The sequence below is a fragment of the Salmo salar genome, chromosome ssa21 (assembly GCF_905237065.1).
Source record: "Salmo salar chromosome ssa21, Ssal_v3.1, whole genome shotgun sequence".
NCBI classification, from domain to species: Eukaryota; Metazoa; Chordata; class Actinopteri; order Salmoniformes; family Salmonidae; genus Salmo; species Salmo salar.
In genome coordinates this window covers 37643140-37715228 of record NC_059462.1, presented here as the reverse complement: position 1 = coordinate 37715228, position 72089 = coordinate 37643140, and the positions used below count along the sequence as shown (strand labels likewise).

General features: G+C 41.4%; 1 protein-coding gene across 4 annotated transcripts; it reads left to right on the top strand.

Annotated features, from left to right (window-relative positions):
• Nucleotides 1-29657: 29657 nt before the first annotated feature.
• Nucleotides 29658-58820, top strand: LOC106582292 (zinc finger protein Helios). 4 transcript variants are annotated; one of them, XM_014165223.2, is made up of 9 exons: nt 29662-29893; nt 31013-31071; nt 34386-34432; nt 42553-42660; nt 45237-45425; nt 47005-47172; nt 54149-54286; nt 54719-54850; nt 56158-58820. In XM_014165223.2, exons 3-9 carry the CDS (start codon nt 34399-34401, stop codon nt 57018-57020), a joined length of 1632 nt encoding a protein of 543 aa, XP_014020698.1. In that variant the 5' UTR covers nt 29662-29893; nt 31013-31071; nt 34386-34398; the 3' UTR covers nt 57021-58820. The 4 variants fall into 4 exon arrangements, with proteins under 4 accessions (XP_014020699.1, XP_014020698.1, XP_014020700.1 ...); XM_014165224.2 differs by lacking the exon at nt 31013-31071 and having other exon boundaries at nt 29658-29893; XM_014165225.2 differs by lacking the exons at nt 31013-31071; nt 34386-34432 and having other exon boundaries at nt 29673-29893.
• Nucleotides 58821-72089: the final 13269 nt, after the last annotated feature.

The following is a 72089-nucleotide window of genomic DNA, read 5'->3' as shown; positions in this document are numbered from 1 at the left end:
CTAACTTGGCTTTTGAAGACTTTAGAAAAGCAGGGCAGGATGGATATAGGTCTGTAACAGTATGGGTCTAGAGTGTCTGTCCCTTTGACGAGGGGGATGACCGCGGCAGCTTTCCAATCTTTAGGAATCTCGGATGATATGAAAGAGAGGTTGAACAGACTAGTCATAGGGGTTGCAACAATGGCACGGATCATTTTAGAAAGAGAGGGTCCAGATTGTCTAGCCCAGCTGATTTGTACGGGTCCAGGTGTTGCAGCTTTTTCAGAACATCTGCTATCTGGCTATGGTTGAACGAGAAACTTGGGAGGCTTGGGCAAGTAGCTGTGGGGGGTGCAGAGCTGTTGGCTAGGGTAAAGGCTAGCCAGGAGGAAAGCATGGCCAGCCGTAGAGAAATGCTTCTTGAAATTCTCGATTATGGTGCATTTATCGGTGGTGACAGTGTTTCCTAGCCTCAGTGCAGTGGGCAGCTGGGAGGAGGTGCTCTTATTCTCCATGGACTTTACAGTGTCCCAGAACTTTTTGGAGTTAGAGCTACAGGACGCAAAATTCTGTTTGAAAAAGCTAGCCTTTGCTTTCCTAACTGACTGTGTGTATTGGTTCCTGACTTCCCTGTAAAGTTGCATATCGCACGGACTATTCGATGCTAGTGCAGTATGCCACAGGATGTTTTTGTGCTGGTCGAGGGCAGTCACGTCTGGAGTGAACCAAGGGCTATATCTGTTCTTAGTTCTACATTTTTTTGAAAGAGGCATGCTTATTTAAGATGGTGAGGAAATTACTTTTAAAGAATAACCAGGCATTCTCAACTGACGGGAAGAGGTCAATATCCTTCCAGGATACCCGGGTCAGGTCGATTAGAAAGGCCTGCTCACAGAAGTGTTTTAGGGAGCGTTCGACAGTGATGAGGGGCGGTCGTTTGACCGAGAGGTTGCCTGGTTGTTCTTTAAAAGTAATTTCCTCACCATCTTAAATAAGCATGCCCCTTTCAAAAAATGTACAACTAAGAACAGATATAGCCCTTGGTTCACTCCAGATGTGACTGCCCTCGACCAGCACAAAAAAGAGAGGTTGCATCTCTGGAGGCACTAGTTATGCTAGGTGAGTTCACCCCATGTCTGGGAGGTGGGACAAAATAGGTATCTGAGGCATGTTGAATGGGGCTAGGGGCTCCGCAGTAAAATAAAACAATGATAACTACCCTAAACAACAGTATACAAGGCATATTGACATTAGAGAGAGACATAAAGCATGGCATAAAGCAATCACAGTGTTGATTGGGAGAGCTAGCTAAGACAACAGGTAAGACAGAAACAGCTAATCAGCTAAGACAACAACAACAGGTAAAATGGCGATGAATGGGCAGAGACGGTCAGTTAACTACACACAGGGCCTGAGTTCGAGGCTGGAGCCGACAGATAAACAAAACAAACAAAATGGAGTACCGTGAATAATGAACAGTCCAACAGGCATCAGCTATGTAGCCAGGTCCAGTGAACAGCAATAGATGAAACAGGGAAGTCGTTACTACGCTAGCAAGCGGGAGACACAGCGTTCATAAAGTAGCAGGCCGGGGCTAGCAGAAGCGTTTTCATCTATGTCCGACAAAGGCCGGTTGAGGGCACATTGGCACTTTCACTCCTTGTTCTAATCAGAACCCATGTCACAAGTAACCACTTACACATATTGACATGACTCATCCTAGTTTAAGCTATATATATATATATATATATATATATACACTGCTCAAAAAAATAAAGGGAACACTAAAATAACACATCCTAGATCTGAAAAAATGAAATAATCTTATTAAATACTTTTTTCTTTACATAGATGAATGTGCTGACAACAAAATCACACAAAAATAATCAATGGAAATCCAATTTATCAACCCATGGAGGTCTGGATTTGGAGTCACACTCAAAATTAAAGTGGAAAACCACACTACAGGCTAATCCAACTTTGATGTAATGTCCTTAAAACAAGTCAAAATGAGGCTCAGTAGTGTGTGTGGCCTCCACGTGCCTGTATGACCTCCCTACAATGCCTGGGCATGCTCCTGATGAGGTGGCGGATGGTCTCCTGAGGGATCTCCTCCCAGACCTGGACTAAAGCATCCGCCAACTCCTGGACAGTCTGTGGTGCAACGTGGCGTTGGTGGATGGAGCGAGACATGATGTCCCAGATGTGCTCAATTGGATTCAGGTCTGGGGAATGGGCGGGCCAGTCCATAGCATCAATGCCTTCCTCTTGCAGGAACTTCTGACACACTCCAGCCACATGAGGTCTAGCATTGTCTTGCATTAGGAGGAACCCAGGGCCAACCGCACCAGCATATGGTCTCACAAGGGGTCTGAGGATCTCATCTCGGTACCTAATGGCAGTCAGGATACCTCTGGCGAGCACATGGAGGGCTGTGCGGCCCCCCAAAGAAATGCCACCCCACACCATGACTGACCCACCGCCAAACCGGTCATGCTGTAGGATGTTGCAGGCAGCAGAACGTTCTCCACGGCGTCTCCAGACTGTCACGTCTGTCACATGTGCTCAGTGTGAACCTGCTTTCATCTGTGAAGAGCACAGGGCGCCAGTGGTGAATTTGTCAATCTTGGTGTTCTCTGGCAAATTCCAAACGTCCTGCACGGTGTTGGGCTGTAAGCACAACCCCCACCTGTGGATGTCGGGCCCTCATACCACCCTCATGGAGTCTGTTTCTGACCGTTTGAGCAGACACATGCACATTTGTGGCCTGCTGGAGGTCATTTTGTAGGGCTCTGGCAGTCCTCCTCCTACTCCTCCTTGCACAAAGGCGGAGGTAGCGGTCCTGCTGCTGGGTTGTTGCCCTCCTACGGCCTCCTCCACGTTTCCTGATGTACTGGCCTGTCTCCTGGTAGTGCCTCCATGCTCTGGACACTACGCTGACAGACACAGCAAACCTTCTTGCCACAGCTCGCATTGATGTGCCATCCTGGATGAGCTGCACTACCTGAGCCACTTGTGTGGGTTGTAGACTCCGTCTCATGCTACCACTAGAGTGAAAGCACCGCCAGCATTCAAAAGTGACCAAAACATCAGCCAGGAAGCATAGGAACTGAGAAGTGGTCTGTGGTTACCACCTGCATAACCACTCCTTTATTGGGGGTGTCTTGCTAATTGCCTATAATTTCCACCTGTTGTCTATTCCATTTGCACAACAGCATGTGACATTTATTGTCAATCAGTGTTGCTTACTAAGTGGACAGTTTGATTTCACAGAAGTGTGATTGACTTGGAGTTACATTGTGTTGTTTAAGTGTTCCCTTTATTTTTTTGAGCAGTATATATATCTGTTCATGGTGGTGTGTATGTGTTGCTAATGCAACTTGAATCTAAACTCCTCCACCTCTCTGCTATTCCCTCTATACCCTTCTTCGTGACATGAAGATATGGGTCCATTGTCTCTGTCAGGCAGAACCTTCCTTATATGGCTTAATGGTCATCAGGTGCTGTGACCCAAACTCCATGGAAACCTGAGTGTTCTGAAATGAAATATTTCTAAGGGGGTGCAGTAGGCACTCCAGATCATTTCTAAGCACATTAAAATAAAATAAAATGTCTTCTATTAGTATCTATCAAATAATATTCACCAATTATATTCTATTCACTATGACAGTATATGATATACCATAGACTGGTATGTCCATAACCCAAGATAGCAGTACATATTGGGGGGCCTTCCCTGTGGCACAGTTGGTAGAGCATGGTGTGTGCAACGCCAGGGTTGTGAGCTCGATTCCCACGGGGGGCCAGTACAAAAAAATTTAAATATATATTTTTAAAAATGCATGAAATGAAATGTATGCATTCACTACTGTAAGTCGCTCTGGATAAGAGCGTCTGCTAAATGACTAAAATGTAAATATTGATAAATCGACTACCCTTTCTCTTGTGTAATTTATCCATGGTGTGTAATTGCTCTACAGTAGTGTTATTGATGACAAGGCTGTGGACTGATGATGTTTGTTGGTGCTGTCTGTTCATGGGTCTTAGCCATAAAGACAGGTAGGTTATGGTTGCCATTGTGCATCATTCATTAAAATTACAATTTAACAGGTAAAGAAGTATTCTTCGATAACCTATGCAGATAAATAGACATTTTTGACATAGAATTAGGCATAATGATTATGGCTCCAGAATGCAGGAAACATCTGTTTCAGGTGTTTGAAAAACACTCCATCCTCTCATACTTTGTGCCGCATGACACCCCTGGCAGTGACACTTAGGATACACAGTGAAACCACACTACGTCACTGTGAATCAAGTCCTCTTCTCCAACACCTAAGCAGAATATCGTACGGTCCTTTCTGAAGGCTATCTTTGGGGAGAGCCACCAGACCCTGAAAAACATCAAACTAAAGTTCCACCATGACTTCCATGCTGACTGAATATATATCATAGTCTGTCTGTGACGATGGAATAAATATTAAAATATTCTTCTCTCTCAGATGCCGATGACAGCAATCTGTCTCGCTCTCTCTGTCTGTCTCTATTTTCTCTTTCTAATGTCTTCCATGTCTCCCAGTAGCCATCACTCAGTTTAAGTGCATAATACAGCTGTCCGATTTTAAATGGGTCTGGATGGTGGTTCTCTAGCGTTATGTCTAACCTTACCTAACCTTAACTCTTACTCAAACCTCTCCCAATTCCTAACAGTTTACAAGTTTAACAAATGTAATATGTTGACCATACTTAATTCCTAGATATAATCTCCATCCGTATTACTCTTCAACCCCACGTCTAGGAGCACTATGCTTCTCCAGGCGAAGCAGTGGAGGCTCCTCAGAGGAGGAAGGGGAGGACCATCCTTCTCAGTGAATTCCATAAACATGTAAATAGTGAAACATTAAAAAAGTTATCCTGAAGCTATACTAAATATATGTACACATAACCAAATAATTGATCCAAACACACTGTTTTGCAATGAAGGTCTACAGTAGCCTCAACAGCACTCTGTAGGGTAGCACCATGGTGTAGCTCGAGGACAACTAGATTCCGTCCTCCTCTGAGTACATTGACTTCAATACAAAACTTAGGAGGCTCATGGTTCTCACCCCCTTCCATAGACTTCCACAGTAATTAAGACGCTTCCAGAGCTTTCAGAGCTCTTGCAGCATGAACTGACATGTTGTCCACCCAATCAAAGGATCATGAGAATGAATCTAGTACTGAAAGCTGTCATGACGTTGGCCTCTTTTGGTACAGGGAGGACAGTTGACCCCCTCCCTTTTGCACCACCACCCAACCTACCTTCCTCCCAACCCAGGCCCTGTGTGAAAGGGTTGTAAAAACTCTAAAATTCCAGGAGAGTCTCTGGCCACATGGCCCATAGAGAGACACAGGAAATTCTTCCAACTCACAGAATTGGGGAGCCAAGCGACATTTTGTGTTCTGGAGAAGGTATGGAAGATTGGTGAAGAATCCAGCTACGAACTGATCCGCTTGGTACAATTTTGTGATACTCAGAAGAGACAATATAGCCATATTACCATAAAACTGTTTATATAATAGCCTCAGCTTGAGACTTGCATCATAATGGTTGTATAGAATGTATTAATAAGGATAAAGCTTTTGTAATACATTGAGATGCTATGTACTGATGTAATGTGATAGAATTGTATTTCTGTAACCAAGTCTAACTCAGTCATAGGCACGCCCCCAGGGACACATACAGGACCAGGCGTCATTTGACAAGCCTGTTCTATGGGCACTATAAAACACAGCCTGATTTACATTTCTTTAGACCAGGCCTCCACTCCATGGCCAATAGGGTTTACCATCCAATTCCTCTACTGAAAGTGAACCATACCACGTGGTTAACTTTTAGACTATTGATACCGACAGAATAAGAACAAGTCTTTGATATTAATTATTAGTCTGCAGCTAAGTAAATTATATCATCGAACGCGAAGACCAACGAAACATGCATTCTATGACGACATTAATGAATGTCACTTTGAAAGATCCATTCTAACCGAGAGAGAGAGAGAGAGACAAAACTCTCCATCAGAATGACGCTCCAACAAAGAACGACGACACATGAGCATAAATATATATTGATTGCAATTGTTCCCGAATGAGCGAGCCTTCAATTGTCAATTGTTAATATTAATGAACTCTGTGTACCTTCTCAGCTGACCGTTTATGACCCATTGTCTAACAGACCAGCAATGCCTGTTAGCCATTAGCGCACATTACTATACCAATCCTTTGTGACGATAATTACTGTTTGTATGTTTTCTGTTAATTACTTAGTGTAGTAAATAAATGATTTTAAGACAATTGATGTATGGATGATTTTAGTAAAGACTGGGTTCGTGCAGATACAACAATTTACGACGTTTGGAATGAGACTGGACTCGAGGTAAAATACACCATTTAAACCAGAAGATAATCGGCATATACTAGAATAGAATATAATATTGAAGTACAGGAAAGTTATATTAGGAAAATTATAGCTTTGTAATCTGAATATTCTCCTTGGTGCCCCGATCTCCTAGTTAATTACAATTAAACGATTAATCAGTTTAATCGCGTGATAATAATTACAGGGAGTTAATTGATAAACATGTCTTCAGTTTAATAGTACCCCCAAAGACACGACAAAGCATAACCTACAGCTAGCTAGCATTGCAGTGCATACAATGTGGTGAGTAGTTGACTCAAAGAGAGAGAAAGACAATAGTTGAACACCCGTCTCAAACAGAGAGGGATGCTATGTTAGCTAGCTGGCTATGGCTATCCAACACTGGAACTCTTCAAAGTCAAGGTAAGCTTTTGGTTTTATTAATTTATTGCCAGCCGGGCCCGCCAATGTAACTGCTAAATTGCTTGCTGACTGTACACTGTACTGCATAACTGTAGCAGGTTTACTAATGCCTTAGTTCTAGTAGCTATGTTGACTATGAGACATTATCTATGGGGACTATTATGTAGGCTAGGTGTAGCAGTTAGCGGATATAATATAAAGGTTTGGCTTGGAAAGGTTTTTTCGCCTGGTCACAGACAGCTGATGTGTTGTGCACTGAAGTCCACAAGCGAAGGGAAAAAGTGAGAGGAGGAGAGTGCGTAGATGCAAGAAGGAATAATACAACAAGCAAAGTGTTCATGCTGTTTGTATGTGGCTGCTATGAAAGTGAACTGTGTTTGTGTGTGGTCTTAGGTGTATTCATTCCGCCGATTCTGTTGAAAAACTTTTTTTAAACTGAAGCAACCCAAAAGAAACCGGGATGAACATACCTGAATTTATCCATTAGAAACTCTTGTTTGCAACTGTTGGACTAATGATTACACCCTAGATCAGCTAGATGCAGGCAAGTGTGTGCAAGGCATTATTGAATATGTCACTGTCTGTCATCTTGATTATTTACATGTTTCTCTCAACCTGTGCACCTACGTTGTAAACTTTCATTCATAGGCTAGGTTGTAGCAACCTCATGATGGGTATAGAGGACATTTGAGTATCATGTAGTAGCCTAAACCTACTGATGTTACATTTAGCTGGGTGAATGGAATATGAATGACAGTCATCCAATTTGCTATAATAGAAATAAGGCCATGCTCACAAAAAAAAATATTGTACTTAAACGTCACCAGCTGCCAATGATGGGAAGGTAAGTATGGATGATTTTCTCTCAGAGGCTGACACATCACCTCATTCCTCCCCAGAGTGTGTCACAGCCTGGCCCTGCATGGTGACGATGGCCTCCCCTTTTTCTCTCCCTGACTGGCTGACACAGATTGCATCACCCTGTCACTCCCCCCTCTCCTCCCCCTCCTCCTTTCCTATCCTCCCTAAATGCTTGACACAGATAGAATCACCCCGTCACTCCGCTCCCCTCCCCTCCTCAATCCTGTATCACACCTCGCCTCCTCACCCTCAGCTTTCCTTCTTGTCATTCTCATCCTCATCCTCTTCCTCTTCCATTCCCCTCCTCCTCCTCCCTTCCCCCTCCGCCTCTTCTTCCCCTCCTTTTCTTCCCTTCCCAGAGTGTGTGACTGCGTGACAGAGATTACATCATCCTCTTACTCTCTCCTCTCGCACCCCCCCCTCGTCATCTCCGGAAGGTTGGCCTTTGACAGGACAAGTGAAGATAAGGGTGTGGGGGTGGCCGCCCGGCCATCCTAGACTTTTACACACACACACACACACACACACACACACACACACACACACACACACACACACACACACACACACACACAGCATCTCCGAGGTCAGAGAGGCTAATTGGTTTGTGCACATCTGTGACAGATCATTAGCCATCGCAACGGCTACGGTGAAGTGATTGCTCTCTCTGTGGCCAAAGGAAATAGCAATAGATTGTGTCAATTGAAGGTTGGAGCTGACACAAATCACAATGTTTGGGTCAATCTGCATCGGTCTGTTGTCTTTAGGAGTTTTCCAGACATTCTATTATCAGTGTTTTTGTTTGTGTTATATTCTGTTGCAGGCTCCGAGAAGGGTCACTGCTATGGGACAGTGGGACAATATGCTTCGTTGAATTGTTATAAAATCATGCAGGGTGTAGCTAGGCTACCGTAGCTCTCCTTCAAATCAAACATTTTAAGATGGAATATTTTCTTTACTTCTGTCTATGTATAACAGAATTTATTCAGAGAACAGGTTAATTAAAACTGTTGAACTCTAAGAAAACATAGGAGGGAGTAGACAGGAATAGGTGTCCCTCTCCTTGCAGATACATCAAAGATAAATGAAGATTGATCAGGGGTCATTAGTAAAATTGTTCCCTAACCTTCCTTCTACAAATTGATTCAACTGACAAACAACAACAATGCCTGCTCTGATGATTTACTGCAGACTAATCCTGGGTGTTGTCTGTGTCAATGTTGTGGCACCTGTACCAACTGAATTACAGTTTTTTTTATCACTTTGGTGACTGTGGTACATTTTCACAACTCTAAGCACAAACATCAAAAAATGTAATCAAAATGACTCATGTTATCAAAATGACTCATGTTTTAAAACTCTGCACATTTTTTATTGACTGGGTACAACAAACAAATTCATAAATTCACTTGTTCACTGCACCAAATCACTCTTTCAATTTGGATACATATTCAATCTAAGTATCTGCTTTTCAAAATGCTATATTAACATGATTTTTTGGCCATTTGTTTAACAATACAATTAACTATCACTTAATCAAACTGATCAAAACTGATAACCACAATGATGTAGTGCCTAGTTAGCATATATACGGTAGTTTCATAACTGCATAACACTGTAAATTCTATATTTGTAAATGTATCAATTTAACAAAAATGTATGGCGGAAGGAAAAACCAAATCACTACATCATCATTCTCCATCAGCCAGTGTGCTTTAACAGGACAAAGTGTAAAGAGTCACTTTATGTGCTACCATTTGGAATTATAGTGTAGTGTACAATGCACTGCCAAGGGGGGGGGGGTGCAACTAAATATTTAATATTTTGTACACTCAGTGTATATTTACCATGAACTACTTTTTTCTATTCAGCACTGAAATGTGTATATTGTATTTTTAGCTATTGGATTAAATGGTAGTTAAAACGACTAAATAGTGAACCTATCATTACCTGATGTATTGCTGACTAAACAAAATATTCTTATGGCATTTCACGGAAAACGTTGTTGTTGCATGAATGACTAAGGGGTGAAAGATGTGGAAACCCCAATGAATGCACAATCAAAGGTGGAACAGAACACCTCGATGGCGACAATAAGCCTCAATTACCAGACCTGACAATGCTGCCGGGTGCTTGGGAGAGAGATACACTATCAAGTGATGTCTGTACAGGATACAGAGAGATAGGGGGCTAGGGGGAGAGACGAGGAGAGAGAGTGTTAACACTGGAACATGCTGCATTTGTCACCTCATAGAAACAAGGAAAGGGCTGACAGGGTAAGAAAATAAGAAGAAAGTGTTGATGTTGTCTGTAATGGTCATTTCAGGGCCTAGACAGTACCCAGCTAACTGTGCATCATACAGGCTGTATTTCTGTATTTTGAAAGTTCTGTATATCTTGAAAACGTGATTGCTGTCATGCAACACATTTTGTATTTGTATTTAGTCTTTTTTTTCTGACGTTGCAAGAATGTTACCAGAACATATTTGTTATGTTCTTTTGAAGTTCCCAAAACATATGTTGTGAAAACAGTGTTAGGACATTACAAGATATAGACTAGGTTCCTAAAACACAAAATCTGTCCAGTTGTGCTGACATGAATAAAATGTTTGTCTTCGGGTGCACAAAACATTCCCCTAATGTTGCAAATATTGTCACTTTTTTTTGTTTGTTACTCAAAAGTTCCCAAAACATGAAATTAGGATTGTGGGGACAGCATATTCATTCATTCAGATCAGAAAGGTGAACCAGCACAAATCTTTTGCAACTTCTCGATTAAAGCAATTTTTCAGGCACATTGATCTGCTTACAAATGCATTCAGTAGCATTAAGCACTCAAATATTGGCCATTCTTTCTACCCAGACTGGGTTTGTGTACCAGATTCACCTACCTGCCTGCCGTGAATGGATTTAAGTGATTATTACATTTCCTCCATTCTTTTCCAGTACAAATATCAATGTGGTCACCAGAGGAGAGAAGGCATCCATTAAAGAAGAATTGTCCCTTTACATTTACATTTACATTTACGTCATTTAGCAGACGCTCTTATCCAGAGCGACTTACAAATTGGTGTATTCACCTTATGATATCCAGTGGAACAACCACTTTACAATAGTACAGCTATATCTTTTTTTGGGGGGGGGGGTTAGAAGGATTACTTTATCCTATCTCAGGTATTCCTTAAAGAGGTGGGGTTTCAGGTGTCTCCGGAAGGTGGTGATTGACTCCGCTGTCCTGGCGTCGTGAGGGAGCTTATTCCACCATTGGGGTGCCAGAGCAGCGAACAGTTTTGACTGGGCTGAGCGGGAACTGTGCTTCCGCAGAGGTAGGGAGGCGAGCCAGAGGTGGATAAACGCAGTGCCCTTGTTTGGGTGTAGGGACTGATCAGAGCCTGAAGCTACGGAGGTGCCGTTCCCCTCACAGCTCCGTAGGCAAGCACCATGGTCTTGTAGCAGATGCGAGCTTCAACTGAAAGCCAGTGGAGTGTGCGGAGGAGCGGGGTGACGTGAGAGAACTTGGGAAGGTTGAACACCAGACGGGCTGCGGCGTTCTGGATGAGTTGTAGGGGTTTAATGGCACAGGCAGGGAGCCCCGCCAGCAGTGAGTTGCAGTAATCCAGACGGGAGATGACAAGTGCCTGGATTAGGACCTGCGCCGCTTCCTGTGTAAGGCAGGGTCGTACTCTGCGAATGTTGTAGAGCATGAACCTACAGGATCGGGTCTTTCATTCAAAATCGGTAGATTTTAGCTTCAGAAATTCAGAAAAACTAAGTGCGGTACACTATTTACTGGATCACTGACGTGTTGCTGTGGCAACATTTGAAAATATGGCAATAAAATGAAAATATAGGTTACAAGTAATTTTTAGACACTTTCCATGTTCTTAAAAGTGATTAAAGACGAAGGGTTAAGCAGATTGGAGCTTTACGCTGAATAAAATGATGAAACAATGTTGAGCCATGTCTCCCGTCATCCCCGTCTGTCTGGCCAAGATGAACATCATTTGGAGGTAGCATACACACCTGCTGCCGTGTGAACTACTAGCCTTGACACGATGACAGACAGGAAGGAGTCTGAGGACACAAAAATGAAACCAAACAGCTGTCTGTTTTCAAAGATCACAGACGGCAGACGTAAGTGAGCTGTCATAAAACAACTTCCATTGCCTGTACAGCAAGCCAATGAATGTTTTAAAATTGGTCCCAGTGCTTAATTTGTAAATCGGGTGGTGCCGGAACAAAAAGTGACCTAGAGAGCTCTGAGGTACCGGAACGCATGAGAAAAAAACACCTTTATAATAAAGCATTGTGTGCATACAATTGCATTTGCGAAGTGACATAGGGCAGTAGAGTAGAGGCATGTAGAAATGGGGAACATGCAGCTTAGGGTTCCGGGAAAAAATGTGCCTTTTAGAAACGCATTTCATGCAATTCTATGATTCTATAAAGAAATAAATTATGAAGTGCATTGCTGGAAAGCTGAGAGTTGCAGGCTCATGTCTATCAGAGCAGAGAGAGGGAGAGAGATACAGGCGTGCTACTCACACAGCCATGGCCACGCATTTGTCTCAAACATAGGTTACAATGTAACACAAACCATAAGCCCGGGACGACCCAACCGAATCAACTCTTAGAATATCAGGCCCTTGCTGACAATCTCATTTTTCACAGGGGGCAGGACAATTAACGAAGAGGCAACTCGAAAGAACTTTGATTGCTTTAATTCAAATTTTTACATTGCAAAAAGGGACATTTATTTTTCATGCCAGGAGGGGTACCAGATCTGGCCAAATCGGTCCCGGAAAGAAACAGTCCAAAATGGAAAGGTGCCAGATCCGCTCACATAAATCACTGGTTGGTTCCTCTTAGTGCACCATCCACCAAGTTCTCAATTCATAGCATCTTAATTAAAAATAAGATCCAAGTCTAAAAAGATCCTTGCATTTCAGACTCTGACACAAATTCAAATGCAGAACAAAATATTTCTGCAACCATTGTGGTGATATTTATCACATTTTTCTCAAACGAACTGCCAAAGCCAGCAGTTTCCTTCCAAAAGCTTCTGTTTTGCATATTTTGCTGATGTTGAAGTTTCACGTTGAATCAGAGCTTTTGGTTCTATGGAGGAAGACATAGGCAGGTAGGCTAGTTACAGTAAGAGGTGTGAGTACCACACTACACTGCTCAGCCTGGCTGAGATGGTCTGTGTGGAGCTGGTGCAAACTGCAGACCACATCAGAATGCACAGATGAGCGTGCCACCCTGACAATAAACATATCCGTTTCCTCTCTGCCTCTTCTACCTGTATGTATTGTGGCCTGTTACTGCCTGGGTAATATCCTGCATTTCACATTAAACCTATTGTTTAGATTCAAGGAAAGTGAGAGACCTGAGTTGACTGAAGCATCCTGCTTTTCTTAGCGCTATAGTATTCCATTTGCATATAGGAGCTACACCATACCTCCCTCTCTGGTATGATCTCTGTCCTCCCTCACCTCAACGGTTTCCAGTGGAGAGATGGAGAGAGCCTCCCCACACAGCCGATTGGAATCTGTTATACAGTAAGACGCTGTAAGACTTTGTTATAGGAATAAGTGTGGGCAGAAACCACTGCCCTCTACCTCTCCTAAAGGCTTTGCATGGTAACTTTCACACCACGCTGCTGCCTTACTGGCTCGAAAAAAATGTAAGCTGCAAATCATGACATTTACACTCCAAATCATCTCACAATGTAGCTCTTTGGAAAATAAAGACACACACTTATAGAACATAAATATAACAAAGTCGGGCGTTAATAGAACACTAAGTGAAGGAATTTGAATATCCGTATGCACAGCATAATTCTACAATAAGGCAAAATGTTTCCCATGTATTTCTCAGTTAATAACTAATGATGTGATCTAATGTAAGCTACACGGGGGGCGGATACAGGGTATATAGGTCTGTGGTTAAACCAAACAATAGATACACAAATTCTGTGAAAATAGGGTCTTCAGACAGTAAACGCCCCCACGTGCTAACATTCACTAAATGCAATCTGTGGTTATCACATTGACAAGTGACAGTGTGGTTGGTGTTGAATTACTATGACGGTTTATCATGCTTTTTACACGATTTTGCATCAGGCAAGTGTGAGAAGTGCATTGATGACTCAAAGCAAGAAGATGATAGGTGTACACTGTACCTGGAAACCTCAAATAGTACTTTCCTGAAAACATATTTTTGACAAATGGTTAAACAAATATTCCATTTAACCCCCTCTCAGACAATCATGACACTTTGAATTGTTGTATCTACCACAAATACATTGTGATTCTTAATGGACCCACTCAACCACACATTATTGACTCTATTTGACAGATTATTGGTTATATACAGTTCATTTTAATGCAATCCATGTTTATGTCAGTCCCAGCCATGTGCAGCTGTATGGATTGCAGGGAATGAAATTGAGCCAAACTTACTCAGAGATCATGTAGGAGGCAGATGACTCAATCCCAAACCACCAAACAGTCTAAACCAAGCCCACAAAAGCCCTGTAGTCTCCATGCTACTGTCGGTTTAGACCACTGGAGAGATGTTGTGGCTCACCCACTAACAACCAAAGGTACTATCATTCTACTGACTTCTCTGAAAAGACTCTCATTCCTTGACCTTTGTCTGTCTTGGTTTGAGTGTTTCCAGTAAGCTGGCAACAAACTGTCCCTTCATATCCACCTCAACTTCATCCAGAGCTCAGTAAGGAAATAGTAAGTACAACACATTTCATTATTTTATTTTATTTTATTATTTCACCTTTATTTAACCAGGTGGGCCAGTTGAGAACAAGTTCTCATTTACAACTGCGACCTGGCCAGCATAAAGCAAAGCAGTGCAACAAAAACAACAACACAGAGTTACACATGGAATCAACAAACATACAGTCAATAACACAATAGAAAAAAAGTCTATATACAGTGTGTGCAAATGGCGGTAAGGCAATAAATAGGCCATAGTAGCAAAGTAATTACAATTTAGCAAATTAACACTGGAGTGATAGATGTGCAAGTAGAAATACTGGTGTGCAAAAGAGCAAAAAGTAAATAAAAACAATATGGGGATGAGGTAGGTAGATTGGATGGGCTATTTACAGATGGGCTGTGTACAGCTGCAGCGATTGGTTAGCTGCTCAGATAGCTGATGTTAAAAAGTAGTGAGGGAGATATAAGTCTCCAACTTCAGCGATGTTTGCAATTCGTTCCAGTCATTGGCAGCAGAGAACTGGAAGGAAAGGCGGCCAAAGTAAGTGTTGGCTTTGGGGATGACCAGTGAGATATACCTGCTGGAGCGTGTGCTACGGGTGGGTGTTGTTATCGTGACCAGTGAGCTGAGATAAGGAGGAGCTTTACCTAGCATATGGACTTATAGATGACCTGGAGCCAGTGGGTCTGGCGACGAATATGTAGCGAGGGCCTCCCGACGAGAGCATACAGGTCGCAGTGGTGGAATCTACAGGAGTGCAACTTTCACCATTGAACGTACATCGGCAAAACTTTGGCACATGAGAACTATTAGAATATGGCAAACGTTAGTCAATTATTGCATTCTATCCATGCTGGCTTTCGTGGGCTTCCTGAGACATGAAACAGATCGGTGGGAGGGTATTCATGCTGTCGGCAATTTATTAATGCGTAATTTGCCAAAATGGGTAATGGAAACACTTCAACTACTTTTTTTTTTTTTTTAAGTATAATGTCATTAAGTCCAACTGTTTTGATCGACACAAGATAGTTAAATGGCAACTCACCCTAGCAGGAAATTGTTGCATGTTCTATGCAAACTTTCATATGGGCTCTGTATTATTACTTGAAACACTTGAAAGTCTGATCAAAATGAAAAACAGAATATGTAACATCTAGAAAGGTTGAGATAATGCTGAAAAAATGTGCCAAAAATGTGCCATTCATTGTCATGATAGCATAATACCCCTTTGATAAAAACCTTCCTAGCATGTCCAATAGAGTGTTGCTAACTAGTCTTTCTAAGGCCATAGAGGAGAATGGGATTGATTTCATAATACCCAGTAGAATCATGTAGAGAATGTTGAGGTTGCTTGGCAACACACAACCTGTGATCAATTTGGTTTGCCATTTTTTTACCTTTATTTAACTAGGCAAGTCAGTTAAGAACACATTTTTATTTTCAATGGCAGCCTACTTGTAAAGCCCCCCAGGCCAAACCCTCCCCTGGACAACACTGGGCCAATTGTGCACCGCCCTATGGGACTCCCAATCGCTGGTCATATGGGACTCCCAATCGCTGGTTGTGATACTGCCTGGGATCAAACCCAGGTCTGTAGTGACACCTCAAGCACTGTGATGCAGTGCCTTAGACCACTGCGCCACTCGGGAGGCTTGCTGTTATTGTCAGCTTGGTGTGGTGAATGGGAACTCAGGAAATGCAGTTTAGCTTTGTATTAACCTAAATCTGATAATAGGCCAACATTGTAAGAGCAGAACTAAATCAAGATATGCTATCAGTAGCTATGTTTCCATATAACTTGTACAATGATTTTTTTTTAGACATTTAGCTTGCATAGATAATGCAACAATTTCCTGCTAGGGTGAGTTTCCATTTAACTATCTTGTGTCGATCAAAACAGTTGGACTTAAAGACATTATACTTTTTTTACTGTCAACTAGCTACTGTACAGAGTGGGTTATTGTAAAATTCACAGGACCTTACTGTAGCTAAATACATCACACTGACTGACATGATGATCTGGTAAGGAATTGTTTTTAACAGTGACAGATCGGCCAGATATACAGTGCGAGTCAAAAGTTTGGACACACCTACACATTCAAGGGTTTTTCTTTATTTTTACTATTTTCTACCTTGTAAAATAATAGCGAAAACATCAACACTATGAAATAACACATATGGAAACAGGCAGTAACCAAAAAAGTGTTAAAGGAATTCAAATATATTTTATATTTGAGATTCTTCAAAGTAGCCACCCTTGATGAGAGCTTTGCACACGCTTGTCATTCTCTCAACCAGCTTCACTTGGAATGCTTTTCCAACAGTCTTGAAGGAGTTCCCACATATGTTGAGCACTTGCTGCTTTTCCTTAACTCTGTGGTTCAACTCATCCCAAACCATCTCAATTGGGTTGAGGTTGGGTGATTGTGGAGGCCAGGTCATCTGATGCAGCACTCCATCACTCTCAGTCAAATAGACATTACACAGGCTGGAGGTGTGTTGGGTCAATGTCCTGTTGAAAAACAAATGATAGTCCCACTAAGTGCAAAACCAGATGGGATGCCATATCGCTGCAGAATGCTGTGGTATCCATGCTAGTTAAGTATGCCTTGAATTCCAAATAAATAACTGACAGTGTCACCAGCAAAGCACCCCCACACCATCACACCTCCTCCTCCATGCTTCATGGTGGGTACCACACATGCAGAGATCATCCGTTCACCTACTCTGCAACTCACAAAGACATGGCGGTTGAAACCAAAAATCTCAAATTTGGACTCATCAGACAAAAGGACAGATTTCCACCGGTCTAATGTCCATTTCTCGTGTTTCTTGGCCCAAGAAAGTTTCTTCTTCTTATTGATGTCCTTTAGTAGTGGTTTCTTTGTAGCAATTCGACCATGAAGACCTGATTCATGCAGTGTCCTCTAAACAGTTGATGTTGAGAAGTGTTTCTTACTTGAACTCTCTGATGCCTTTATTTGGGCTGCAATCTGAGGTGCAGTTAACGCTAATGAACTTATCCTCCGCAGCAGAGGTAACTCATGGTCTTCCTTTTCTGTGGCGGTCCTCATGAATGCCAGTTTCTTCATAGTGATTGATGGTTTTTGCGACTGCACTTGAAGACATTTTCAAAGTTCTTGACATTTTCCGGATTTACTGACCCTCATGTCTTAAAGTAATGATGTACTGTCATTTCTCTTTGCTTATTTGAGCTGTTCTTGCCATAATATGGACTTGGTATTTTACCAAATAGGGTTATCTTCTGTTTACCACCCCTACCTTATCACAAAACAACTGATTGGCTAAAACACATTCAGACTGAAAGAAATTCCACAATGTAACTTTTAACAAGGCACACCTGTTAATTTAAATACATTCCAGGTGACTACCTCATGAAGCTGGCTGAGAGAATGCCAAGCCTGTGCAAAGCTGTCATCAAGGCAAAGGGTGGCTACTTTGAAGAATCACAAATATAAAATATATTTAGATTTGTTTAACACTTTTTTGGTTACCTCATGATTTCATATGTGTTATTTCATAGTTTTGATGTCTTCACTGTTATTATGCAATGTAGAAAAGAGTACAAATAAAGAAAAACCCTTGAATGAGTAGGTGTCCATACTTTTGAATGGTACTGTAAATTAAATATGCCTCCAATAAGCTACACCTGCAATAGGCTGCTGTGCTTCAGTATAGCTGCCAATCATCAAGTGATGTGCATGTTGTCAACAGAAAAGTCAGTGACCAGTAGGTTACTGGCAATGATTGCTAGTTTCAGCAACTGTCCTCTAGGTTACTGGGAATATTTTGCCAGTAAGTTACTGTACATTTTACAATAGCTTACAAACTAGTAGTTTCCAGGTAAGAAATTACAAGTTCACAGCAACTTCTGGCAACAAGTTGCCATTAATTTACTGGAAAATGCACAATAACCTCTTTACAGTGCAGCTCATTACTGACACATTTTCTTACAACGTTTTCAGAACAGACAGTATCAAAAGAGGTACTTAAACTTGCAGCAGCATATACTTAAACTGCTATAAGACATTTCACCATGCCCCCAATTATACTAATGTACCCACCAGTACATTTCCCCCACCTATATTTCAAAGTGCAGTGATGATCATACCTTATATTAAAGATATTGGGTAGAAAAATGTCCCGAACAGTACCTTGTGAGTTCATATGTGTACCTGTGATGAGTACCTTTGACCTTTTTGTACCCCAGGGAACAACACGGTAGTGTACCCTAACAATACCATTGTTTTTAAGAGTGTGTTATTATATGTTCCAAGCAAGGAGTATGATCCTGGTGGCACTGCAGAAACATGTATGCACTCACACCCAAGAGGTTGCTAATACAAATCCCCAAAGAATTCATGTATACTCTACGATGTCATGTGTCCTTGAGCACTGCTAGTTTAAGTTAATGATACGGTGGTGGTGATAATTGCACAATTATTTATTGTAGTTGATTCCAGGCAGCTTTTAGCAAAGTGCAGACATGCATCCTTGCCAATTAGTCTGTGGCCCATATCTCTCATTCTCACAAATCTGGAGGTGTAGCTACACTGTAGTGGGACATTTCAGGTTGCCAAGGACCTAGAGTTTATAATGTTCAAATCTCATAAAAGGATAACTCCAAATTGTGCTCACAGTACAGCTTTTTACAGTAATTGAAATCAGATATGTCAGCATACTCTCAATCTATAGAAATAACAATAAATTTTTGTATGTATTTTTTCTGCAACTTTAGGCAAAGTGCAGCAGTGTATTCTTGTCAATACTTACTGGATATAGCCATTCTTTATTATGCTGACATACCTGGTGGCAGAACAGAAACTTCAGGTAGCTAGCAACCAAGAGGTTGCGAGTTCAAATCCCAAGTGAGGTTGAGTCACAAGTAATCATCCTCCTGTCCTTTCTTATTAACACCTGTATTTAGCTGTAAAAATATGGTATCACATGTAGAAATTTTGCCTCCCCATGTTGTCACGTTTATTTCACATGAGATTGTGTTTTCACATGTTGTCACGTACTTTTATGTTATCATGTTAAAATTTTGCATCCCCACATTGTCACATTTATTTCAAATTAATATCACATGAAATCATGTTCTCACATGTGCTAACATGTTGTCACGTGTAGTTTTATGTTATCATATGTTGCTTCACATGTTGTCACATGTTGCTTCATATGTTGTCACATGTTATCACATTAACTTCACATTAAACCACGTGATTACATGAGATTATATTATCACGTGTCACACATTTTATTTGTCACATGGGCCGAATACAACAGGTGTAGACCTTACAGTGAAATGCTTATTTACAAGCACTTAACCAACAATGCAGTTTTAAGAAAATCCCTAAAAAAGTAAGAGATAAGAATAACAAATCATTAAAGAGCAGCCAAAAATAACAATAGCAGGGCTATATACAGTGGGTACCGGTACAGAGTCAATGTGTCAATGTGCGGGGGGCACCGGTGTCGAGGTAATTATGTACATGTAATTATGTACATGTAGGTAGAGTCATTAAAGTGACTATGCATAGATAATAACAGAGTAGCAGCATGGGGGGGGGGTCAATGCAAATAGTCTGCAAGTAGCCATTTGATTAGCTGTTCAGGAGTCTTATGGCTTAGGGCAGAAGCTGTTTAGAAGCCTCTTGGACCAAGACTTGGCGCTCCGGTACCGCTTGCCATGTGGTAGCAGAGAGAACAGTATATGATTAGGGTGGCTGGAGTCTTTGACAAATTTTAGGGCCTTCCTCTGACACCGCCTGGTATAGAGGTCCTGGATGGCAGGAAGCTTGACCCCGGTGATGTACTGGGCCCTACGCACTACCCTCTGTAGTGCCTTGTGGTCGGAGGCCGGGCAGTTGCTATACCAGGCAGTGATGCTCTCGATGGTGCAGCTGTAGAACCTTTTGAGGATCTGAGGACCCATGCCGAATCTTTTCAGTCTCCTGAGAGGGACTAGGTTTAGTCATGCCCTCTTCCCGACTGTCTTGTGCTTGGACCATGTTAATTTGTTGGTGATGTGGACGCCAAGGAACTTGAAGCTCTCAACCTGCTCCACTACAGCCCCGTCGATGAGAATGGGGGCATGCACAGTCCTCCTTTTCCTGTAGCCCACAATCATCTCCTTTGTCTTGATCACGTTGTTGTCCTTGCACCACACAGCAGTCAGGTCTCTGACCGCCTCACTACAAGCTGTGTCATCGTTGTCGGTGATCAGGCCTACCACTGTTGTGTCATCAGCAAACTTAATGATGGTGTTGGAGTTGTGCCTGGCCGTGCAGTCATGAGTGAACAGGGAGTAGAGGAGTGCTCTGAGCACACACCGCTGAGGGGTCTGAGCACTCCTGATGGCCCATCAGGAAGTCAAGGATCCAGTTGCAGAGGGAGGTATTTAGTCCCAGGGTCCTTAGCTTAGTGCTGAGCTTTAAGGGTACTTTGGTGTTGAAAACTGACCTGTAGTCAATGAATAGCATTCTCACATAGGTGTTCCTTTTGTCCAGGTGGGAAAGGGCAGTGTGGAGTGCAATAGAGATTACATTGTCTGTCGATCTGTTGGTGTGGTATGCAAATTTGAGTTTTTCTAGGGTTTCTGGGATAATGGTGTTGATGTGAGCCATGACCAGTCTTTCAAAGCATTTCATTGTTACAGACATTAGTGCTACGGGTCGTTAGTCATTTAGGCAGGTTACCTTAGTGTTCTTGAGCACAGGGACTATGGTGGTCTGCTTGAAACATGTTGGTATTACAGACTCAGACAGGGAGAGGTTGAAAATGACAGTGAAGACACTTGCCAGTTGGTCAGCACATGCTCAGAGTAAACATCCTGGTAATCAGTCTGGCCCAGCTGCCTTGTGAATGTTGACCTGTTTAAAGGTCTTACTCGCATCGGCTGTGGAGAGCGTGATCACACAGTCGTCCAGAACGGCTGATGCTGTCATGCATGTTTCAGTGTTACTTACCTCGAAGCGAGCATAGAAGTTATTTAGATTGTCTGGTAGGCTTGTGTCACTGGGCATTTCTCGGCTGTGCTTCCCTTTGTAGTCTGTAATAGTTTGCAAGCCCTGCCACATCCGACGAGCGTCGGAGCTGGTGTAGTATGATTTGATCTTAGTCCTGTATTGATGCTTTGCCTGTTTCATTCGTCGGAGGGCATAGCGGGATTTCTTATAAGCTTCCGGGTTAGTGTCCTGCTCCTTGAAAGCGGCAGCTCTACCCTTTAGCTCAGTGTGAATGTTGCCTGTAATCCATGGCTTCTGGTTTGGGTATGTATGTACAGTAACTGTGGGTACGACGTACTTGATGCACTTACTGATAAGGCCAGTGACTGATGTGTTGTACTTCTCAATAGCATCGGAAGAATCCCAGAACATATTCCAGTCTGTGTTAGCAAGACAGTCCTGTAGATTAGCATCTGCTTCATCTGATCGCATTTTGTAGACCTTGTCACTGGTGCTTCCTGCTTGAATTTTTGCTTGGAAGCAGGAATCAGGAGGATAGAGTGATGGTCAGATTTTCCAAATGGAGGGCGAGGGAGAGCTTTGTATCCGTCTCTGTGTGTGGTCTAAAAAGTTTTTCCCTCTGTGTGCACATTTAACATTTTGATAGAAATTACGCAAAACTGATTTAAGTTTCCCTGCATTAAAGTCCCCGGCCACTAGGAGTGCTGCCTCTGGATGAGCATTTTCCTGTTTGCTTATGGCGGAATACAGCTCATTGAGTGCGGTTTTAGTACCAGCTTCGGTCTGCGGTGGTATTTAGACAGCTACGAAAAATACAGATGAAAACTCTCTATGTAGATAGTGTGGTCTACAGCTACCTCAGGTGAGAAAAACCCTGAGACTTCCTTAGATATCGTGCACCCGTCCCGTGTCTTACCAGAGGCTATTGTTTTGTCCTGCCGATAGAGTGTATGACCCACTAGCTGTATGTTCTTAATGTCGTCATTCAGCCACAACTCGGTGAAACATAAGATATTACTTTTTTTAATGTCCGTTGGTAGGATATATTGTATGTGCTTTCAGATTGTCCGATTTATTATCCAGCGATTGAATGTTAGCTAGCAGAATGGAAGGTAAGGTCAGATTAGCCACTCGTCGCCTGATCCTCACAAGGAATCCTGATCTCTTTCCACGAAACCTATATTTCCTTTTCCAGCGAATCACGGGGATCTGGGCCTAGTTGGGTGTCCGTAGTATATCCCTCGCGTCCGACTCATTGAAGAAGAACTCCTTGTCCAATTTGAGGTGAGTAATCCCAGTTCTGATGTCCAGAAGCTCTTTTCGGTCATAAGAGATGAAAGCAGCAACATTATGTACAAAAGAAGTTACGAGCAACGTGAAAAAACAAACAAAATAGCATAGTTGGTTTAGAGCCGATAAGACCCTCGGGCGCCAAGTGAAGTCATGTTAGTCACATTATACCTAATCACATTGCCAGAAACTTCCGCCAAAATCTGTGGAAGGCCTGGTGGACCAACACATCAAACTTGGCCTTCTAGGTTAGGGTTAGGTTAAAATCACATTTTAACAAGATCAATTGTGGAAATTGGCAGGGTTTAGCTATAATTATGACTTTGTGGGTGTGTGAACTAGTGACGACCAGGGGGAATTTTTTTGCTAGCAAAGGATATAGCCTGATGACAAATAGTTTACTTAGTATGGTCACTCCCATATAATTCTATGGTCACTCCCACTAAGGCCAACTTTGAATGGTTGATATTCCAGGCTTATATGTGCTATGTGTGCAATAGCCTGGGGACGACGTTACACCAAGAAATACTTACCTTGTTGAAATCCCCCAACAGAAGGAAGTAGAAAGTGGCTTACTTCTGGAACCAAGTTACATGTTCCTCAGGACACAAACACACACACAACAATATAACAAGCCATACTGTGTGGTGCTGGGCCCAGTCACATCTTTGACACATTCACCCAACCCCTGCTGAAAGATCAGCCACAAAATTGTAACAGGTAGTAATCAAGCCTCAGGTTGGACTACTCCAAATCATCTTGGCACATACATACACAAACACAAGCTGTGCAGGTCCATCAACCTATTTAAATACCTCTCACACCCTACAGTAACCTGTGGATCATGAGAGAACCTTCATAAATCAGCAGAACGTTAATAACCTATTTATTGTCCTGTAATACTTCACTCATAACACATCCATAAAGACCCTATATTGCATGACGCTGTACCTACTATAAAGTCAGACACCTTTGGCCATGCATAACACATACATAAAGGATTAATGATGTAAACACACATGTATTAACACTTGGGGAATTATCACTAACAGCTAAAACAAATAAACATTAAAGACATGTTTAACCCTTGTGATGTCTTCAGGGTCAAAAATGACCCCCCACTATGTTTAACAGCAGAGAAAACCCCCAAAATGATATTTATTCAACTTAAAAATTTCTGACTTTTCCTAAAGTTGACCTCAACATTAGAAAAAGTGAAACATCGCCTTTGTTCATATTTCCATGAAAGCTGTACACCACCAGGGTACAAATACTGTCTTAGAGTCATTTTTGACCTGGCAGTTATAAAATAATTTACACACCACAAACACTACAAAGACACATGCACACGCACACACACACATACACACACACACACACAATGAGAAATAAGATTATGTGTGCTACTGATTGGCACAGTTAGAAAGAACAGCCTGAGCTCCCCCTGCACTCCTCACAACAAGGGGGAGAGAGGCCTTCTCATCATAGTTTGCCTTCACCCCCACCAACACTTTAGTTTCTTACCTCCCAAAGAGGAACAAGAATGTGGTCCTCCTGAGCACACTGCACAAAACATTGGAGATCAGTGATCGTGAGGACAGGAAGCCAGCCATCATCCTGGACTACAACCACAACAAAAGAGGCGTGGACAACCTGAACAAGGGGATTGGAACTTACAGCTGCAGGAGGACAACTGCCCGTTGGCCCCTGGCCATCTTCCATATATGGAACAAGATCAACCCTACCTGGATGCCTGATAAGTGAAACAAGAGGAGGGTGTTCCTGGAGAAGCTGGGAATGGCACTTGTAACCCCACACATTCAAAGAAGGGAGCGCCTCCCCCGCACAGCAGCCTCTGCAACGCTTGTGAAAGCTATTCAGGGGGCTGAATCTTGAATCAACCTGAGGCTGCAGCTGGGGCAGGCAAGAGTAGGAGATTCTGCCCCCCAAAGAAGGACTGTAAAACAAATACTATGTGCTGCACATGTGAGAAATACATCTGTAAAGTCCATGCACACACACTTGCATACTGTCCTACATGTGCTAATTAGAGTTGATTGATTTATGTTCTTCATGTTTTTGTTTTGTATCTATTATCTTATTCTTATTTATTTATACACCTTGTGGGTGGGGGCAATGGTTAAAAAAATGGAAGAAGAATAGTATTTTGTAGTTGAATTCCTCATTGTACAGTTTATAAGAATATATCACTATGTTTAAATTTAAAACTGTTATTGTTTCCCTTCAATAAAATGGATTCAAAACTACTTTCTGCACATTTCTGCTAATTTCTTACGCTATACAAGTGCTATCTCTTGCTAAAAAAATCATGTTTACACCTATGCAGTACCTTTAGCAATAATAATAATTAACCTCTACTTTAGTAAATAAAACAATTACTCTAAATTGGGAGATGGGAAGCTCCTTTCGATTCATTTTATTATATTCCTCTTCCATTTGCAAAAATCATGACGTGACTGTATCTAGGGGGATTTTTATTTAGCTGAGCCTGCAAGCTAGCTAAATTGAATTTGCTTGCTAGCTAACTAGCTAGTGATTGCTGTAAAGTCACAGAAATTATTTGAAAAAGCAAGGTAGCTATGTAATCTAACTCAACACTTAACTACTACAAATGTATATAAATTACAATAAATGTATTACTAACTTACTCATTTTTTTGCTGTCCAATGGGACCACAAGTGGGCATTTGATTTAGGAACTCATCAAATGTGCTCTTACTGCATTACAGAAACGCTGCTAACCAAACTCAGTGCAGGGCATGCACACTGAATTACAAGGCAACTACACCCAAAACTGAAAGTTTTGTAGATTTTTCCCAGAACTCAAAAGTCATCCCCTGATGTGGGTTAATTAAGCATTGTTGCGTACATAGAAAATCCAATTTCTTCTATTAAAAAAGTGGGGAAAACCCACTACCCTCGAACCCACTACCCTGGTGTTTTCAATGCTCTACCATGACAAGGTTATAAATGCTTTGTGAAGCCTCAATTGAATATGATTTATAAAGCCTTTTTTAAGTGTTGCTTGTGCCACCATTAATAACGCACAGGTTTATGTCATATTTGACATAGTGGGTTATATCACATTCGACATTGGTGGTTATGTCACACAGTTATGCCAAATTTATGAATCCTTTATAGAGCATGACATACGGTTATAGACGATTTGTGACAAATTCATGTGGTGTTTATGAAGGCTTTATGAAGCCTTTATAAGCTGCACGTCATTTTAAAGTGATGGCATGGATGCTCTGTGATTGCCCTGTGATGTGATGTAGTACAAAATTAGGTGATGTGTCTTGCTGCCTTCACAACCTTTCTCTCTGTAATCTGTTCAGTGTTTTTGAACAAGGTCAGGGATGGTGGGTTGTGGTTTACTTTGCTAAACAGAATGTAGACACAGGCATGTACATGTGATGGCTATAAGCACACATACATATGCACTAACGCACACAAGCACATATACACACATATATTTATATATATTGAAGCAATATCTCAAGACAGCAGTCAGGAAGTTAAAGCTTGGTCGCCAATGGGTCTTCCAAATGGACAATGACCCCAAGCATACTTCCAAAGTTGTGGCAAAATGGCTTAAGGACAACAAAGTCAAGGTATTGGAGTGGCCATCACAAAGCCCTTACCTCAATCTTATAGAAATTTGTGGGCAGAACCGATAAAGTGTGTGCGAGCAAGGAGGCCTCTACTATTATTCTGACATTTCACATTCCTAAAATAAAGTGGTGATCCTAACTGACCTAAAGCAGGGAATTTTTACTAGGATTAAAAGTCAGGAATTGTGAAAAACTGTGTTTAAATGTTTTTGGCTAAGGTGTATGTAAACTTCCGACTTCAACTGTACAGTGCTTTCGGAAAGTATTCAGACCGCTTGAAATGTTCCACATTTTCTTACATTACAGCCTATTCTAAAATGGATTAAATAAAAAAAAGTCCTCATCAATCTACATACAATATCCTATAAGTTTTGCTAAAAATTTAAATAAAAACTGAAATACCTTATATACATAAGTATTCAGACCCTTGAGCTCAGGTGCATCCTATTTCTATTGATCATCCTTGAGATGTTTCTTCAACTTGATTGGAGTCCACCTGTGGTAAATTCAATTGACTGGACATGATTTGCAAAGACACACACCTGTCTATATAAGGTTCCACAGTTGACATTGCATGTCAGAGCAAAAACCAAGCCATGAGGTCGAAGGAATTATTTGTAGAGCTCCGAGATAGGATTGTGTTGAGGCACAGATCTGGGGAAGAGTACCCAAAACTTTCTGCAGCATTGAAGGTCCCCAAGAACACAGTGATCATTCTTAAATGAAAGAGGTTTGGAACCACCAAGACTCTTCCTAGAGCTGGCCGCCCGGCCAAACTGAGCAATCAGGGGAGAAGGGCCTTGGTTGTCAGGGAGGTGACTAAGAACCCAATGGTCACTCTGACAGAGCTCCAGAGTTTTTCTGTGGAGGAAATCCTTCCAGAAGAACAACCATCTCTGCAGCACTCCACCAATCAGGCCTTTATGGTAGAGTGGCCAGACAAAAGCCACTCCTTAGTAAAAGGCACATGACAGCCTGCTTGGCGTTAGCCAAAAGGCACCTAAAGACTCTCAGACAATGAGAAACAAGATTCTCTGGTCTGATGAAACCAAGATTGAACTCTTTTGCCTGAATGCCAAGCGTCACATCTGGAGGAAACCTGGTACCATCCCTACGGTGAAGCATGGTGGTGGCAGCATCATGCTGTGGGGGTGTTTTTCATTTGCAGGGACTGGGAGACTAGTCAGGATCGAGGCAAAGATGAACAGAGCAAAGTACAGAGAGATCCTTGATGAAAACCTGCTCCAGCATGCTCAGGTTCACCTTCCAACAGGACAACAACCCTAAGCACACAGCCAAGACAACGCAGAAGTGGCTTCGGGAAAGGTCTCTGAATGTCCTTGAGTGGCCCAGCCAGAGCTCGGACTTGAACCCGATCGAACATCTCTGGAGAGACCTGAAAATAATCAAATAAAATTTGCTTTGATTTGAATTGAATTGAATTGAAAATAGCTGTGCAGGAACGCTCCTCCTGTGGGAAAAAGTGAAAAAATGAGTTAGAGACTAGATGCTGAATACTAGGAAGAGAGATGGCCTTGTGGTTTTGTGATACAATTCTCAATGTTTTCATTTTTACATGGTTTTCAGGGACAGTAGTTCCTATATATCAGCGATAATTCTAGTTTCTTTAAACTTTTGCTGTGAGTGAAGTTATCTTCTCCCAGACTATTTTGAGCAAGCGTGAGTGAGAGAGAAAGATAGAGAGAGAGAGAGAGAGAGAGAGAGAGAGAGAGATGTGAGGGTGGTTGGGGGCTTGTAACGGTTTCCCCTCCACTTCAAACACCACCATGAACAGTGGAAACTTCCCCTACACTAACATCACTCTCAGGGTGGGTGTCTACTGTCAGACTCCTACAAATCAAAATCAAGGAGTTCCTGTGAAAAATAAACACTGAGGTTAACACTTTCCAGCAGGGCAAATGTTATCTTGCAGCAAAAAATAGAAAATCAACCAAAAAAAGTGTGAAATCTTCCATTTTGGAATCATACGCTTCTCTCATCTGAATCATTTTTTGTTCTAATTTGATATATGTATATTTTATATATATTACATTTTATATATGTTTTCTGACAGTTTAATATCCTACTTTCCAACTAAATGTTTCTGAAATAATAATCCAAAACATATTTTAATTAATACAAATGTTCAGGACACAATCGATATATCACACTGCATTACAAATTATATATGCACATGCAATTGGTAACTGAGTAATTCCTTAATTTTAATTCATGTTATGTATTATATTAATCCATATTTAATAAAGATTGAGAAGCATATATAAGCATTTATAATGGATTAAATATGTATATTTATTAGGGGATTCATTATGCTAATTTCTTCATATCTAAAGTTCTGTTTAATATAATTGAAATGTTGAAAATGTATTTTATTGGGTTATGTATATATTTGCTGTGACAAAAGTGTGTCATTATGGCTAAAGGTTCTTCACATGACCTTATTTTCATTACCAGTAAGTAAGGTGTCATATCACATCTGGAGTCTTTTTGGTCATCAAATCTAAAGAGTGAAACATCTAACCACTTATTGGAAGTGACTAAGATGACCTAAAGTTTTCATCTGTGACACAAGAACAACACAAAACATGAAAACATATTTTGAATGTCACATCTCTCTCACGTTTCTTTTTTAGTTTATTTTCACTGTGATTGTACAGCAGCTTTTAGAGCATGCATTGACAACCATACCTCTTGAATACTGTGCTGTACTTCAGGAGATCATTTCAGACAAGTCTCCTCTTTGCCACAGGAGGGAGCAGAAGAGGAGAATAATGAATCTACAGTACAATGCAGAGCTTCTTGCTTATTTCACTTCTGACAAGAAATTATTAGAATAGATAACCAATAAGATATATCATGTATTTGTGTTTGTTTCCATGCTTTTAATGAATTGGAACTCTTAGGCAATGTCCTAAGAGCACATCAAAAATATGTGCAAACAATTGGACTCCCATAATAATAATTATTAGTAGTATTAATAGTAATAATAATTTGTTTATAATATGTGTTCATGTATGTATCTTTTATATTTTTATTCATACTTAATTGCCCATTGCTTAGTAATACAATTAATATTTTTATGACTGCTGTATCTACCGTAGCCTAATTAATAAGCACTATTAGCTTTATTATTATTATGATCCTTTTATTATTTATTTATTATCATCCTATTTTATCCTATTCAATCATTGTTTTCACCATTTACTCAAAATAAAAATGCTTTACTGTTATTTTAAGCTTTTTGTCAATGTGTTAAATACAAAAGCAACAGGCTGTGAAGTACTGTAATCGATTGCCGAGCACCTACAGCACAGACAGCCAGAGTGAGAGATCAGTTTCTCTGTGTTAGACCAGGTTCCCAGAACAGACACTCCGCCGCTCGTCTGCTGTGCTTTCGAAGATGGAGGAAGTATCGGGGGATTAACTGTTGTTGCCTGCGGAACTTCTGTATTACATGACATTGTATTCCAAGCAAGACATTCCAATGGGTGAACATGTGTAGTTCTTACCTCACAGCATAGGTGATGGGATTATTTAATCTCCTGCGATTATAAGGTAACGAAATATAGAAAACAAATAGCGATGATTATATATTTATTTAGCCTACAAGGATGACAGTTTGTCTGCTATGATGATGATCTAAAATATGTCCGTGGATAAACGCTCAACATCCGACCATTGATCCAGATTCCAGACAATGCAGATCGTGCTGCAATCTACACAGCCACGGAATTCAGCGAGACAGGTGCATCTCACTAATAAAAATCAGACGGCTCTGGACTGCACAATGATCGGATACCTGTTGATGCAGCAGTGGGGGCTTCTGCAAAGTCTTTTTATGACATGATTCGAAATGCTTTTAACCCAAACTGCAGTGTCAAGAGAGATAATCTCGTATTTTATGTAATTTAATTAGGCTATAGAGACAGAATGGGCACAGTAGTTGAGGATACGTTCTGTCTGTTGAAATATATTTCTACCTGCATCTGCATGTTAATGACAGGTTACAATGAGACAGCATGGACTATCAGTCTGTCATATCTCTCTTGGACTGCCCACTGACACACTCACTCTTAGACCTCATCCAATACCTTTTGAATAACGATGCTTATCCGATTCCTTAGAATCCCTCGGCCAAAAATAGGCTGCTCCCTACTCCTTTTATTTGGCTAATTCCATAGGAACCGGTGGATCCAGTTATATTCTACGCTTTCTTTCTTTCTTTTTTTCTTTCTTTGTTCCTTTTTTTCTTTCATTTAGTCTAAAAGCAAGTTAAATCTTCCCCGACCTCATTGTTGCTGTAATAAATACAAAATCCAGTAATACACAGTCTATAACTGTTGAAGTGTCCATATTTTGGCTTATCAAGCTGTACTTCATAGAATATTATAGGATACATACTGTACATAAAGGGAAGGTGCGTGCGGGCTGAGGTGAAAAAGTTGACGGGCTAGTTCAGCACAGAGGAAGTAACTACCAACGCTACTTATTGAGGAGTGTGCTGCCATGTTCCTAAACTTTATTCAGTTTGTATGCAGGACAGGACCGTGGTATATTCAACTGAAGTATTTCTTTTTGGTACCCCACTTTTTAAAAAGAGGAGAGTAGACCCTACATTATTAATTGTCTATCAAATACATATTAGACAACTGGGGATTTTAATTTGTATTTTAGAACGAGGTGCGACTTCGACTGACGAAGATCACTGACTTGCACAGGGGAGACACCGAAAGGTAGTATTCAATTGAACATTTTGTCAATTTATCAAGTCTGGTTATCGGAACCATACAAATTATTATGCATTTGAAATTATTAGGCTACCATTCCTACGCGAATACTTTGCATAGTAACTACGTAATACATTTATAATAACTTAACAGCATTCTTTTTACCTAGTCGCAATAGATGAACTTTTAACTTCAAAGGTCCTCATTCTGCTTACTCTTTCTAAGAGATTGATCGATATATTGACAGGGCTACCCATTCGATTGCTCAAGTCATACAATAACAGGTGGCGGCTGATTCTGTCAATATATGGCTTGATTTCGATCATGTAATGAAAAGTCATGTAATGAAATCAACCCATATATTGTTTTAAACTGAAGGGAGATCTTGGGCTGTCAGATAAGCCAACACACGTGCACGACTGAGCGTCTAGAGACAGGTGTCCACAGCGGAGGCGCGGATTGTTGGTGCAAATTCTTATGGGCTTTCCGTTTATTGCTGACGAAGCATTTATAGTCTCAATTGTCAAACGTATAAAAATAAAATATATTGACTGAATGTAATAACTTGTATACTTAGGCTGCTAAGCGCTCTAAAGTTTAGAGTATAAACAACTATTTTGTATTTATTTGAATAGCCTAGTCTACCACATATGACTTTTAATTCAGCATATAGTTTTTACTATTCTTCCATAGAACATACTCTTAAAAAACAGACATATCATCTCTCCTAGTCTTATGTAAAAAAATTATTTGCATTGTAATTGGATTCTCAATTATTGAAGTACCAATTATGAAGGAAAATGTAGCCTAAGTGCATGCCATCTTTTATTGACTTGTTATAAATATGTATTGTGTGATTATTATTGTATGTAGAGAAAAGTGACCATCATACACAAGACATTTGCCAAAATGTTGACATCTGTATGCTAGTTCACAGTAGAAAATATTTCATTTGGTCTGTCCTCAAGATTGGGCCTTAATGTGGTTTTATTTTTACACCTGAAATATGAGTATATTGTCCTCTTGTGAGTCATACAGTGCCCTACAAAAGTATTCATACCCCTTGACTTATTCAGCATTTTGATGTGTTACAGCCATAATTCAAAATGGATTACCTAGAGTTTTTTGTTCTCACCCATCTACAAACAATACTCCACAATCACAAACTGAAAACATGTTTTTAGGAATTTTTGCACATTTATTGAAAATTAAATACAAAAATATTTTATTTATATAACTATTCACATCCCTCAGTCAATACATGTTAGAATCACCTTTGGAAGCGATTACAGCTGTGAGTATTTCAGGGTAAGTCTCTAAGAGCTTTGCATACCTGGATTGTACAGTATTTGCTCATTGCTAGAAAGCTCGACTGAGGGACCATACAGATAATTGTATGTGTTAGATGAGGTAGTCATAAAAAAAAACATGTTAAGCACTATTATTGCACACAGAGTGAGTCCATGCAACTTATTATGTGACTTGTTAAGCATGTTTTTACTCCTGAACTTATTTATGATTGCCATCACAGTTGGATTGGATACATATTGACTCAAGACATTTCAGCTTTTCATTTTTCATACATTTGTAAAAATGTCAAAGAACATTATTTCACTTTAAAATTATGGGCTATTGTATGTAGGCCAGTGACCAATTTTTTTTAATTTAATACATTTTAAATTCAGGCTGTAACATAATAAAATGTCGGAAAAGTCACGGGGTGTGAATACTTTCTGAAGGTACAACTCTTATTTAATGTCAGGTGACCTGACCAGACATAACAAAAACATCTAGGAAAGCAGAGAGAGGAAACTTGGAACTGATAGGTTTATTACCCTGACTGTCCAATTTAGCAGTGACATTTGACTGAAGAAAAAGACATATTCAGTATATCAGAAGTTCAGGATTATTACACACACACACACACACACACACACACACACACACACACACGCACACGCACACGCACACACACGCACAATGAACATACACTGACACTTACAAAACATTAGGAATACCTTCCTAATAATGAATTGCACCCTATTTTGCCCTTAGAACAGTCTCAATTGATCGGGCATGGACTCTACAAGGTAACGGAAGCGTTCCACAGGGATGCTGGCCCATGTTGACTTCAATGCTTCCCACAGTTGTGTCAAGTTGGCTGGACATCCTTTGGGTGGTGGACCATTCTTGATTCACACGGAAACTGTTGAGTGGGAAAAACCCAGCAGCGTTGCAGTTCTTGACACACTCAAACCAGTGCACCTGGCACATACAACCATACCCCGTTCAAAGGCACTTAAATCTTTTGTCTTGCCCATTCACCCCCTGAATGGCAAACATACACAATCCATCTCAATTGTCTCAAGGCTTAAAAATCTCATCCCCTTCATCTACACTGATTGAAATGGATTTAACAAGTGACATCAATAAAGTATCATAGCTTTCACTTGGATTCACCTGGTCAGTATATGTAATGGAAACAGCAGGTGTTCCTAATGTTTTGTACACTGAGTGTAATTATCTTGTGTATTAAACATCAATAGTATACAATCTCACCTGAACCACAACAGATAATACATGTCTACAAAATGTCACCCTGATCTCAGATATGAGGTTGGCCAGTGGTGGTTTGCACCTTATTACTGTTCTCTCAGACATATTTCATTTGAGTTTAAGGCCTTTTTTCAGAGGGTCTGAAACTACTAGAACTGGAAACATTTGTGTTCTGACTCTATGTACATTTATAACCCATAATATAGTTTTAGCTTGATATATTTGTTACTTCTCTAAGCGCAACTTTCTATGAACCACTGCATTCTATTCAGAGGCTAAAACTTTACAATCCACCAGCACTTCAGCAGCATTTTGGGAAGTTGAACCATAGAGTTTTATGTTGCAGGGATGCTAGATTAAAGTATTTCGGAACCTCGAAAGCCAAAACTAAAACACGTGCATCTTTGTCTTCATATTTAACTCTGTATAATGTTTTGTACATTCTCAAATGTTATCAGTAATACATTTTATTTATTTATTTTCACTCAACTTTCATTGTAATATATTTGTTAAATATTAATCATGCCTGTTTCAAAAGCAATGTATCCTCTAATTCAACATTTCTAAATATTTATAATCATTCATAATGGCTCATTCATTAAATCTATTACAAAGTGTTACCTAAAATAATGTACAAATAAATCACTCCAACCAAACAGCATAATCTGTTTACTCCATTAGGATTTAGAAGAGGTTAGAAGGAGAGTAAGCACTGTGGTACAGCTGGAGTGCTCTAACTTACTGTTTCTTTTTGATACCTACAGCTCTCCCCCAACTATGGAAACAGAGGCAACTGATGTATACTCTGCAAGTAGGTCAACTCTTCAATCACGCTCTAACCAAAATAATATTGACATAGAACTCTTAAAAGTCTTTAAAAGGTTTGTGACATCGTGTTTTAAGTTGTGGATGCTGGATGGGTCTCTTATTCGCCATTTGATGTTTTTTTATATGTTGTTTTATCTTTCTAATCAATTTTCCACATTTTGAGGCCATTTTGTCATCATTTTGGTTATAATCCAACTGGAACTAATATTTAGTCCAGTCTCCTCTTTCATTTTTGGTTGTTTCTGAGAGTTATTGATTCCTAAAGTGGTTTTATGCTAAAGCAATCAGACATTTGAGAATGTCATGATGTTGTGATGTTTTGCACAGCTGAGTTATGGTCAAAGGTATGGGGCAAGGCTGAGGCCACACTATTTTTTTAACAAATACAGTTGACTCTCATACAGATATGGAAGTGTACGCAAGGATAGGTGAACGTGTTCCACGCAGCTGAGATGAGGAAGTCATTCTGCTTTACTAATCCGATAAGAGGAGAGAGACATGAGCTGCATGTGTTCTGATCCTGTAAAAGGGCCAACTACTTCTTGGCTCCCCTAGAGATGTCTTATTAGTAGGGTGGTGCTGTACCAGGCACAGTGGTACTTCCCTCCTCTTTCTCCCCTCCACAGATTCCCTCTGATAGAACACACTGATCATCTGGAGTTTGACAACTCCTTGTTGCAGGTGTTGAAAATAGTTTTGGGATGAGTGGAACAAAATATGGTATAATGAGTATATAGTGTGAAGGAAAAAGTAGGATGGAGTAGGATATAGCCATTGTAGTGCCCTCTGTTTCAATTCATGTTTGAAGCATACTGCCATATCTCCTCTAAATTGTTAAAGGCAAGCTGATGAATGAGACCTCTGTCTCTTACAGTGTGGAGGAATGGTCTGGAGGTTGATGGTTTGACTGGAAAAACCAGATCCTTGTTCCTGCCTGTGTGGAAATAGGGAAATAATCCTGCACAGTTCCAAACCCTTTGTTCAAAGTTTATGTCATTCCAGTATCTGTGGCTTATTGAAGTGCTCCCCACTTGTAAAGTACAGTATATATTTAACCAGCCAACCAGATGTTGATGATCATTTGATGCAACACGTTCTCAACTCACTTCATAAAACGGCCTACAGAAGCCAACATGTTTATCATGTCTTGTTCTCTCTTTGCCATTTTCATAAATTGTATTTTCCTTTTGGCCACGCTGCCTACACATGGAAAAATCTATATCTGATGCGTTACACACATCATCTTCCTCTAGTTACCTCCCCTGTCTATACAAGTAATCTGGGTCTTGGCCCTGATGCACAGAAATGTTGTGGCGGTTCATACAGTATTGAGTCAACTAATGTATGGTGCCAGTCAAAGCTCTGATTTTGACACAGCAAACTGTGCGTGTGTGTGTGTTTTTTATGTGTTGTCTGCCCCAGTCACTCCTCAATCTGGCCCACGGGTTCACTTTGGGAGCAGTGAGCTGCAATTTTAAGGATTGTATGAGGAATAGTGGATGATGAACAAGTTTGAGCTAAATACCATTAAGGTTTTCAATAATAATTACAAGGACATGAAACATAGGACCATCAACATTCCGATGCTACTAGTACACATCATCTTTGAGCCACTGTACTGTGACTTTACCTAACCTGATCGACCATACAGAGTCGTCAAGGCATCAACACCTAGCACAGTAATGGAAAAGCCTGTCGTATCCAGTCATAGAGCGACTCCTGTCTCTACGACAGACAGCACTGCCAAGGGATAGCCGCCCGTCGGTCACCTGAGATTTCCTTCAACTTCAGCGTGGCTTGCAACCTGAGACCAGACCCAGGGATTGTGTCATCATGGTCATGGACCGCGACTCCCAGAGTGCCTCACTCAGCAGCAGCCAATCACAACAATGGAACATTAGTCTACCACATATAATACTAGCATTTTGTTTTTGTCTCCATGGGGGAAGCATGAAGATTAAAGATTAACTGTTGGACTGAGGTGGCCATTGTCTCGATGACATCTCCGGTACTTTCCTGTCAAATGTGCTAGCTGGTAAAGTGTTGTTTTTGCTGTGGTCTGGCTCCTGTGGGATTTGACACCTGGGTCAGTGGAGGTGCTGTGGTGTTGCTTCTGTTTTGGCTGAGAGGCTCCCCTGGGTTCAGGCTGTAGAAGGGATTGGACAGCTCTACCTTTGAGTGGACAGGACAGCAATCTTATAGCCTTGCCTGTGTGTTAGGGTGGGTGCTGAGAGGATGCAATCTGATCTCATCTGTATGGATTGGACATGAGGCTGACAGATGCAGTAGACACTAGCAACACATGTTCCATCCTGCACTCCTGTGTTGGCCTGGTTAGCTCCTAAACGTAAGTGATGGGCCTGGTTGGGACTTGGATGGCGGACCACCCAGAGAAAATATCTTTCCTACTGGAAGTGTTGTTGGGGAACTAGCAGCGGGTTGCAAAGATCGGTATGGCACTGTGTTAGATTAGGGACTTACACAGCAAATGGGCCAGTGTTACCTAGTGTTGATTTTTCAGTGTAACATTTATAGTGTTTATTCAGGTGTTACATTAACTCTGTTGGTGTTAAATTAACACTCAGTGAGTGGTCTAAAATAACCCCAGTGTTGGTGTTAATAACCAGAGTTGAGTGTGAGAGTGTGATTGTGTCAGTTTTACTCTGTGGAAAGTACAACATTCCCATCAAAATCCTACAGAGGTGGCATCACAGGTCCCAGAGTGTTGTGGCAAAAATAAATCTGTTGTAAAAAGTTTTTTTTATGGGCTACGATGGGACCAGAGTTTTTCTAAGCAGATCACATGGCTTAAAAAACTGCTGGAAAACCTCCTGTCCTTGGGCAGGAGGAAAAGCCAGTCAAACTGCAGCAACCTTGTACTTGTTCATATTAACTCTATTTTAAAGAATGTTAGAATATAAACCAAATTTGATCGCGTTCACATTTTCTCACAAACAAATGGCCTATAAATGCACAATGTTACCGGTTCGTTTAGCCTGGCAAGTGGCACGGGGCGCATAGTAGGCTAGACTATGCAGATGCTGTTGTTAGTAACCTAAAAATAGTATTGTTTCAATACAATACAGCATGTCTGATTGCTAATATTTATGTGTATAGGCTGCTATATTTATGTGTGAGCTTTTGCTTGTGTCTGTCAAGAGTGATGTGTTATCACTCTTGCTAAATAAATTCCCGGAGGAAAGTCATGCTCGCCTTGAGCTTTGTGCGTTGTGCCTGGCCTGCGTGTCCTGCGATTTCTGTGAATATGATTGGTCAAGAACCACAAATAGCCTGCAGCAGCACTCCAATGTGAATGACAGAGAAATTGTGTGTGAGTTGACAAATCATGAGGCAAATTGGGAAAAAAACGGAACTTTTCCCGTCTTTTTTACGTTTTGCATTGATATATTTTATTAGACTAAATAAAAAAGGATTGGAAAGTGCTGTGGAAAATGCCACCTCGCCACAAGTTTAAAACCATGCCCATCATTATAATATTTCCCAGCATGCTCTCCTGCAGGTAGATTTTTTTGGCTGAGTCTCTTCCAGGCATAAACTCAAAACGGATGTCATTCAGTTCTTTCTTCATTGATTGATTGAGATATTAATCTTATGCTACACAAAGATAAATACACATTTTCTAAACTAATCCAATCAGTTAGTTACATTTATAGCACCCGTTGCTGAAATGATTGTTCCAATTTAAATTATTTAGGTAGTCTAATTTACCAAACTGTTTCGAGTGCAGGTTGCAGATGAATAAACATGGGGGTTGTTGCCATCCTAACTCTGGCTGCTTTCCAATAGAAATCACTTATCACTTTGAAGCCAGCATAATTTGGTCTGTTGAAAGTGAGTTTCAGACCACTCTATTAGGGTAAAAAAGGTATCTTAAAAAAGGCCTTAAGAGGTACAGGTGAAGTCGGAAGTTTACATACACCTTAGCCAAATATATTTAAACTCCGTTTTTCACAATTCCTGACATTTAATCCTAGTAAAAATTCCCTTTTTTAGGTCAGTTGGGATCACCACTTATTTTAAGAATGTGAAATGTCGGAATAATAGAAGAGAGAATGATTTATTTCAGCTTTTATTTCTTTCATCATATTCCCACTGGGTCAGAAGTTTACATACACTCAATTAGTATTTGGTAGCATTGCCTTTAAATTGTTTAACTTGGGTCAAATGTTTCGGGTTGCCTTCCACATGCTTCCCACAACAAGTTGGGTGAATTTTGGCCCATTCCTCCTGACAGAACTTGTGTAACTGAGCCATGTTTGTAGGCCTCCTTGCTCGCACACACTTTTTCAGTTCTGCCCACAAATGTTCTGTAGGCTTGAGGTCAAGGATTTGATGGCCACTCCAATACCTTGACTTTGTTCTCCTTAAGCCATTTTCCCACAACTTTGGAAGTATGCTTGGGTCATTGTGCATTTGGAAGACCCGTTTGCAACCAAGCTTTAACTTCTTGACTCATGTCTTGTAATGTTGCTACAATATATCCACATCATTTCCCTCTTCATGATGCCATCTATTTTGTGAAGTGTACCTTGTCCCTCCTGCAGCAAAGCACCCCCACAACATGATGCTGCCACCCCCGAGCTTCACGGTTGGGATGGTGTTCTTTGGCTTGCAAGCCTCCCCCTTTTTCATCCAAACATAACAATGGTCATTATGGCCAAACAATTATATTTTTGTTTCATCAGACCAGAGGAAATGTATCCAAAAAGTACTATCTTTGTCCCCATGTGCATTTGCAAACCGTAGTCTGACTTTTTTATGGCGGTTTTGGAGCAGTGGCTTCTTCCTTGCTGAGCGGCCTTTCATGTTTTGTCAATTTAGGACTCATTTTACTGTGGATATAGATACTTTTGTAACCGTTTCCTCCAGCATCTTCATAAGATCCTTTGCTGTTGTTCTGGGATTGATTGGCACTTTTCGCACCAAAGTACGTTCATCTCTTGGAGACAGAACGCGTCTCCTTCCTGAGCGGTATGACGGCTGCGTGGTCCCATGGTGTTTATACTTGCGTACTATTGTTTGTACAGATGCACGTGGTACCTTCAGGCATTTGGAAATTGCTCCCAAGGATGAACCAGACTTGTGGAGGTCTACAATTCTTTTCTGAGGTCTTGGCTGATTTCTTATGATTTTTCCATTATGTCAAGCAAAGAGGCACTGAGTTTGAATGTAGGCCTTGATATACATCCACAGCTACACCTCCAATTGATTCAAATGATGTCAATTAGCTATCAGAAGCTTCTAAAGCCATTTTCTGGAATTTTACAAGCTGTATAAAGGCACAGTCAACTTAGTGTATGTAAACTTCTGACCCACTGGAATTGTGATACAGTGAATTATAAGTGAAATAATCTGTCGGTAAACAATTGTTGGAAAAATGACTTGTGTCATGCACAAAGTAGATGTCCTAACCGACTTGCCAAAACTATAGTTTGTTAACAAGAAATTTGTGGAGTGGTTGAAAAACGAGTTTCAATGACGCCAACCTAAGTGTATGTAAACTTCTGACTTCAACTGTATGTAATGTTTTTATTGCAAGAAGTTTATAATTACGTTTGAGCAGGAACCCGCTAGGAAATTATGTTGGAGAGGGGTCGTGGAGTACAGTTAGTTAATTTTGGCCACCTGTGAGTAGAAGTGTTGTATCAGTTTAAGTGGTCTATGGTTGTGTTATTTAAAGTAAGAGCATGTCTGCTGGCAGTTCTGAAGTTTTTATAAATGCTTGCATAAGAGCATGTGACATTAGGAGTTGTAAAAAAATACTGTAATGTCCTTAACCCAAGGGCTATGGACCTCTTGGCGTAATGTTTAAAAATCCTATGAGGTGTTGTTGCATAAAACCGTTGGTGCAAACTATTACTGAACCAAAATATAAACGCAACATGCACCGATTTCAACAATTTTACTGAGTTAAAGTTTATATAAGGAAATCAGTCAATTCAAATAAATGCATTTGGTCCTAATCTATAGATTTCACATGACTGGGCAGGGGCACAGCCATGGGTGGGCCTGGGAGGGAATAGGCCCACCCACTGGGGAGCCAGGTCCAGCCAATGAGAATTAACTTTTTCCCACAAAAGGCTTTTATTACAGACAGAAATATTTAGTGTCAACAGCTGTCCGGGTGGCTGGTCTAAGATGATCCCGCAGGTGAATCTGGATGAAGAGGTCCTGGGCTGGCGTGACGTGGTCTGCGGTTGTGAGGCCAGTTGGACGTACTGCCAAATTCTATAAAATGATGTTGGAGGTGGCTTATGGTAGAACAATGTACATTCAATTCTCTGGCAACAGCTCTGGTGGACATTCATGCAGTCAGCATGCTAATTGCACGCTCCCTCAAAACTTAAGACATCTGTGGCATTACGTTTTGCGACAAAACTGCACATTTTAGAGTAGGCCTTTTATTGTCCCCAGCACAAGGTGTACCTGTGTAATGATCATGCTGTTTAATCAGCTTCTTGATATGCCATACATTTAAGGTGAATGGATTGTATTGGCAAATGAGAAATGCTAACTAACAGGGATGTAAACCAATGTGTGCACAAATATAAGCTTTTAGTGCATATGGAACATTTCTGGGATCTTTTATTTTAGCTCATGAAACATGGTACTAACACTTTACATGTTGTGTTTATATTTTTGTTCATTATATATACACTTCCTAGTGTTAAAAATTATATAAGAGGTGTTATTGCATAGCACTGAATGTGATAATTCCCTAAAACTGACAAAGTGTAACAGCATCAGCACTAAGTACAGTGTTATTTTTTTATTATTTATAATTTTACCCCATTTTTATGATATCCAATTGGTAGTTACGACCTTGTTTCATCGCTGCAACTCCCAACGGGCTCGGGACAGGCAAATGTCAAGACATGCATCTTCCGAAACATGACCTGCTAAGCCACACTACTTCTTAAATGTCCCAAACTGTCATTCTGATTCCTATGTAAAACTGCCTGAAACTGTAAAACCGAGTTTTGAACAGCTTTAATTTGAGGGTATTTTTCATCCTTATTGGGTGATCTGTTTAGAAATTACAGCACTTTTTGTTCAAAGTCTCCCCATTTTAGGGCACCAAACGTATTGGGACAAATTCGCTTACTGTGTATTAAAGTAGTAGTATACAGTAGTAGTATATGTGTATTAGAGTAGTAAAAAGTTACATATTTTTCCCCAGTATTTGAATAATCCTGAATGAATCATGAAAAATGATGAGTGAGAAATTTTATGATCAAGCTTTATCAATGTTGAAGCACAAGTAATTTTTCATACTTTGGTCATCATATTTTGATATGGTTTCATCCAAATATCATCACATTTGAGTAAAAACATGATTATGGCTGTTCATGACCTTTAACACAATGCTCACTTAACCCAGAAGTCAGCCTTGCCAATATGTCGGCGGAAACATTGTTCAATTGACGAGCATCATCAGCTTGCAGGCACCCGGGCCCGCCACAAGGAGTCAGTAGATGAGCCAAGGAAAACCCACGGACCAAACCCGGATGGTGCATGGCCAGTTGTGTGCTGCTTTATGGTGCTCCTGGTCACTGATCAAACCCCAGGCTGTAGTGGCTCCTCAGCACTTTGATGCAGTGCCTTAGACCGCTGCGCCACTCGGGAGGCCCAACACAGTGTTAATTTAACACTGAAAGTGGATCCATATACACACTGGCCCAGTCTTACGTTTAAAATTGTCAGAGTTGATTCAACATTGGAACATTTGCTGTTTAGGATCCGGAACAGGGTATCATACAAATAGCCGTATTGACACTGGCCTCCTGGCCTAGTTTGCTAAATTATTTCCTCTTAACATAAGTGAAATAAAGCTTAAGATTATCCCCAGGTAATCAGGCGTTTTGTCACAATTTTGGCAAGGTGTGATTGCTTCAACTGACACCTATGAAAAGCAATGTGTGTGTGTGTGTGTGTGTGAGTGACTGCATGTGTGTGTGTGACTGCATGTGTGTGTGTGTGATGCTGTTTGTACAGATGGAGTTGTATGCTTATGTGTGCTGTGCAGTGCAATGCAATGAAGAGTGATGTTACCAGCTCTCTTGTTGTCTGTCTGTCTCCCAGGTAACGGAGACTGCTCTCCCAGGAAGACAGAGAACTCTAGAATGTTGGTGGACCTGTCGGCAAACACACCCAATGGACAGCAGTTCCAGCATCCTAATTCACCCACTGGTGAGTGGTTGCTGAACATATACGTACACACAAACACACACACGTATGTATGGACGCAGAGAGGAACACACACACGCACACACACCCAGACTCAAGAGGATTATGTGTGTTAAGAGAAACAGTTTATCTTATCAACTCATGTCTTATCTGAAGGGTCTTGCATAGTTCCCTTCCCCTAAATGAACAGAAACAGGAAGAGCTGAGGGTGCTATTCACCATGTGGTAGCTGACGCAGAAAAGGGAAGCTGTTTCCCGCAGCATCCCCCAGTATTAGTACCCTGGTCCCAGATCTGTTTATGCTGGCTTGCCAACTCCTATGGTCAATAATAGTTAATAGGAGTCTGCAAGACCCCACAAACAGATTTGGGGTTCAGGCTACAGTGTTAGTTAAAGAGGGAGAGAGTCTCAGAGGGAGATCGTTCTCACTGACACAGCCTGTGTCATCCTGACCCGGAAGTTGCCTAACACCACTCCGCTTCGACACCATTGTTGTAACATAACACTCACTGACTGATGCTGAATTTCTCTTGAAATTGACCAGTTGTGTCACTGTACGAAACTACAAAACATGTTTGCTATATGTTTACAATCTAACTATTAGTAAGGTAGAGCATTTTAAATGCTTTTCTCGTTGACTTCAGCTAAATGCCTAGACAGCGCCACTAGCAAACTATGAGGGTAATGTCAATTACAGTATGAGGGTAATGTAAACTATGTGGGTAATGTAAACTATGAGGGTAATGTAAACTACTGTATGAGGGTAATGTAAACTATGAGGTGTTCAAGACACAGCCAGCTATGGGTTGGACAGGCACCCAAGCTCAGATTTGCTTATGATGGCACTTTTCTATTAACTTGGATACCTAGTTTCTCCTCCTTGGTAACATGACCCATGCTTTGGGAGTTTCTTTCTTTATATTTTATTCATCTGAGTTCTATAATTCACTGTTGTCGCAGCAACCATCTCAAGTTCAGCCAGCTGCGACAGCAAAGAGCAGAGCTCATCATTTTATATATCCCATCTCCCATACCCATCGTCTGGGAGGAAAATATGAAAACCAATAGAGCTCGTCTCGATCTGCTAGTTCCTTGTTGCCAGGATACAGTTCTGGATGATAACCTCAATGTCATGCTGTTAGTAAAACAGGGGTTCCTTCAGTTCAGACAGGGATATAGATAGAAGGGGGAATATTGCTAAAGAAAAGACTGCCATGTTGTAGCAGAGATTGTCATGTCATTGCTGACAATAGCAGGAGTCCTGAATTCTATGTGTCCTATGTTGTGAGACAGATGGATGATATCAACCCTATAGCAATCACCACAGTGGATGGACATTGTTGTCATCCCTAATGCAATCACCCCACACACTCCCCTTGTGTTTATGGAGTCTAGGCGCCTAAGGGGACATGGGTATGAGATGGATATAGGTGTGAGAGGTTTGGGGCTATTGCTTTGTCTCCTTGCGTACCCACTCTGTGATCATGGTCAGTCACAAATCACAAACAGCCTTGTCTAAATGTTCTTAAAGGTCCCTGTAGCCTATGTTCAATCTTAAAGGTCCCTGTAACCTATGTTCAATCTTAAAGGTCCCTGTAGCCTATGTTCAATCTTAAAGGTCCCTGTAGCCTATGTTCAATCTTAAAGGTCCCTGTAGCCTACTGTATGTTCAACCTTAAAGGTCCCTGTATTCAAACAAATGCATTGTATGGGAGAGCACAATCTCTGAATCTCTGAATATTATTCTGTGGCTACGTGTGTGTGTGTGTGTGTGTGTGTGTGTGTGTGTGTGTGTGTGTGTGTGTGTGTGTGTGTGTGTGTGTGTGTGTGTGTGTGTGTTGTCAGTCACAGATACTAGGAGTCTTGTGGCAGTAGAAAACCAGCAGAGGCCTTCCTGCCTTTAGTTAGTCAGTCAGTCAGCCAGCCCCCCTTCCCCCTCCCCTCCCCCGCATCCCATCCAGCCAGTCTCTAACCCAGCACCAGTCAAGTGGAAAACCTCAGGGGCTCAGCAACAGCACCTGTTTAGGCTAGGACATTCCCCTCCCCCTCATCCTTCCTCTTTCATCTTCTTCCTCCCTCCCTCCTCTCCTCCCCAGGGACTGACTGGAACTAGACAAGCCTGTTTCTCATCTCTCCCTCCAATAATGTTCAGAGCATGTCCCATCACTACACACAGTCCATTTCTGGGAGTAACCAAGTGTATCTTTACATAACATGTTAACTGTGTGCATTCCTGGAGTTTCAGGTTTAAAAATAGCACTTATAGTTGCTTACAATTAAAATAGTGTAATTGTTAGTCAGATGTGGAGAGTCTCTGTCTCAGGGGGTTTAGCATGAACTTTCCTAATACTGTGAGTATCATTATATCACTTGTTTCTCCAGGGGAAATGACATGCAGATTTTATGAACTTATTCCTATCAATGGAGTTAGTCAAAGAGAAACAGATTAACAAGATGTACAATCCCAACCTTCAGTTCCCACACCTATTGAGAACAAGGATCACACACAAAAATAATCGAATGTAATTGGCCAAAAACCATCAAACAATAACTTGATTGGTCATACCGGTCTCTTCTAGAAAACACAATCAAACAGGAAGATGAGACAGAAGATGAAGGGGACAGGAGGACCACAGCAGAGGACATGGGCCAAAGCGGGGAAGAGGGATCGGGTTTGGAGGAGCCCATGATTGACAGCCCAAACAACCTACAGGATGGGGTCCCCGGGTCAGAAGGGTCATGTGACCCAGGAACTCGGCTGCCCAATGGTAAATGTTTCTCTAAAATTGTTTCCCCATATGTCCCTTCTACAGTATATAGCCCAAACCTCATGTACGTTATATTGAACACCAATGACCCAATACTCTCTGATGTATCTAAGGATTGTCAACGTTTTACCATTAACATCTAGCAAACTGCAAAAACCTGTTAGTTATATATAATAATAAACGGCAGATAATGGATACTTCACGTTGTAGCTCAGTATGTGATATGTCTTTTACAGACTAAAGCAATTGCACGTCACTTATCCTACGATTGAAAAAAATTATAATGCTTGACTCAGAAATTGCTTATTTTTGTGTCATTGGGTGTGGAGGTGAAAAGCTTTGCTATGTTCAAGAAGATAATAGTTGAGCCTTAGAATCATTCTCAGGGAAAACATCCCAGGAATCTTCCTCAACCTGTTCCCTAGCCCTTAACTGACGCTATTGCTGTGCCTCGGTCGTCACAGATTTAGGATCAGATTTTCAAATGTTGGGCTGCAGATCAAGAGCTGATCATCATTATGATAATGATGATGATGATGAGAATGCTGTAGTCTAGTTGTGAACCAGGCAAACTATGTACATAGAGACATACAAACAAACACTCAGCGATGGTAAAGCTGGGCACTAAACGTATACAGCACGTTTAGCAATGCAAGACTATAAGACACAATGTAAGACTCTCTAAACCGTCTTCCGTCTGAAGACACTTTGACAGCAACGCTTAAACATAATACTTTAACTTATACATATGGTGTGTGTGTGTGTTCATGTGTGTGTGCTTGTCCCTCCTATAACCATACATTGGGTCTGGTTAGGGACGGAAACATTGTTTTTATGTACCTACTGTACTGTGTGGTGATAGAAAGAGAGAAAGCCATAGTAGAGACCCAGAGCGAATAGGAACAGAGCTAACACCTCATCTCACCACACTCTATTTCTGGAGATATAAATATCTCTGTAACTACAGTAAGGTCTAGTTCAAATGTATCAATAGTACACAGTGCACATCAGAAACCACACGGCAATGTTTTTCTCTACACTGAAAATCCTCCTTGAAGTAATATTGGCAACGTTTGCTAGTTTCAGCTAGGGTTTGTTTAATTGAGGCTGAGGATGAGGTTAGCAATTGACGAGGTTAGGGTTTGTTCACCTCCACAGTCCAGCCATTTATAGGTCCTGTGTAGCTGGTAGAGCATGGCACTTGCAACGCCAGGGTTGTGGGTTTGATTCTCGTGGGGGACTGGTACGAAAAAAAAGACAATTATGAAAATATATGCATTCTACTGTAAGTTTCTCTGGATAAGAGTGTCTGCTAAATGACGTACATGTTTTACCATTGCAATGTGTTGATTGTTGTTGGGTAGCTGTGAACCTCAATTTCTGTCTTAAGTTTGTTCGGTCCAATATCCCAGTGAAAGTGTGGCAACTCAAGACTAGGTAGCTGAGTTTCTGTGGTTATTGTGTGTTGCTGATCTGGCTTTATGTTAAAGGGGGACTGTGAGTGATGAGAGCTTGCACTTCCTGTGCCCCTCTCAGCTGATAGGCCGTTCCAGTGTAACACTTCCTGTGCCCCTCTTAGGTGATAGGCCGTTCCAGTGTAACCAGTGTGGTGTGTCGTTCACTCAGAAGGGTAACCTGTTGAGACACATTAAGCTGCACACGGGGGAGAAGCCCTTCAAATGCCCCTTCTGCAGCTACGCCTGCCGCCGTCGTGACGCACTCACAGGCCACCTACGCACACACTCAGGTCAGCCTCTCTGCCGCCTCTGTTCTTCCTTCTTCTTCTTCCTCCTCATCCTCCTCTTCCTCCTCGTCTTTGTGACTCCTTTATTCACCTATTCCCTCTATATTGAGTCATGCTTGCTTTAACTTTTTTTATTCCTGTGGTTACTACTGAGTATTATGTCCTGGTTTCAATAAATTCTCAACTTGTCAAATAGTTGATGCTATAGAACAGGCCTGTCTCGATGTAACTAAAAGCATGATCTCGTCTGACTTGTGTCTAAGTTTGTGTGAGACAGATTAGCAACAGTCCCCACAAATATCATTGTTTCTCACTGTTGGATGGATGCATCTCTCTGAAGCTTTGTTTGCAGACAGACAAGGGCTGTGGTTAGGCACCCAGGACGTGGTGTTCCTTTCATTCCTATAACCTGCTCACGTCTCGTCTCCTCAGAAAGGAACTCTCTGTTCTCTGTAGATATATGGGGAGACTAAAGAAACGCTGTGCTGTGTTGCTCTAACTGTAACTCACTGTCCTAGCTCTGCATCAAAGACCCCTCTCTCTCTGTGGTCTCCACTGCCGTGTCGTTGAGATGCAGGACAGACAACAGTACGTCGCCATCTCTAGTGTTGTCCTCCTAGAAGTACTCACATGCAGCTACCCAGAACAAGAGGGTCTTTCTCTCTCTCTCTCTTGTCTGTCTTTCTCTCAGTCTCTATCATTCTCTTTTGACCTTTTTCTAATTTTCACTTCCTGTTTTTTAGGCTAAATTCATTCTTCACTCTCCTCCAGTCAGTGTAGGCAGCAAATGAAGGTGTAGTAAGTAGTAGGGCTGTGTGAATCCCCTTCACCCCTCAGCCTACCTACTATATGAATCCCCTCTGCCCCTCAGCCTACCTACCATTTGAATCCCCTCTGCCCCTCAGCCTACCTACTATATGAATCCCCTCTGCCCCTCAGCCTACCTACTATATGCATCCCATCTGCCCCTCATCCTACCAACTGTATGCATCCCATCTGCCCCTCAGCCTACCTACTGTATGCATCCCCTCTGCCCTCAACCTACCTACTATATGAATCCCCTCCGCCCCTCAGCCTACCTACTATATGAATCCCCTCCGTCCCCTCAACCTACCTACTATATGAATCCCCTCCGCCCCTCAGCCTACCTACAATATGAATCCCCTCTGCCCCTCAGCCTACCTACTATATGAATCCCCTCTGCCCCTCAGCCTACCTACTATATGAATCCCCTCTGCCCCTCAGCCTACCTACCATTTGAATCCCCTCCGCCCCTCAGCCTACCTACTATATGAATCCCCACTGCCCCTCAGCCTACCTACTATATGAATCCCCTCCGCCCCTCAGCCTACCAACCATTTGAATCCCCTCTGCCCCTCAGCCTACCTACCATTTGAATCCCCTCTGCCCCTCAACCTACCTACTATATGAATCCCCTCCGCCCCTCAGCCTACCTACTGTATGCATCCCCTCTGCCCTCAACCTACCTACTATATGAATCCCCTACGCCCCTCAGCCTACCTACTGTATGCATCCCCTCTGCCCCTCAGCCTACCTACAATACTATATGAATCCCCTCTGGCCCTCAGCCTACCTACTGTGTGAATCCCCCCAGCCCTTAGCCTACCTACTGTATGCATCCCCTCTACCCTCAGCATACCTACTATGTGAATCCCCTCTGCCCCTCAGCCTACCTACTATATGAATCCCCTCCGCCCCTCAGCCTACCTACAATATGAATCCCCTCTGCCCCTCAGCCTACCTACTATATGAATCCCCTCTGCCCCTCAGCCTACCTACTATATGAATCCCCTCTGCCCCTCAGCCTACCTACCATTTGAATCCCCTCTGCCCCTCAGCCTACCTACTATATGAATCCCCTCTGCCCCTCAGCCTACCTACTATATGAATCCCCTCCGCCCCTCAGCCTACCTACCATTTGAATCCCCTCTGCCCCTCAGCCTACCTACTATATGAATCCGATCTGCCCCTCAGCCTACCTACTATATGAATCCCCTCCGCCCCTCAGCCTACCTACTATATGAATCCCCCCGGCCCTCAGCCTACCTACAATACTATATGAATCCCCTCTGCCCCTCAGCCTACCTACTATATGAATCCCCTCTGCCCCTCAGCCGACCTACCATTTGAATCCCCTCTGCCCCTCAGCCTACCGACTATATGAATCCCCTCCGCCCCTCAGCCTACCTACTGTATGCATCCCCTCTGCCCTCAACCTACCTACTATATGAATCCCCTACGCCCCTCAGCCTACCTACTGTATGCATCCCCTCTGCCCTCAACCTACCTACTATATGAATCCTCTACGCCCCTCAGCCTACCTACTGTATGCATCCCCTCTGCCCTCATCCTACCTACTATATGAATCCCCTACGCCCCTCAGCCTACCTACTGTATGCATCCCCTCTGCCCCTCAGCCTACCTACAATACTATATGAATCCCCTCTGGCCCTCAGCCTACCTACTATTTGAATCCCTTCTGCCCCTCAGCCTACCTACTATATGAATCCCCTCTGCCCCTCAGCCTACCTACTATATGAATCCCCTCTGCCCCTCAGCCTACCTACTATATGAATCCCCTCTGCCCCTCAGCCTACCTACTATATGAATCCCCTCCGCCCCTCAGCCTACCTACTATATGAATCCCCCCCAGCCCTCAGCCTACCTACTATATGAATCCCCTCTGGCCCTCAGCCTACCTACTATATGAATCCCCTCTGGCCCTCAGCCTACCTACTGTATGAATCCCCTCTGCACCTCAGCCTACCTACTATATGAATCCCCCCCGGCCTTCAGCCTACCTACTATATGAATCCCCCCGGCCCTCAGCCTACCTATTATATGAATCCCACCCCGGCCCTCAGCCTACCTACTATATGAATCCCCTCTGGCCCTCAGCTTACCTACTGTTTGAATCCCCTCCGCCCCTCAACCTACCTACTACACTACCTGAGCGTTGAATGGAATGTTAGGCAGTCTTCTGTGGCATACGGAGTAGGTTGGAATGACGTCCTCTTACGTACAAGGCTGTAGTTGAAAGGGCTCTTCTCCCTTCTCCTCTCTCTCTCTCTGTCCCTCCCTGCCCCCTGGGAGACCATGACACAATGCCAGGAAACAGGTGAAGAGATTGAGAGGGGAAAGAGACAGAGACAGAGAAGCAGAGAGAGACGGAGAAACAGAGAGAGACAGAGAAACAGAGAGAGAGACAGTGACAATATATTGTACAATCAAAATCAAATCAAATCAAATGTTATTAGTCACATACACATGGTTAGCAGATGTTAATGCGAGTGTAGCGAAATGCTTGTGCTTCTAGTTCAGACAATGCAGTAATATCTTACAAATAATCTAACAAATTCACAACAACTACCTTATACACACAAATGTAAAGGGATGTGTACATATAAATATATGGATGAGCGATAGGCAAGCTGCAGTAGATGTTATAGAATAGAATACAGTATATACATATGAGATGAGTAATGTAGGATATGTAAACATTATTAAAGTGGCGTTTTTTAAAGTGACTAGTGATACCTTTATTAAGTCCATTTATTAAAGTGGCCAGAGATTTGAGTCTGTATGTTGGCAGCAGCCTCTCTATGTTAGTCTCTCGGTCCCAGCTTTGATGCACCTGTACTGACCTCGCTTTCTGGATGATAACGGGGTGAACAGGCAGTGGCTCGGGTGGTTGTTGTCCTTGATGATCTTTTTGGCCTTCGGGTGCTGTAGGTGTCCTGGAGGGCAGGTAGTTTGCCCCCGGTGATGCATTGTGCAGACCACACTACCCTCTGGATAGCTTATTTTCCCCTGTCACAGTGAAGTCACAGATTGGCACTGCATGGATTGTGTTGTACAGTATCTGAACCCATCACAAACACATTGTTGAATGGCAATATGAAATCATTCCTAGAATTGCTGTGCAAATGTGTAGTGTGCATGTGATTGGGTGTTCTTGGAGGTGTTTTAGATGCTACATGGAGAGCTATGGGGTCACTCATTTTTGACATTACATGAGACAATAAAAGGTTTCTGAGACAAGAAACAATAGGTTCCTGTTTGTCACCCAAATAGATGCAGCCGACTGAGTCTAAAGGCTGAGGGCGTTGATGCTATTTGCATGCTCAAGAATAGCTGCTGAAAGCGGGATTTTGGTGATACATCCAACATCTGCAAAAGGCCACGTGGGGGAGGTTTTGTAAATGAGGTGTGTGTGTGTGTTGCCTATTCCAACATGAAAGTGTAACTGCCCATTGCGGCTGGTGGCTGGCGACAGTTCGCAGGTGCTTTGGCCTAGATCATTGGAGCAGACAGACAGTTCAGGGTGTTTTTCCATTACCGTGACATTATATTACTTCCTTTGCAGCTCAGTTGGTAGAACATTGGATTCTTATAATGCCAGGGTCTTGATTCCCAAGACCACCCATACATTAAATTTATGCGCGCGTGACCTTAAAACCTCTCTAGGACATATGGGATGGTAGCGTCCCACCTCGCCAACAGCCAGTGAAATAGCAGAGCGCCAAATTCAAAACAACAAAAATCTCATAATTCAAATTTCTCACACATACAAGTATTATACACAATTTTAAAGATAATCTTCTCGTTAATCCAACCACATTGTCCGATTTCAAAAAGGCTTTATGGCGAAAGCATAGCATTAGATTACGTTAGGACAGTGCCTAGAAAAGAAAAACCACACAGCCATTTTCCCAGCAAGGAGAGGTGTCACAAAAACCAGAAATACAGCTAAAATTAATCACTAACCTTTGATGATCTTCATCAGATGGCACTCATAGGACTTCATGTTACACATTACATGTATGTTTTGCTCGATAAAGTTCATATTTATATCCAAAAAACACATTTTACATTGGCGTGTAATGTTCAGAAATGTTTTGCCTCCAAAACCTCCGGTGAATGAGCACATCAATTTACAGAAATACTCATCATAAACTTTGACAAAAGATACAAGTGTTATGCACAGAATTATAGATAAACTTCTCCTTAATGCAACCGCTGTGTCAGATTTCAAAAAAGCTTTTTGGCGAAAGCAAACTTTGCAATAATCTGAGTACAGCGCTCAGATATCAAAATAAGCCATACAGATACCCGCTATTTTGGAGTCAACAGAAGTCACAAATAACATTATAAATATTCCCTTACCTTTGATGATCTTCATCAGAATGCACTCCCAGGAATCCCAGTTCCACTATAAGTGTTTGTTTTGTTCGATAAAGTTCATATTTATGTCCAAATACCTCCATTTTGTTCACGTGTTTAGTCCAGCACTCCAAATTCACTAAGCGCGTGAGTTTACTACAGACGAAAAGTCAAAATAGTTCCATTACAGTTCGTAGAAACGTGTCAAGCGATGTATAGAATCAATCTTTAGGATGGTTTTATCATAAATCTGCAATAATATTCCAACCGGACAATTCCATTGTCTTTAGAATTGAAAGGAAAGACAGCTCGCTCTCATGGCGCGCGCATGTTTGAGCTCGTGCCAATTTTCCAGACACACGACTGAATCAGCTCTTTTTCTCTTCCCATTCACAGTAGAAGCCTGAAATAAGGTTCTAAAGACTGTTGACGTCTAGTGGAAGCCTTAGGAAGTGCAAAATTACCCCACAGACACTATGTATTAGATAGGGAATCACTTGAAAAACTACAAACCTCAGATTTCCCACTTCCTGGTTGGATTTTTCTCATGTTTTGCCTGCCATATGAGTTCTGTTATACTCACAGACATCATTCAAACAGTTTTAGAAACTTCAGAGTGTTTTCTATCCAAATCCACTAATTATATGCATATTCTAGCTTTTGTGTCTGAGTTGCAGGCCTTTTACTTTGGGCACAATACTGCCCCCCTTTCCTCAAAATGAAGTCACTTTAGATAAAAGTATCTTAGTTATCAGACTGAAACATGTTAGGTCAGGTAGTTTCTACTAACGTTAGTCACCTCTGCTATACATTTTATCACGTGAACTGCTCCTATTTTGGGCCAGAGTCTGGGTCACTGGTGGGTGTTGTCTGGACCGCCAACTCATTGTGAATTCATTCATTAATTCATTCATTAATGAGTAATTCATTCATGAGTGAATGAATGAAGTAGAATTAATAAATTAATGAAGAAAGTTTGGGAGGAAAAATTGAAGGAAGGAAGGAAGGATCAACGGATGGATCTTCTCTGTGGAAAGCTAGGTGAGGTTTTGGCCTGTCTCACCAGCATAAACCCCATCTGAATGGAACTGAAAGCATGAATCACTTCCCACCTCCAGCTGCTGAGGAGAAACACATGCGTTGTTTAGGTCTAACGTTGGAGTTATTTTCCTCCCACTAAGGGATGCAGAACGTATTGACTGTCTCTGTACTAGGCCTACAAGGCCATTGAATTATGCAACATAGTAGTAAACTAGTATTTGGCGCCTGGAAGAGTTGTAACAGTTGTTCCTAGGCGTATGAAAGGGACACATCTGTATTCGAGTGTCTGGTTTGTGTGAGGGATCCTACCAGTTGTGGAGTATAATTACTCCATAGCTCATCATAGCCGTCCTCTTTTTTTCTGTCTTCTCCATGGGCTCAGTTTGTTTACTACAACCTCCTACAGCAGTGTTTCTCAACTCCAGACCTCCAGTACCCCCAACAGCACACATTTTTGTTTTAGCCCCGGACCAACTCACCTGAGTTGAATCAGGTGTGCTTGTCTCGGGCTACAACCAAAAGGTGTACTCTTGGGCATACTTGAGGACTGGAGTTGGAAACACTGTCCTAGAAAGTTCACATAGATTCTGTTCTCCACAGGTTCTATGCGTTTACTACAACCTCCTAGAGAGTTCACATACTGTAGATTTGTGTCACCACAAAAATGCTTTGGACCATGCCCACTCTTTCTCTGTCCATCCATCTGTCTATTAAATTAATATTTTGTTATTTTGATATAATTTCTCTCGTTTAGTGGGCAAACCACACAAGTGCAACTACTGTGGGCGAAGCTACAAACAGAGGATTTCATTGGAGGAGCATAAAGAGCGTTGCCATAACTACCTTCAGAGTGTTGCCATGGATCCCACCTCCATCACCGGGCCTTATCCAGGTGAGTGTCAATGTCCTGCTCTGGTACAGAGACCTGCTATATGGTACAGCACTGTTGATGGCATAGATGCGGAAACATCTGCTTTCTGTTTGCCACTTTTCCGCACCTTGCACTTTCTCTTTTTCTAATTGATCATTCAAGCATGAAGTTCAATTGAAGACCAATTTTGTTTCTCTGCCTCCTTATTGTAGAGTAAGTGTGAATACCCTGTGAACTCTACTTAGTTATTTGACATTTATACACCAGCCACCTACTACCTACAAGCCTTGGTGCAGACCTTCATTCTGCTTTTCCACACACACACACACACACACACACACACACACACACACACACACACACACACACACACACACACACACACACACACACACACACACACACACACACACACACACACACACACACACACCTTTGACCTCTGACCCCTAGGTGAGGTCCCTAAAGAGCAGAGGCCCCTGGCTGAGGTTGTTGCCAGGGCAACCTTCGACCGCCCACCCATCATCGAGAGACTGCAGAGTAACATGGGGAAGAGGAAGAGCACCACCCCACAAAAGTTTGTGGGTAAGAATCATCACATCACTTCCTGTGGTGGGGAGCACAATGATGTGTTGACCCCAAGGATCACTATCTCACAATTACTCATATAAGCTTATATAACTATTGTATTTAGAAGGACAATACATAATTTCATTTTTCTTTACAATAACTATTTGAAATGTTTCAGTGTTCGATAATTATTAATTTGTTATTAAAGGTAGACTCAGCAAAATTACATTACCACGAGCAGCACTGGAGATATTGAGATAAGTGAGATGCAACACTTCGCTCTCACACAGTCACACACACTGTCTGCGCATGCGCATGGGTGCTTCATGCTGTTCACAGAGTGGTAGCCAGGGCACCAAAACAGCTGAGACGTTCAGCCTCTCACTTCAACACTCTTAGTTGTTACAGAAATTGACCCACCATATTGTTTACGTTTTGCATCTACCTCATATCACTGATTATTTAGTGGGGTATTTAGTTAATTCCATTTTTTGATTGAATTTAACCTGTTCTGTTAGGTTAAATTCAGTTTATAGATTTGATTGTTTATGTTTTATGTTCAGTTTGACCGAACTGCAACAGGAGGAGTTTATGCATGCAAAAAAGGGAATTGCGTGCCTGGGCAGAGGTTTAGCAACAAAAAGCTTACCTTGATTTAACGGTAGTAATGAACACACTATTCACAGATTTCAGCCTTTTGTTCGATTGTTTTAGATTTCAGATCCATTGGTCTTATCCACTGTATTTCTACATTCAATTACAATAAATACTTATCATCAAAAACATTTATTTTTTGTGTATTACGAAACAGTTGTAAACATCTAGTTGGTATGTAACCGACAATCATTTTTGCATATTAGCGCTGAGCACAATTATTTTGTTTGTGAGGTATAATTCACTGCACTATTAGATAGAGCAAGACACAGAGAGCGGAGAGAGACGAGGGCATGTTTTTCACTCTGTGGTTTGTTACACCTGTATCTCTGCCATAGCTCTTATCGAGAGAGGGGCAAAACAGCTCACCGCATCCCTGTTCTGGAGGGGTTAAACAGTGCATTCAGATAGATGGGGATTTCCACTATTAAACACAAAACCTCTGAGATAATGCAATAAGAAAAACAAGAAAATAATGCTTAGCTTCTCAAAAGGGAAAAGGTTAAACTGTGACAGGCACTCATATTCATATACTATATATTTACACTTGTATGTATAGTATACTAGTTGTCGCTAAACATGGTTTCAAGAGGTGTCATTCAACCGGACACTTTCTCCATACATATGTGAGTTTCATTGTGGTAATATGCATTCTGTGCTCTGTGCAGGTGAGAAGATGATGCGTTTCAGTTACCCAGAGCTGAGCTATGACATGAGTCTGAAGTATGAGAAGGAGGCAGAGCTGATGCAGGCTCACATGATGGACCAGGCTATCAACAACGCCATCTCTTACCTGGGCTCTGACTCCCTGAGACCCCAGGTCCACCACCCCCACCCGCACGGTCCACACGGTCCACACCCATCCCTCTCAATGGCTGAGGTGGTTAACATGGGCAACCCCCTCTTCCACCACGTCTACCCCCTGGAACCAGGGCCGGGGCACCGTATGGACCGACCAAGCAGCCGGGACGCCCCACCTCATCCTTCACCTCTGCACCCTCCTCTTCCTGACTTTACTCCCTCCTCCAACGGGCCCATCGCCCTCACCAGACCCAAGCAGCACCAGCTCCAGGGTACAAGAGAGGAGAGAGAGTGTCCTAGCAACAGTGGGCTCGACTCGGCCGAATCTGCCCGGAGCAGCCCACAGGAGAGGCTGGTTTACCACAGGAACCACAGAAACAACCCCCACCCCCGACCCAGGTCCAGACCCAGCCCAGCCAATGGCGGCAGAGAGGAGGGGCAAGGTGGGGCTGAGGTGCGTGGGGTGGGGTTGACAGCGGAGGTGGCCCGGGGAGAGGTGTCAGAGACGAGTCGGGACGGAGTGCGTGTGTTTGGGCGAGAGGGCCGGGAGGTGAGGGTGTTCCAGTGTGAGCACTGCTGTGTTTTCTTCCTGGACCACGTTATGTACACCATCCACATGGGCTGTCATGGTTACAGGGACCCGCTGGAGTGCAACATCTGTGGCCACCGCAGTAAGGACTGCTACGAGTTCTCATCTCACATTGTCCGCGGGGAACACACCTTCCAGTAGAGGGCTGGACAAGACAGGAGCCGTCCCTCCCCATCCCCACCCCAGGACTGTGATGTTAAACTAACTGTGTGTGGTCAATGCAACCAATCAAGGCAGAGAAAACTAACTAACATTTCCTGCAGCATAATGATACTGACTATATAATTCCAAACAAATATATGAAGGTCTGGGCCAAATACACATTTTCATTTTTTAAGGTGTTTTGAAGATTTTAAAGTTGAGATATGCATCTGAAGTGAGGGATTTCTTCGTGTGGGAAAAAGAGGACAAGGAATAAGTACACCTATTCAGTTTTGTTGTGGTCTGTCTCTGAGATTGTCAAAGAGCAACTAATACTGTGAGTAGTTATATTATAGTTGTATAAGTCTTATCACTGTCCTTGTCTTGCATACTGTATTGTTGCACTTGTTTGCTGCAACACAGACTGCCATGTAAGAGCTCAACTTATCAAGGGGGCTTTCCCTGACTCCACCACCCAAACCATTTCATGCAACATACATCTTCTCTGTCTTATGTCAAAAGCCTTGCTAACTGCAAACTGCTCAGACGTGTTGTCACACCAGCCACATTAGAGAGGGAGGGAGAGAAGAGCAAGTGAGAGAGAGAGAGACAGAGAGCTAGAGAGAAAGAATGAAAATAAAAGAGAAGGATAGAGACTTACTCAGACATTGATTTACTTTTTCAGACATTGTATACAGATGTTATTAAAGTTTTGTTCATTACACTAGCTAACTATCTGCTTTCCGTAGAACAGTTCCTTTAACCTTATCAGTTCCACAACACTTCACAGAGGAAAGGAAAAGCACTGCACTGCAACCTGCCTCCCTAAACCTGTTCTTGCACTAGCAGCCTGATGCCTTGAGGGATGGGGAGGACGGGAATGGATGAGGCACTCCCTGGTTCAATAGCAACTTCACATATCTTTCTCGCAGCTTGCCTTTACCCCACTCATGTGTCTTTAGTGAACAGGCTGCTTTCTGCAGATTACATGTCAGTGCATGTACTCCACTGTACTCCAGGGTTGGGATCAATGCCATTTCAATTCAGTCAATGAAAAAAAGCAATGAGGAAAATTGGCATTGGAATTTGGAATTGCAATTAACTTTTTTTGTTGATAGAATTTAAATAGAATTGATCCGAACCCTGCTGTACAGTGGATATGAATGATGTGGAAAGGATTTAGCCCAGTACAAATGGCAATGCACTTTAAACTGATACACTGGTACTGTCAAGTAGACAGAAAGCAGTGTGGTTTAGAGTTTACTAAGAGCCTTTTTAGAAGGATAATGCCAATGAAGGGAGATGGCACTGATTTGGATCAAATATGATAATCTAGGTGCACTTGGACAAATGCGTAAGACAATGTACATACTGCTCTTTAGATAACTCATATTTTGCTGGCAAAATATGTAATGTCGCTGTTGTTCTGTTTATTTTGCAGCATATACCATATTTTGAAGTGTCTTTTGTCTTGATAGTCTTTGGCCATTGGAATGGCCCTATGTATATGGCCAGGAACAGTTCACTGTTCAATTCAAACTTCTCCTCTCCTGCCTGGTCTATGTAACCTTCCTGGTCAAAGTAGCAGCTTATTTCTGTTTACATGACAGCGACGTGGACAAATGATATATCTACTCATAGTGCAACAGACATACGGTACTTCTATTGCAACAGCTTATTGTTACTGTAAAGTATTGGCAATAGTATCTGTTTACACTTTTTAGTTGTTGTAGTATCTCATATACTGTTGTACATTGTACATTCCCACACTGCATTATTCTTATTAAATGAGCGCCCCTATTTTTGTATTTAATCACACCTTTATCTTTGATAACAGATATTTCTATAGGTGTTCTAATGCAACGGTATAGGCCTATTTTATGTTATAATTGTCTTAAATCTATTGTCTGCCTATTTTTTTGGTCTAAACAAATCCTCAAACATTACATGTCGCTATGAAGCAAGCATGACGCAAAGAAATAGTTTTAGAGATGTTTTTTTAGAATATACAGTACCTGTCAAAAGTTTTGACATACCTACTCAATCAACGTTTTTTCTTTATTTGTACTATTTTCTACATTGTAGAATAATAGTGAAGACATCAAAACTATGAAATAACACATATGGAATCGTGTAGTAAACAAAAAAGTGTTAAACAAATCAAAATATATTTTATATTTGTGATTCTTCAAAGTAGCCACCCTTTGCCTTGATGACAGCTTTGCACACTCTTGACATTCTCTCAACCAGCTTCAACTGGAATGCTTTTCCAACAGTCTTGAAGGAGTTCCCACATATGCTGAGCACTTGGCTACTTTTCCTTCACTGCGGTCCAACTCATCCCAAACCATCTCAATTGGGTTGAGGTCGGGTGATTGTGGAGGCCAGGTCATCTGATGCAGCACTCCATCACTATCCTTCTTGGTCAAATAGTCCTTAAACAGTGTGGAGGTGTGTTGGGTCAAAAACAAATGATAGTCCCACTAAGCGCAAACCAGATGGGATGGCATACGCTGCAGAATGCTGTGGTAGCCAGGCTGGTTAAGTGTGCCTTGAATTCTAAATAAATCACCAACAGTGTCACCAGCAAAGCACCCACACACAATCACACCTCTTCCTCCATGCTTCACGGTGGGAACCACACATGTGGAGATCATCTGTTCACATACTCAGCGTCTCACACGGCGGTTGGAACCAAAAATCTCAAATTAGGACTCATCAGACCAAAGGACAGATTTCCACCTGTCTAATGTCCATTGCTCGTGTTTCTTGGCCCAAGCAAGTCTCTTCTTATTATTGGTGTCCTTTACTAGTGGTTTCTTTGGAGCAATTCCATCATGAAGGCCTGATTCACGCAGTCTACTCTGAACAGTTGATGCTGATATGTGTCTGTTTCTTGAACTCCGTGAAGTATTTATTTGGGTTGCAATTTCTGAGGCTGGTAAGTCTAATGAACTTATCCTCTGCAGCAGAGGTAACTCTGGGTCTTATTTTCCTGTGATGGTCCTCATGAGAACCTGTTTCATCATAGCACTTGATGGTATTTGCGACTGCACTTGAAGAAACTTTCAAAGTTCTTGATATTTTCTGGATTGACTGACCTACATGTCCTAAAGTAATGATGTACTGTTGTTTTTCTTTGCTTATTTGAGCTGTTTTTGCCATAATATGGACTTGGTCTTTTACCAAATAGGGCTATCTTCTGTATATCACCCTTACCTTGTCACAACACAACTGATTGGCTGAAACACATTAAGAAGGAAAGACATTTAAAAAAATATATGTTTAACAAGGCACACCTCTTAACCTCATGAAGCTGGCTGAGAGAATGCCAAGAGTGTGCAAAGCTGTCATGTAGGCAAAAGGTGGCTACTTTGAAGAATCTCAAATATCAAATATATGTAGATTTGTTTAACACTTTCTTGGTTACTACATGATTCCATATATGTTATTTCATAGTTTCTGCAATGTAGAAAATAGTTTTAAAAAATTAAAGAAAACCCTTGAGTGAGTAGGAGTGTCCAAACTTTTGACTGGTACTGTATGAAAAACATATGTCATACCACTTGTAGTAAAGAGCACACAATTGCTTTACTATCTGTTACAAAAACATTTATGCAGAGGCATTATATGTTATATTTGTCACTGTAGATAATCTGTTTGTATTATGTTTTATTCTCTCCTTCCAAAAGCATCGATGTGTGCAGAAATTGCTTTGGCAACTCCCCCATTGAGGAAGACAGTGTCAGCACCAAGATTAGACTTTTGAAGAATTATCTACTTAACAAAAAGTCACTGGGAAGAAAAAAATACAGATTATTGTTTTTGAATGTGAACTCGATAGTGTTTAGTTAAATGTATTTTGGGGATTTTTCACCGGCAGCTTTTACTGTGTGTATATGTAGAGGCCTTAGCTCAAAGTGCTGGTTGTTGGACCTACCGCTGTTGTACAAGCCGTCTTACCTCTGTTAGTACAACCTTGTTAAAGAGTGATAAATATAAAGTTAAAGCATCATGTGTAAATATATCTGTAGGCTATAGCCTATATATGAACTTATATGAGCCTAAATGAACACAAAGAAGAAGTGATATTATTGACAGACTCCACACTCCTAGATGAAGAGCATACTTGAAGTGGAATTAGTGACGCTCCTGATTGTGCTGCATTTTTATACTTACTAAAAACGGCGCTAGATTTATATTTTTCTTGGTAAATGTAAAATATTAATAGTTTTGTGAAAATTACATGCTTTTTATTATTCTTAAGCGCTAAAAACAAAACTGGTAAAAGAGAGGGTTACTGTGTATTGTTGTATACATATTGTATATGGTGTTTATTTTGGCACAAAAAAAATGGGTTAGGAATGTGCACCTATATATTTGTTGTAATGATTAACATGTGGGGGACTCAGGTATTTGTCTTCTATGTACTTCTACTTTTTTATTTCTTAAAATACATATTGAAATACATATTTTCTTTATAAACGAAATAAATAAATAAATAATTTGGGATATTGCTTTCATTGATAGGTTCATCTCTGAAATTGGTGAATTTTGTGATGTTACAAATGCTACAAATTAAAATACCTGAAGAGAATATTGAGGTATTACCAAAACCAATGTTGCTACTGAAGTTTGTTTCCAATATCATTGAAATGAAATGAAGATACTGTGCTGTAAATAGCAAAATATTTGTTTATGACATGAGCTTTCCACTATTAAACTATAGATTTTTTTTGTATGGATGTTAAGTGTGATGAAACAAGTTATTACCAGTTTGTATGGTGAAAGATATATGCACACAATCTATGTATCCTAGCATCTTATCCCATAAGAGTCTAAGACCCCTTGAAGTATCAAAAAAATACATAAACAAATTATTTGATGAAAAAAGTGTTTTGGCCTTACTGCTATTAGCCTATACAAATGCACTGATTAACAGATTTACAATATGAACAGATATCTTAGAGGTATAAGAAAGATCAGGAAACATTTATATATATATATATATTTTACATGTATTTAACCCCTTATTTTTGGCACTAAACAGTCTCCTTATATACTTACATCAATTTTTTCAACTGGTACCAGGGTACCTTCAGACGAGTCTTGTGAGGCCTGTGGGCGTTCTAGAGCAAAGCAACCAAGATGTACGTGTCAGTGAGAGTCTCACCTTTGCAGATAGGAGTCGGATTAGTGTATAGCCCAAATTGTTAGGACGGGGAAAGACAGAAGATGACCGATAAGCTGTACTGACTTCAGACGAGTCAAGATGCTGGGGCCGTAGAGAAAAACGGAGAACACCAGCGTGTTAATGAGAGTCTCATCTTTCCATAGAGGGGTCATAATATTTACTGTTTGGATGCTACGGATGATTTTGTGAGAAGACCGTTGTTGGGTATGTCTCATCATCTGACAAACACCGCTCTAGCTCCATCAAATAATCAAATAATTGAAATAAATAAAATCTAATTTCATTGGTCACATACACATATTTATCAGATGTTATTGCGGGTGTAGAAAAATGCTTGTGTTCCTAGCTCCAACAGTGCAGTTGTATCTAACAGTTCACAACAATACACACAAATCTAAAAGTAAAATGATGGAATTAAGAAATATATAAATATTAGGACGAGCAATGTCGGAGTGGCATTGACTAAAATACAGTAGAATACCGTATATACATATGAAATGAGTAAAGCAGTATGTAAACATTATTAAAATGATTAGTGTTTCATTATTAAAGTGACCAGTGAGTACAAGTCTATGTTCATAGGGCAGCAGCCTCTAAGGTGTAGGGTGGAGTAACTGTGTGGTAGCTGGCTAGTGATGGCTTTGTAACAGTCTGATGGCCTTGAGATAGAAGCTGATTTTTAGTCTCTCGGTCCCAGCTTTGATGCACCTGTACTGACCGCGCCTTCTGGATGATAATGGGGTGAACAGGCCCTGGCTCAGGTGGTTGATGTCCTTGATGATATTTTTGACCTTCCTGTGACATCGGGGGCCGTAGGTGTCCTGGAGGGCAGACAGTATGTCCCCGGTGATGCTCTGGGCTGACCACACCATCCTATGGAGAGCCCTGCGGTTGCGGACAGTGCAGTTGCCGTACCAGGAGGTGATACAGCCCGACAGGATTCTCTCAATTGCGCATCTGTAAATGTTTGTGAGGGTCTTAGGGGCCAAGACAAATTTATTCAGCCTCCTGAGGTTGAAGAGCCACTGGTGTGCCTTCTTTACCACACTGTATGTGGGTGCACCATTTCAGATTGTCAGTGAGGTGTACGCCACGGCAATAGTACCTTTTCACCTACCTACTTTTCATATACAGTTTGGACACACCTACTCAATCAAGGGTTTTTTGTTATTTTTACTATTTTCTACATTGTAGGATAATAGTGAAGACATCAGAACTATGAAATAACACATATGGAATCATGTAGTAACCCCAAAAAGTGTTAAACAAATCAAAATATGTTATATTTTAGATTCTTCAAAGTAGCCACCCTTTGCCTTGATTACAGCTTTGCACACTCTTGACATTCTCTCAACCAGCTTCACCTGGAATGCTTTTCCAATAGTCTTGAAGGAGTTCCCACATATGCTATGCACTTGTTGGCTGCTTTTCCTTCACACCGCGGTCCAACTCATCCCAAACCATCTCAACTGGGTTGAGGTTGGGTGATTGTGGAGGCCGGATCATCTGATGCAACACTCCATTACTCTCCTTCTTGGTCAAATAGCCCTTACACAGGCTGGAGGTGTGCTGAGTGATTGTCCTGTTGAAAAACAGAGGATAGTCCCACTGAACACAAACCAGATGGGATGGCATATTGCTGCAGAATGTTGTGGTAGCCATGCTGGTTAAGTGTGCCTTGAATTCTAAATAAACACAGACAGTGTCACCAGCGAAGCACACCCACACCATCACACCTCCTCCTCCGTGCTTCATGGTGGGAAAGACACATGCAAAGATCATCCATTCACCTACTCTGCGTCTCACAAAGACACAGTGGTTGGAACCAAAAATCTCACATTTGGATTCATCAGACCAAAGGACAGATTTCCACCTGTCTAATGTACAATGCTCGTGTTTCTTGGCAAAGGAAAGTCTCTTCTTAATATTTGTGTCCGTTAGTAGTTGTTGCTTTGGAACAATTTGACAATGAAGGCCTGATTCACGCAGTCTCCTCTGAACAGTTGATGTTGATATGTGTCTGTTACTTGGACCCTGTGAAGCATTTATTTGGGCTGCAATTCCTGAGGTAACTCTGGGTCTTCCTTACCTGTGGCAGTCCTTATGAGGGCCAGTTTCATCATGGTGCTTGATGGTTTTCTGTCTGGATTGACTGACCTTCATGTCTTAAAGTGATTATGGACTGTCGTTACTCTTTGCTTATTTGAGCTGTTCTTGCCATAATATAGACTTGGTCTTTTACCAAATAGGGCTATCTTCTGTATACCACCCTTACCTTGTCACAACACAACTGATTGGCTCAAACACATTAAGAAGGAAAGAAATTCCACAAGTTTACTTTTAACAAGGCACACCTGTTAATTGAAATGCATTCCAGGTGACTACCTCATGAAGCTGGATGAGAGAATGACAAGAGTGAGCAAAGCTGTCATGTCGGGAAAAGGTGGCTACTTTGAAGAATCTCAAATATAAAATATATTTTGATTTGTTTAAAACTGCTTTGATTACTACATGATTCCATATGTGTTATTTAATAGTTTTGATGTCTTCACTATTATTCTACAATTGTTAAAATAGTAAAACATTAAGAAAAACCCTTGAATGAGTAGGTGTGTCCATACTTTTGACTGGTACTGTACATTACTATTACAGAATTTCCACGTTGGTGAGGATATTGGAAATGTAATCTAATTCAATTTAATCAAAGTGTGATAACTTGTTTTTAACCAGGACAGAATAATTTATTCCTGACTTTATCCGACATAACCTGGGTACAGCAGATCCCCTTATTGTATAGGACACTTTTAAATGTGCCATTAGAGGCCAGGCAATTCAATATTCATCTTTAAAACAAAAGCAATTTAGGTCAAAAGAGTTCATAACAGTACAGATAGATAGCAACAAAAACTATACCATAGAGACACAGATAAGTTAGAGGAAAAACAAAAATAATTGGAGAAACTTATTCAAGAAAGATCAACTATAATATATAATAAAAATAAAGCGAACTGGATGGAAATAGGGAAAGATGAACCAAATTTTTGTTTTATCTTCAACATAAAAATGCTACCAAAAATAATTTACTTAAACGTGTTACAAATGACAAATGCAAATGCTATCACCCATCTAGACACAATACCCCATAATGACACATTGTAAATTGTCTGCAAATGTATTGAAAGTGAAATACAAAAATATCTAATATGCATAATTACTCACACCCCTGAGTCAAGACTTTGTAGAAGCGTCTTTGGCATTGATTACAGCTGTGAGTCTTTCTGGGTAGATCTCTAAGAGCTTTGCAAACCTGTATTGTACAATATCTGCACATTATTCATTTTTTAATTCTTCAAGCTCTGTCAAGTTGGTTGTTAATCAGTTCTAGGCAGCCATTTTCAAGTCTTGCATAGATTTTAAGCCAATTTCATTCAAAATTGTAACTAGGCCTGTCAGAGACATTCAGTGTTGTTTTGGTGAGCAACTCCAGTCTAAATTTGGCATTGTGTTTTAGGTTATTGTCCTCCTGAAAGGTGAATTGGTCTCCCAGTGTGTGTTGGAAAGCAGACTGAACCAAGTTTTCCTCTAGGATTTTGCCTCTGCTTAGCTAAATTCCATTTATTTTTATCCCCCCAAAATCCCTAGTCCTTTTCAATGACACGCATTCCAATAACATTATGCAGCCACCACCATGCTTGAAAATATGAAGGGTGGTACTCAGTGATGTGTTGTGTTGGATTTGCCCCAAACATAATGCTTTGTATATAGGACTTTAAGTTCATTTCTTAGCCAAATTTTTGCAGGTTTACTTGAGTGCCTTACTGAAAACACGATGCATGTTTTGGAATATTTTATTCTGTACAAGCTTCTTTCTTTTCACTCTGTCAATTAGGTTAGTATTGTGGAGTAACTACAAAGTTGTTGATCCATCCTCAATTTTCTCCTACCACAGACATTAAACTCTGTAACTGTTTTAAAGTCACAACTGGCCTCATTGTGAAATCTCTGATCAGTTGCCTTCCTGTCCGGCAACTGAGTTAGGAAGTTAAATTGCTGTTTGAAATTCACTGCTCGACTGAGTGACCTTACAGATTATTGTATGCTTGGGGTACATAGATTAGGTCGTCATTCAAAAATCATGTTAAACACAATTATTGCACACAGCGTGAATCCGTGCAACTTATTATGTGACTTGCTTAGCACATTTTTACTTCTGAACTTATTTAGGCTTTCCATAACAAAGGGGTTGAATATTTATTGACTCAAGACGTTTGAGCTTTTCATTTTGAATACATTTTCAAAAATGTCTAAAAACGTAATTCCAGAGAAGAGATATTCCGAGTGGACTTCTAGTCCGACTCAGGAGGCGTGCACACCATCCACCGCTTCCGAGTATTTTACTTGCTAATGTTCAGTCCCTGGACAATAAAGTGGATGAGCTCAGGGCGAGAATGTCCTTATAGAGAGACATCAGGAACTGTAACATACTCTGTTTCACGGAATTATGTCTCTCTCCGGATATACTGTCCTCGTCCATACAGTCAGCTGTGTTCTCAATACATTGTGCAGACAGGAATAAAAAACTCTCCAGGAAGAAGAAAGGCAGTGGTGTATGTTTCTTGATTAACTACTGATGTGTTTGTGGTAATGTACAGTAACTCAAGTCCTTTTGTTCACCCGACCTAGAATATCTCACAATCAAATGTCGACAGTATTGCCTCCCAAGAGATGTCTCTTCGGTTATAGTCACAGCCGTATATATTCCCCCTCAAGCCGATACCACAACGGCCCTCAAGGAACTACACTGGACTTTGTGCAAACTGGAAACCACATATCCTGAAACCACATTTATTGTAGCTGGGGATTTTAACAACGCAAATTTGAGGAAAACGCTACCGAAGTTCTGTCAACACATTGCTTCTAGTACTCGCGCTACAAAACCTCTCAACCATTGCTACTCTCTCTTGCAGGATGGCTACAATATTGATATCTTTTTTAATTCCATTATTTTACTTTTAGATGTGTGTGTATTGTTGTGAATTGTTAGATAATGCTGCACTATTGGAGCTACAGTAGGAACACAAGCATTTCGCTACACCAGCAAGAACATCTGCTAAATATGTGCATGTTACCAATAACATTTGATTTGGTTTGATTTGATTCATTTTAGAGATGTTCAGGACCAGTTTATTACTGGCCACCCATTCCAAAACAGACTGCAACTCTTTGTGGGTTTCAGTGAATTCATTAGCTGTGGTTGCTGATGTGTATATGGTTGAATCATCAGCATACATGGACACACAAGCTTTGTTTAATGCCAGTGGCAGGTCATTGGTAAAAATAGAAAAGAGTAGAGGGGCTTGAGAGCTGCCCTGCGAAACTCCACACTTTACTTATTTGACATTAGAGAAGCTTCCATTAAAGAAAACCCTCTGAGTTCTATTAGATAGATTGCTCTGAATCCACAATATGGCAGAGGTTGAAAAGCAATAACACATACGTTTTCTCAACAACAGGTCAATAATAAGGTCAATAATGTCAAAGGCTGCACTGAAATCTAACAGTACAGCTCCCACAATCTTATTATTATAAAAAATGTTCAACCAATCATCAGACATTTCTGTCAGTGCAGTACATGTTGAATGCCCTTCTCTATAATCATACTGAAAGTCTGTTGTTAATTTCTTTACAGAGAAATAGCATTGTACTTGATCAAAGCCCATTTTTTTCACCAGTTTGCTAAGAGCTGGCAGCAAGCTGGTAGGTCAGCTGTTAGAACCAGTAAAAGTTGCTTTGGCAGACAGGTCGGCAGGAACGCTATACTACTGTAGCGTGCCAGCAACTGATTCCAAACACCTCGCTGGATCCTAACTCAAATGGTAGCTAGCTACTAAGAATCTACTCAAAAAACGTTCAAAACTTTCCAAAACAACAAACCGAGCTCTCCTTCATTCCGTGTTCAACAGGAAGTGACGTGTACAATCATGTGTATTGAGAGTAAGAATAGTAGAATACACCAGGTGCAATTTCTAAATGTGGTTGTGCATCAGCAGTTTTTCTCTTATGTCAGTCACTCAATTAGCCACCTCAGCTAACACTTGTTTGATTGGTATTTAATCTAACCAGCTATCTAAACTTGTAGTAATCATGGTTTAAACTGACCGGGCACTTGCCCAGGGGCCCTGACCTCCAGTGGGCCCCCATTGATTTTGTTAGTCATTCTCACTCAGATATCTTATTTTTATTTTATTTATTTATTTTACATTTAGTTAACTAGATATCTTATTAACATAGCATAAGTCATCAAAATAGGTAGAATTCCAGGATGAACTGTAAACAGACTACATTTTTTTTTGCCCTATGGCAAAATGAGTAGAATTGCATGTTTTTTTAAATAAAATTGCAGTTCTTTCCATCCTATGGTGAAACGTGAATAATGGCAGAAAACTTGCTTTAACACTGCAACATTTTCTCTTTTCCCAGTGTTAAAATGTGTATAATTGCAGGAAACATACAAAAAAAAAATCTCTCCACCATCAAGACGGGGGCCACTAAAATGTTTTACTGCAAGGTGGGGGGCCCCCCAACCAAATCGCACTTAGGGACCCCATACTGTCTCTCTCTCTCAACCTGTTCACACTCACGTTGTTCACACTCACATTTCACATAATGGTTGTAATACAACTGATATTTTTGTGATAAAAAAAAGTCTTCACAACAAACAAAACATTATCACTGTGTGGTTTCTTCACAACACTTATGTATTCATGTTTGTGCAGAAAAACCCTCAGTTGCATCACAACCGTAGTTCCAAATGTGTTGTACATCAGGGGTACAACTCAAGTGTGTAGGAGGCCATACAGCCAGACTACTGTAGGTCTTTTTCTTCAGGAGAAAAGACTGAGTGGCCCCTGGCCTCCCTGCGCTAAGCTGAGCCATCGTTGCGAGAGACTTCCTCTGTGAAGTTTCTCTGGTATCCTGTAAAAAATAAACTGAGCAGGCCTGTTCTAAGATGTAACCCAGTTGTAAAAGAGTACTTGACTGCCTGATAAAAAAAAAAAAAGTTTTTTAATATCACCTCAGCAAGGATTACTGTAGTCTGTATATGATTCAATTCCATTTTCCATTTCTGGCTTTGTCTAAGCTTGGAAAATAACCAGCAGTTTGTATGGCTGTATGGCAGGGCATTGTCTTGTGAGTTTGACGTTACAGTCGGAGGAGGTTCCTGATATCTTAAGCCCAGATATATCCACTCTGTAGTTGTGCAATCACTGCCTGGTGACTCTTATTCCTGTTTTTCCTGCCTGGCCATGGGGATTTTAGGGCTGGTTTGCTACACACACCATCTCTCTCTCTTCTCTCTCTCTCTCTCTCTCTCTCTCTCTCTCTCTAGTTCCAATAAACACCCAGCACACATCCATAAGACAACGCAGGTACAGGCCATACATTTTTACATTTTAGTCATTTAGCAGACGCTCTTATCCAGAGCAACTTACATGTAGTGAATGCATACTTATAACTTTTTTTGATAACGTTTTTTTTGTTTGTTTTTTTAACGTACTGGTCTCCCATGGGAAGATAGAGAAATGGTGCGAGAACCAAAAAGGGTTCTATGGTAACCCAGGTTACTGAACCACTCAGCCCCGTCTTAGGACCTTTGTTAGGAATAGAAATGTAGATAAAGTGTGTGTGTGTGTGTGTGTGTGTGTGTGTGTGTGTGTGTGTGTGTGTGTGTGTGTGTGTGTGTGTGTGTGTGTGTGTGTGTGTGTGTGTGTGTGTGTGTGTGTGTGTGTGTGTGCGCGCGCGCTGGCAGACGCTCGCAGCGCAGAGATTGATTAATGTGATGTCACAGTTCAGCACAGTGTCAGAACCATGTCAGTAAGGTTAGGGAGTGGAATGGGAGGGGCCTCCAGACAGGAGCTGTACGGACTGGGGAGTGTTGGTGTGTTGTTAGGGGAATCCAGCTCAACTGATGTCGGCAGTAGTCTAGCCCTACACTCTATTACACTGGAAACAGTTTTCCTGGCACTGTCATTGTTTAACAAAGAACCCATCACACAGAGGTACACTGGAATATGTACTTTTAAGCTGGGTAATGTACTAATCTTAGGGTCCAAGTCACCATATCCTCCAGCGGTCGCTGCACTAATCTATGGCTCACCCTGTGCTTTAACCTCTCGGTTGTCTAGGGGTTACGTTTAGGATAAAGCAAAAAAATAGAATGTGTATGTCCTGTGACAGTAGAGAGCAATGTTATGTTCTGTGAGGAATGATTATTAGGATGACTTCTGAAACCAAACCAACCTGGTGTCAGTGCAAAGGCTTCTGGGTAATGTGGGCTGGTTTGTGGTCAGGCAGCTCAAAGAGCAGGTTGATATGTACATGTGAGGAGGATGTTGGACTATGCGGAAACTTCCACCTTCCTTCCTCTCTCTCTCCCTCTCTCTCTCCCTCTCTCTCTTTCTTTCTCTCTCTCCCAAGTTATATAGCAAGTCTTTTCACTACGGGAACTTTGGTGCAAACAGCATGCAGAGAGAGAGAGAGAGAGAAAGAGAGAGGGAGAGCGAAAGAGGAGACAGACAGACAGACAGACAGACAGACAGACAGACAGACAGACAGACAGACAGACAGACAGACAGACAGACAGACAGACAGACAGACAGACAGACAGACAGACAGACAGACAGACAGACAGACAGACAGACAGACAGCAGAGTGATGTGTGCACCTGATAGGAGAGAAAGTGAGAAATGGAGAGGTTTTGTGGATCAGCGTACACCTGCGTGGTTGCTTGGTTTGTGAGTTAGTATTGGGAAGCGAGAGAGAGAGAGAGAGAGAGAGAGAGAGAGAGAGAGAGAGAGAGAGAGAGAGAGAGAGAGAGAGAGAGAGAGAGAGAGAGAGAGAGAGAGAGAGAGAGAGAGAGAGAGAGAGGTTCTGATGTTGGAGAAAGCTGTATGTTTAAACTGGGTGTTTGGCTTGGGGATGCACGGATACAGACAGCTGTGGTTTGACATAACTGGGTTCACAGCTGCCTTAAACTGAAGTGAAAACAGGAAATATATGTAAATAAAGATAGACTTTCCACAATAGATAGACTGTGTTTATTCAGATGTGTTTTCATCACTTCATTGTACCTTGCTACCTATCTCTCTTTGAGGCTGCTAGAGGGAGACACTCCCCTGGGTAAAAAAAAGAGAGAAAAGAAACATGTTGTCTGCAACTCTTGGCACGGTTATCTCCCCTTTTAAATGTCAGCGCTTTTGTTAGCTTTGCGGTTGCTGGGCCTTGGTCAAGACAGGAGTAAACGATTTAGATACAGAACAACACTCAGCGAGAGATGAAAAAATTCTGCGCCATAGGACCCCTTAAACTTTCTATAAGTATACCAATTCAATGCATGCACACAGACCAGATCTGTTGAAACATACAGGGCAGAGATGCATGGAAAGGGATTGACTTCAAAGTGAACTATCTGGGTAACTATCTCTAGAAAGCCACTCGCTGCCTCTCTCTGGTGTAGTGTGGTGTCCTGCTGTGTAGTCAGGCTGCGCTACTATTATGAGTTCTGTAATGCTTTTAAAACATGCTTGTATTGGTGGGTTACAAACTCAAAGATAATCTGGTTTATACGGCCTCTAGTTTTGATAATGTGTTCTATGACCATATTCAAACTGTCATTATTCATAACATTCGAAGGCCGTGGTTTGCCTGAAATGATCTCTTATCATTCAAGTTTCCTTCAGTCACATAACGTAACAGACAGTACTGATGAGTCAATGTGACCAATGTGATATTATTTAACCCTACGCTGTAAGAGTCTACCCAAGTCCCACCCCCTGCATTGACATCAAGGGCAGAGTGGTATGATGCTGTACTCT

Excerpts from the sequence above, each read along its gene's own strand:
- LOC106582292 (XM_014165224.2), top strand. The coding sequence starts at position 34,399 with ATGGAAACAGAGGCAACTGATGTATACTCTGCAA. Across the intron at positions 34,433-42,552 it reads AACTGATGTATACTCTGCAA|GTAACGGAGACTGCTCTCCC; the intron begins GTAGGTCAACTC and ends TCTGTCTCCCAG. Across the intron at positions 42,661-45,236 it reads GCATCCTAATTCACCCACTG|AAAACACAATCAAACAGGAA; the intron begins GTGAGTGGTTGC and ends GGTCTCTTCTAG.